This window comes from Carassius gibelio, chromosome B22 (assembly GCF_023724105.1).
Source record: "Carassius gibelio isolate Cgi1373 ecotype wild population from Czech Republic chromosome B22, carGib1.2-hapl.c, whole genome shotgun sequence".
Lineage (NCBI taxonomy): Eukaryota > Metazoa > Chordata > Actinopteri > Cypriniformes > Cyprinidae > Carassius > Carassius gibelio.
Window position 1 is genome coordinate 16,329,420 of NC_068417.1, and position 72,089 is coordinate 16,401,508.

General features: G+C 36.9%; 1 protein-coding gene and 1 long non-coding RNA gene across 3 annotated transcripts; one reads left to right on the plus strand and one right to left on the minus strand.

The window, feature by feature from the left end:
• Positions 1-12,523: 12,523 nt before the first annotated feature.
• Positions 12,524-53,881, minus strand: LOC127988465 (uncharacterized). Of its 2 annotated transcripts, XM_052591224.1 has the most exons (11): positions 53,545-53,881; positions 30,431-30,742; positions 28,778-29,113; positions 28,315-28,458; positions 26,639-26,938; positions 25,743-26,060; positions 24,967-25,272; positions 23,520-23,831; positions 14,036-14,341; positions 13,627-13,683; positions 12,524-13,239 (listed from the first exon to the last, which is right to left on the minus strand). In XM_052591224.1, exons 1-11 carry the CDS (start codon positions 53,588-53,590, stop codon positions 13,133-13,135), a joined length of 2,544 nt encoding a protein of 847 aa, XP_052447184.1. In that variant the 5' UTR covers positions 53,591-53,881; the 3' UTR covers positions 12,524-13,132. The 2 variants fall into 2 exon arrangements, with proteins under 2 accessions (XP_052447184.1, XP_052447185.1); XM_052591225.1 differs by lacking the exon at positions 23,520-23,831 and having other exon boundaries at positions 53,545-53,880.
• Positions 41,739-45,455, plus strand: LOC127988545 (uncharacterized). Its single transcript, XR_008161738.1, has 3 exons — positions 41,739-43,234; positions 43,334-43,434; positions 45,208-45,455. It is a non-coding gene; the product is annotated as an uncharacterized LOC127988545 (long non-coding RNA).
• Positions 53,882-72,089: the final 18,208 nt, after the last annotated feature.

Sequence of the window (72,089 nt, forward strand, 5' to 3'; positions counted from 1 at the left end):
GTTGCCAGTCCCTCGCAGTGGTCAAGATTCCTGCAGATGTTTTTTTGGCAGCTCTCCAGCTCTGACAAAGGCGATGGCAACACCCTGTTGCCTCATTCCTACAGTTTCTCTCTTCCTCATCCATTGCTCTCACCTCCTCCTGGACTAGGCAGCGCATATCCTTCTCTTTGATGGTGTCAATGTGGGGAGTTGAAAAGGAACCCAGCCCAGCCCTGCCTCTTGTTACCACCTCCACCAGCCTCTTATGGTGTAATCTTGCCTTTACTTGTCGAACAGCCTCCTCAGCCTTCCACTTCTGACCAGTCCTCACTTCAATCACAGCCGTTGCCACCTTTGGGTCACTTGAGGTCACTTTATAAGCAGTTTTTTTTAAAGTCACCAGTGTATGTTAAGTGTATGCTATTGTGTGAATTGATCGAAATTAAATTTATATCTTAATTTCAGGCCATGTCTCACTTTTACACAGCTGCTTTGAAATGTGAAAACAAAAGTACTACCAAAAGAAGGCAGAAATTAACTAAAAAAACAAACAACAACAATAACAACAACAAAAAAACAGTAGACATTTTAATAGTACACATATAGACCAGTGACCCCCAAACCCCAAAACCAGTTTAGGCTCTTTGCCCTTTGGAACCTTTTGTTTGCACTGATTTCCAAAGAGTTATTCGAGCATTATTCTGATTATAGCATAGTTTTACATGTAGGGGAAATGAAAGACAAATGACTAATTATACCATATGATTCTATTAATTATATGCATAACTTTATGTCATCATAGCAATAAACTATGAATATGAATGGGATGATTAACTTATTTGACCTACAGTTTATGATGAAATAGAGAGTCCTCTGCATACTTATGCAATTACCATATAACTTAAATTAATTTGAATAATTATTTAAAAATAGATTAACAATCCTGGTTGAAGTCTGTTGTGACAGATGTGAAGGGGGAATGAATTTAATATATAGCACCAGGTGTTTCGATTCCGAATTGTCTTTAAAAATCTACAGACCCCTAAGAAAAGCTGCATTAGCATTAAATCCTGTTAATTTATTAAGTATTAAAATGGTCCCTTTCCACATTGCCGCCACCACAAGTTTTCTCAGTCCTCCTGAAGTGTTCATGTCTGTGGGAAAAAAAGGCACAGCAGACACAAAACCTGGATATACCTTCACTTTTATATAGGATAAAATAAGGGTGGTACCTTATTTTTAACCAATAGGATATAGATTACATACTATGTGTTGAGTATAAGCCAAAACAACGCTTTAGCTGAGGTAAGCATATATTCAACGCTGGTCATTTAAGGAATAATATTGGCACTGAGCATTTCAACAATCTGTGGAGGACAAACTGAACTCAACAACCTGGGCCCAAAAGGATCCTCCACCAATCTTCACCTCTAGGTATCATTTGTGAATGCGGGTATACATTTAGTTAAAGAGACATAAGACTAAAGAATAGAGAGAGAAAGCACAGAGAAAAACAAGGAAAAAGGAAAGGGAGGGCAGGAGTGAGAGAGAAGACTCCCACCCAACAATAACAGGAAACATCTGGAGCGAGTAAGAAGGGAGGAGGACTGCAAAGAGGCAAACTCACAGTTATATCTGACAGAGATCATGATATAATGTAACAGATCCTCATTTCAAGATCCTCCCTTTCTCATCTGTGGATGACCAGATGTGAAGACGTACTCTTGAGACTGCTAGGAACTATTTTTTTTTTTGGGGGGGGGGTTATTTCACCTATATTCACACGTGTGGTGTTGTGAGAGGGAGAGAGAGAGAGCGTTATCATAAAAACATATTGCTTGCAGTTCAGGGTAGGATGAAATAAGTGTAATACTCACAATAGTTTGTGTGCATGTGTGTGTTTGTGTGTGTGTGTGTGATAGCTTGAGTATACGTGTCATGATTCTGCCCTCGTGTCCTTGATTTTTCCTAGTCTTGAGGCAGGATCATGACAGACCCGTGTTTTGTGTACAAGCACATGGCCTTGCCTTTGGGCCATGTGCTTGTGTTGTCTCGTTCCCTTGCCCCGCCCCCCCCTGTTAACCTAGTCGTGTCTTGATTGTCCCATCTGTGCCACCTGTCGTGTCTTGATTGTTCCCCCTATTTAGATCTCCTAGTGTGCTCTGTCTTGCGTCGGTTCATTGAGATTTGTTCCCTAAGGATTGTGATTCGTGATAATACCCTGGTAACCCCTTTAAGATACTGTGTCCTGTATACCATGAGTGTTTATTTGTAGTCAGTGTTCTCTAGTTTTGAGTCTTTGTTTATCTTGCCTTATCAGTCCTGTTTAGTTATTTTTGTATCTGCCCTAGTCCTTGTTTTCCCCCTCGTGGGTTTTTATTTTCCCCTTTTTGTGAATAAACCTGTTTGTGTTGTAAATCCTGTCCGCACCTGAGTTCCTCCTTGCCAAGATCCCTGCCAAGATCCTGACAGAATGAACCGACCACGAAGGAACTCAGCAGACAGGAGGCAATGCTGGATGGCATCAGCCAGCCAGCGAGATTGTTTTGAGGGCTCTCGCCTTGTGGTGTTCCGGGGGACCAGGGGAGGTCGTTCCGGAGCGAGCGGGCGAGAGGAGGAGCCCCAGAGGTCCCCTCCACCTACCCAGCTGCCAACGATCCCTGAGGGTCGTGTCCTGGCCGTGGCAACCCTGGGGGATCAGGCAAGCCCCTCCCAGAGTCCTGTGGTGCCCTCCACAGCCAGCAGTCTCCCCATGAAACGAGGGAGACGGTTTTCATGGGAGTCAACTTCTGAGTCTTCGGCGTCCGAGACTGCCCTGCCCGAGACCAAACTCCCCCAACCCGCCTCTGACCCAGCTGTGGCCTCTGCACCGCGCCCAAGGAGGAAGAGGAGGAAGAGGGGGCCTGCCGGTCCTGTGACCCTGTCTCCTCCCGTGCCAGCAGCGGAGAGCGCTGGCGTGCCCGTGCCAGCAGCGGAGAGCGCTGGCATGCCCGTGCCAGCAGCGGTGGGCGTGCCCGTGCCAGCAGCGGAGAGCGCTGGCATGCCCGTGCCAGCAGCGGTGGGCGTGCCCGTGCCAGCAGCGGAGAGCGCTGGCATGCCCGTGCCAGCAGCGGTGGGCGTGCCCGTGCCAGCAGCGGAGAGCGCTGGCGTGCCCGACCCAGCAGCGGTGAGCGTGCCCGAGCCAGCAGCGGAGAGAGCTGGCGTGCCCGTGCCAGCAGCGGAGAGCGCTGGCGTGCCCGTGCCAGCAGCGGTGAGCGCTGGCGTGCCCGTGCCAGCAGCGGTGAGCGCTGGCGTGCCCGAGCCAGCAGCGGTGAGCGTGTCCGAGCCAGCAGCGGTGAGCGCTGGCGTGCCCGAGCCGGCAAAGAAGAGGGCAGTATGCAAGTCGGCAGTTGTGAGAGCGCAGGAGAGTGCCGCGGCCGACTCTGCAGCAAAGACTTTAGTTCAGTGTGTCTCATCTCGTAAGGAGATGCCAATTGTCTTAGCGGCTAAAGCCTTTTCAGATTATTTGTCTAGTCTTGTCCGTATCCTAGAAGTCCCCGTCAGTCCTGTCTTGTCCTCAGACCCTGTCCCCAGAAATCCCGAGTGTCCTGATGTCGTCTCCCCGTGTCCCGTAGATGTCGTCTCCCCGTGTCCCGTGAGTGTTGCCCCGTGTCCTGCTGATGTAGTCATGTATCCTGTTGATGTGGCCCCGTGTCCCGTAGATGTCCCGTGTCCTGTTGTCGCCCCGTGTCCAGTAGATGTTGCCCCGTGTCCAGTAGATGTTGCCCCGTGTCCAGTAGATGTTGCCCCGTGTCCAGTAGATGTTGCCCCGTGTCCAGTAGATGTTGCCCCGTGTCCAGTAGATGTTGCCCCGTGTCCAGTAGATGTTGCCCCGTGTCCCGTAGATGTCCCGTGTCCAGTAGATGTTGTCCTCCCGTGTCCAGTAGATGTCGTCTCCCCGCGTCCCGTAAGTCTTGCCCCGCGTCCCGTAAGTGTTGCCCCGCGTCCCTTGTCTGCTCCTGTCATGTCCCCTGTCAGTTGTCCCGAGACCCCTCCCCGCCCCTCACCACCCAGACCTGCCCGTACCCCCCGTCGTCAGCCTTCGTCCTGTCCTCCTAAGACTCCTGCCCCACCCACTCACCCTGGTCTGTCCCCCATGAACTTTGTGGTCCCGCCTCCTCCCCTTCCCTGTTTGTTTTTTTTGATTTGTCACCCTAACCCTGCCGTCGTGTATTCATGTCTGCCTTTGTTATTATTTGTCATGTCTTGTTGGTTTGTGTCGGTGTCCCAGTCCGTCATGTCAGTCATGTCTCGTGTTTGATGTTCCCTTGAGGAGCGTCTGGAAGCCGCTCCTTAAGGGAGGGGTTCTGTCATGATTCTGCCCTCGTGTCCTTGATTTTTCCTAGTCTTGAGGCAGGATCATGACAGACCCGTGTTTTGTGTACAAGCACATGGCCTTGCCTTTGGGCCATGTGCTTGTGTTGTCTCGTTCCCTTGCCCCGCCCCCCCCCCTGTTAACCTAGTCGTGTCTTGATTGTCCCATCTGTGCCACCTGTCGTGTCTTGATTGTTCCCCCTATTTAGATCTCCTAGTGTGCTCTGTCTTGCGTCGGTTCATTGAGATTTGTTCCCTAAGGATTGTGATTCGTGATAATACCCTGGTAACCCCTTTAAGATACTGTGTCCTGTATACCATGAGTGTTTATTTGTAGTCAGTGTTCTCTAGTTTTGAGTCTTTGTTTATCTTGCCTTATCAGTCCTGTTTAGTTATTTTTGTATCTGCCCTAGTCCTTGTTTTCCCCCTCGTGGGTTTTTATTTTCCCCTTTTTGTGAATAAACCTGTTTGTGTTGTAAATCCTGTCCGCACCTGAGTTCCTCCTTGCCAAGATCCCTGCCAAGATCCTGACAATACGTGCATCCACACACACACATGTCTGAGGCCTTTATGTTTGCAAGCACAACATGCTCCTGAACACGTTGTTTCACTTTTATTCTTCCCCATTCACTTTCAATGGCCGACCATTTATACAAAATAAAAGCATTTAAAAGCAAACTTCCTGATTAAAACATTACGCACAAAATTTGTATAATATTTTGTTTAATATTGGGAAAATGTCTCTTTTTTTTCACTCAATAAATGAGATACCTACCCTCAGATAAATGAGGCCTATGATTAATCAGCTGCAAATATAAACACTGGGGAAACCACAAGTGTGACCAGGAATCTGAACACAACTGTTAAATTACAAAATCTGGAAACCAATATTTTAGGGGTATTGTCCCTTAATTCAAATGTTTATTTATTTTTATTTTTTTTGTCACCGGTTTAGGATTATTTTTCAGTATTGTCCTGACTGCACAAATTGGTGTTTGAGAAATAGCGACCCTACCGCATCTAGTGACCTGTGAAACTGGGACTTAGTACTTGCTTAAAACATGCTACCTCAGATCATGTGAGAATCAACAATTCATTTAAATTTACTTGCTAATATTTTCCAGCTCCTCTGTCTCCTCCGGTCGTCACCAGTTACTGTCCTTCATCATCATCATCATCAGTGTATGATTGTGTACTGGTGTGTTCAGTGGTGAATGTGGGTCATGTGACTCTCTCCTGGTACAAAGGAAACAGTTTATTGTCCAGCATCAGTGTGTCTGATCTCAGCATCAGTCTCTCTCTACCTCTGGAGGTGAAACATCAGGATAAAAACACCTACAGCTGTGTGATCAACAATCCCATCAGAAACCAGACCACACATCTGGACATCAGCAAACTCTGTCACACATGTGAAGGTAAAGTAGTGCTGATTTAGTGATTATTCATTCAACTATCCCTGAGGTTTTCTCCCTCCTTAATGGTCTCAGTAACCAAATATATACAGAGGGTGGATACTGGGTACCAGTACCACCGACCCACAGAGCAACTGGTGTTTAGTTCTCTGTTTGACGTGTGTTATTTGAGCAGCAGTTGCATCGTTCTTATTGAGATTGTGCTGAAAATCAAAACAATTTAACATCTGTTCTTCATTAACAAAGAAAGGTCATGTTCACACAGATGATGGTTGTCAGTCCTGGAGAGCAAAAATATAGTTTGCTAAAAACAACAACAAAAACCATTGCTGTTAATTCACTCAACCTCAGGCCATCCAAGATGTAGGTGATTTTTTTCTTCAGAACAGTCAAGAAGATTTTCAGCTGAAAATGCTGCTTCGTGATTTATAAAAATGCAAGTCCACGATTAATCATATTCAGGCAACATGAAATGTATACCTGTGGCTCCTGACAATATATTGATGTCTTATGAAGTGATTCGATCAGTCTGTGCAAGAAGCTGAACATTGTTTACAACATTATTACCTGTAATACCGAACCTCATGCAAACTGATTGATGTCAAGTTCACAAATTAACCATTTTATTGAATCTGTTCATTTTAGTGAACTTGAACAACCAAATCTGACTTTAACGTCTCAAACTGTTTTCAGATCTATGCCATTAAAGTTACTCAATCAAGACACTCTGAATTGAAAAGAACCAACACACCGGCATTTGATCCTATGAGACTGGTTTAGCTGATTCATTCAGCACAAGATGTTCAGACTCGGACTGAAGACCAATGCTTGTATAAAGTCTCATGTCTCACTGACAACTTACATGAAGTGACATTTGGCAACCAGTTCACATTTTATGAATATAGTACTAAATTATATAAAAAATAAATCACTTAAAATTTCCACCTGTTGCAAATTATCCCATTGGGCTCCTTTACAATGATATAATTTTTATTTCATTATTTCAGGAAAAACTTTAGGAAAAAAAAATATGATATAAAAAAATGTCTGTATAATGGGAAGTACTGGCCAATTCTCACATGCAACTTAAGAATAAAAAAAAAATGATTGAATAAAAATATTTGCATATAGTAGTTCAAAGTGAATGATTGTGTGACTGTAGCTGTAAAATGTATTGATAACTGTCTATCTATACACCAAACACCCGCTATTTAAACTGTTTAAACAAATGTGTATCTGCATGCACCATATCTGCTGCTTCATGCTGATATTTGTTATAGATCAGACTAAAACATTATTTTACATTAATATCTGTCTTTCTTTATCATTTCAGCACCGAGCCCTGGAGCTGGGTCTTGCCCACAATGTCAGACTGATGGACGGCTGATCATTTCTGGTGCTACTGTAATCTTCCTGATCCTGGCTGCTAATGTGATCTTCTGTATTTACAGGAAACATGAAAAAAGAAGGACAACAAGGCAAGTTCTAGACAAGTGTTACTTTTTTGACAATTTGTTGGTTTGTTAAAAATTGCTGTTCCCTCTCGAAAGTCCGTGTGACTCAGATGTTTGGCAAAGACCAATCACAATGCAGTATGCAAATATATGACATCATTGCTATTTTAGATGTAGGAAATTTTTAAACTCTTAAATATAGAGAATTTTTGTAACAATATTAAAGATTAAGTTTTGCAATCTAATGTGATTATTTTTAAAACAGTTCAGATCCGTGAAGAAGAGATAACTTATGCTGATCCAACATTCATCAAACAAAAAGTCTGCAAAGCGGTAAAGTCATTGTGTGTCCTTTCAGCTAAATCCACAATATTAATTACACTAATACAACTCTGCAAATAAATTGTTTATTTCTAAGAAGAATAAGCTGTGCGAAGAAAGATGAGTGACGTGACATACAGCCAAGTATCGTGCTCTGCTTGTAACCCATACTGCTATAAACATGGACTCTTCTCTAATTATTTCATAGAAAACCCTTTCTTTGAATGAACACATATACTTAAGGTCATTGTGTATGTTATTAATGTTCTTGTGTCCTGTTTTAACAGCTTTGGAGAATTTGATGATTGCCCATTCACAGAGAAAGGATCTGCACTTGCAGGCCCGAAACAAGCTTCAGATGACTGCTGAGTGAAATGACTTGCCTTAAAAGAACTTTGATTCAGATCAGTCCCCAAAAACAAGCTAATGGTCGTTCTTTTACACGACAACAGCATTTTGAGGACCTGAACACATCGGGTGTTGAAAACTGCTTTCATATCACAAGTGTTTGAAAATGATAATGTTGTCGTCTCTGAGTAAACTACAAAAACTTGTTTAAATGGTGACATCATGCACATGCGTATTACGTGTTCAGTTTATAAGTGACATCATCAACTGCTGGTCTGGCATGCATACAGCATTTTACAGCAAAACAACCAAAGTTGAGTTCAAAACATTAATCTGAAGGGTTTTCTGATGATTTTAATTTTTATATAAACAAAACATCTATTTTAGTGCAAACAGAAACAAGCGATCTATTGAGACCAGATGAGAAAAGACACTTTAGACACTGTGGAGACACTTACTTTAACCATAAATGGCTGTGGTTTCATGTGCTTCTGCTAAATAAATGCTGATAAGAGTCCAAAGTGTTAAAAAAGCTGCAGTTACTTCGGTTTTATTTTATTTTTTTTGAATGCAAATGAGTGTGAGGAAGATAAAGTGTAAAAAAACAGCGCAGAAACTGACCAGTGCATCGGAAAGTTTGCTTTTAATACTGAACAATGATATTCAATTTGGAGATTATAAAACAGATAGATTTAGTTTCTACTTTGTTAATCTTCAGATTCAGTCATTTTAACTCAGTGGTTCTTATCCTGGTCCTGGGACCCCTGCTCTGTCTCCATTATTTGATACACCTGAGTCAGATCATCAGCTCATCAGGAGAGAGATCTATGAACTGAACTGATTGTGTCAGATAAGAGAGACGTAGGAAATGTGCAAAACAGTGGGATTAATGTTTAATAACCACTGTTTTAACTTCATGATGTACAGAGAACACGTGTCTCCTAAAGACCCTGCTGGAGCGCCAACTAGTGACTGAACATGAAAAAACAAGGCCTTAAGACTTAACTTTGTAAATAATGGCATCATTTTTGTGAACTGTATATTAACTTTTTTTCTAAATTACATATAAACCACAGTTTGATCCTTTTTTTTATTTTTTTTAACTCAGAGTTGATCTGATCATCATCACTAGAAGGTCCTGTGAAAAAACATTTAATATATTGTTCATTGATTTGTGTGTTATTGATTTGTGTGTTTCATCACCAAACTATGATTAAATGTCTTTGTCGCCTTTCATAGTGAAGGGGATTGAATCATAAAGTTTTCTAAACAAATGTAAAATATAGTCTCTTGCTGCTCTCTCGTCTTCTCGTGCTGGCTGCATTCACTGCAGTCGGACATTGGAGATTCGCGCTCGTAAATTTTCAAATTGGCCATAACTTTTAATTCGTTGCTGCCAACTGGGGCGATCCGCCCCTGCTTGCAAAAATAAACCATGGTTTTATCATAGTAAAACTGCTTAATTTCCTTTTGCATGATTTCTGAATGCTCAAGACTATAAAATAAATTAGAGTTATAATAAAGTTATAACCATATAAATGTCAAGAGCTACAATTGTAATTTGTAAATAATACAATTTTTTTGTTAATTTATTTACATTTTTATTTTATTAAAGTTCTGTTTTCACTCCATTGAAGGGTTTTTTTATGCTTGCTAGTTTGTTTGTTAGGTTTTTTTTTTTTTGTTTGTTTGTTTTTCAACATATTTAAGGAAGGGGGTACAACAATACAGTCCTGCACAGGGCACCCATTTGACCAGCAGTGGCCCTCTACAGAATACATTTTTCAATCATGATTCAAATGCTGGAATTTTCTCCCCTCTGCAAAAAAGAAAAAAGAAAAAAAAAAAAAGCTTTGTAGATGCACCTCAACTTTTCGACTACACAATGGCAGCAGTGGACTAAGTTAAAATTTTATGAATTATTGTGAATTTGCACAATGCTTAAAGACAATTGACCAGTAAGGCATCTAAATGTGAACTTTTGGCCCCACACAAAGAAAACTAATGTAAAAAGCTGAATGTTTTTCAGTGTTTCATGTTCAAAAACTGGCCTTACTGCACCTTTAGGCAGAAAAAGAGGTTTATACACTTTAAGGTTTACAAGTTTCATATGAGCAGTGAATGGAAAGGAAGTTTCTCTTCTACAGCTATAACAGCTGTAAAGTTCACATTTTCAGTAACAATGAGAACATCTCTGTTCCTGCTGTGAATGGTGACAGGTCATTATGTGAGTTTTTGAAAAAGAAATTCAGTCATGTTTGTTACCATAATTGTCAAAAAAATAACTCTTTATGCTGTGATTGTCTGTTGAATAACTTGTTAAAGCTTTCTAACATCAAATTATTCTGACAGTGTTTCGCTCTGAGAGTTATTGCAGAAATGTTTACTGCCTGTCAGATTTATTCTGGTAAAACTGTTCTAAAACTTTCAGATATATCCTTTTCAGCTAAGCACAAACTCACTTTTCTTATTGTTTGAATAACATTCCTGTCCAAAAACATAGTCCTGATCCTATTCCTAAACCTAACCCTATCCATAAGTGATCCTTTAATCAGAGGTAAATAAGAAGTGAATAAGAATGGTATAGAAGCCCTAACCCTCTGATGATGTTTGCTAGATATAAAGCTACATTATTTTTATAAAAATATAGTGTGAGCGAACTCTGTCAAGTTGTGCTATCAGAGATCAGTATTATCAGCATTATCATTTTAGCATGATCTTAGCATGATATTTTAGTATGATCATTAATAAATGTGAATTGTTATCTATTAAAGACTGTGACTTACAACAAATTGCTAATATTTCAGTGAAGGATTCTGTAACATACTTGGGGATTGTTATCACGAAAGTGAAATGTAAGATTAATTTTGAATCTATTCTTCAGAGGACTAAGGCAAAACTGAATCATTGGCTTTTGAGGGATTTGTCCCTAAAAGGTAGAGTTTTGTTGTGTAAAGCAGAGGGACTGTCAAGATTAGTTTATGCAGCCACTTCACTTAGTGTCTCTAAGGAAATGTGTAAAGATGTTGATACTGCTTTGTTTAATTTTCTGTGGAGAAATAAAATGCATTACATTAGAAAATCTACAATAATGAATACATATGAATCAGGAGGATTGAACTTTCTTGATGTCTGCACTCTAAATAATACCTTTAAAATTAACTGGATCAGACATTTCACTCTAAATCCAAATTCTCTGTGGAATTTTATACCCAATTTTGTTTTTTCCAAACTAGGTGCTTAGATTTCTCTTGATTTGCAGTTACAAAATTGATCAAAAATTCCTTTAAGCTTATCCTGCTTTCATAAACAAATGTTGCTGGCTTGGTCTCTATTATATAAGCATAACTTTTCTCCCCATAGGTACCTGATTTGGAACAATTACAATATATTATATAAAAATAAATCTTTATTTTTTGAAAATTGGTTTTCTGCAGGCATAATACGAGTCAGTCAATTATTAAATGAAGAAGGCATGTTACTCACTTATTCTGAGTTTTTAGCTGTCCATGGAATTCCAGTAACACCAAAGGAGTTTTCTATTGTCGTGGATGCAATTCCGACAGGAGTTTTGGCTTTATTCAGAGCTAATACCCAGAACAGTATTACACCCCCCTCTACCTTTGATTTATTTGATACTCATATTGGAAAACTCTGTTTTGGCCCTAAAAATATTAATGTTAACAAAACTGTTCGTTCCTTACTTCAAAAAGATATTGTTTCTTCTCCTAACTGTATATTTTATTGGAACAGATTAGTTAAAGGTTTAATATGGAAAGACATTTGGACCTTGCCAAACAAATACATATTGGTAAATAAAGTCAAGGAAGTATCTTTTAAAATTTTTACATAGATATTACCCAGTAAATAATTTTCTTGTTAAATTTAAAAATGACATTGATTCTTTTTGTAATATGAGTACTGAAACTTTGTTTCATTTATTTTGGCATTGCCATTGTTAAAATACTTTGGAAAGATTTAACTAGATTTAAAATTGATAACAATGACCCCACTTTTCTTTTGTGCTTAGAAAACGTTTTATTTGGTTTTACTAATATCCCTTCAAAATAAAACCAAAGAGTTTCCATTTGTAAATCCTTTATTTATGTAATGTTTAGCCCATCCCCATGGCTATATGTGTATTTTGAATGCATATTCTTTCTTTATATTCTGTATGTGTTTTATGTTTTCATGTGTATTATTGTTGCTGTAACTGTACTTTGACTGTGTTTTTTGAAGTTTAATATAAAAATAAATAAATAAAAAAAACGTTAACTTCCTGTCTGTGTTGTCTGGCTGCGGTGCCTTCTACAAACGCAGTTAAAGTCAAGATGATGAGTAAACTTAAATTGGGCTCAGGTGGTTGAGCTGTGGGATGTGTTTCCCATACATTTATTTATTTTTGGAGACTCGCCATGATTTTAAAACATACAGTATGATGAAACACACATTTCTCAAATTTTGCCTTTTTATTACGTATTAATATTGTAACACTCACATTCAAAAGTATATATAAGTACATTGTTTATACGTTGCATGTTAAAACAGTTGTTAGGAAGCAAAAGCAGTATCAGTGTTTGTCCACTAAAGGACAGAAAAGATTGGGTATATGATCAGTGGCATAATATCTTACATGAATATTATTCATCAAGCAGCTGCTGTTGTCAAATTTATTAAAACAACACAAAGCATAACGCATGTATTATTACATCACTGCTAGAACTGAACAAAAGGGTCTTTTCTTTTTCATATTATTTGCTACAACTACAATAAGGCTCATTTCAAATGCTTCAGCATGAATACAAAGGCACTATGAACATGAAGAAAATGAAGATTTTGTGATCTCAGCTTGGAAACAGACTGTAATCAACGCTGAACATGAATATAAATCCGGTACTGTGTTTATCATATAAAAACAGAGAATAAAATTGTGTGGTAAAACATCTTATTAAAAGCATATATGACACTTTCTGACACTCACTGTCCACAATCACATGAAATCAAAGCTGTGAGTCAAACTAGTATCAGGCTAAATAAAGTAAAATAATGAAGTGTAAATCATTAAAATGACAAACACGTGTCTTGGTTCATTTAAAACTAAATACTTTTTTTACATGCAAGTTTAACAGCTCAACACACAGATTTATATCTGACTTTCACTGGACAGATTCTGGAGGATCATAAAAACAGAAACATGTTTGTGTTGAAGCTGGACCTGAATGATGATGTCAGAGTGATTGACACTGGTGGGCGGGTCTTATGTTCTTAAAGGGAACTTGTCCCCTCCTCTTCATTCACTACATCCAGATCATCTCCATTCAACAGAGGGTTCACTACAGTCACTGATTCATTCACTCGGTTTCTTCTGGAATCTGAAAGAAAATACAGAACATTATGAATTAAAAAAAAAAAAACTAATGTCAAGCATTAACAATGTACAAAATCATTAAACAGACTGTCAGAAGGACATTTGGTTCATTTTATAGGTTCGATCTAATTTTAAAATGAAAATGACTTATATTTGTGAACTTTTGTCATGCTTCTACAAAAAAAAAAAAAAAAGCACACTGAAATAAGTTTACTTGGAATCATTTAGACTTATACATTTTGAATGTAGCATTAAAAGATTCGGCAATAATTCACTTACAGTAATTTGTTTAAAACAAGAATGAATAAAATGCATGAAGCCAAATCACAGACATCAGATCATGATAGTGTTGTGAAGTTAAAGATATTCAGAGCAAACATCAGAATCTCACCAATCTTTGCCTTCATCAATGATTTCTCCCTCTTTTTTTCAATTAAAATTTTAGATCCTAAAAGCAGAGAAATACAAAGACATCCATTAGCTAAAGTGTTACTACATAAACATCGCTCTGATGCTGTCTATCAATTTGAAATTAAGAGTTTGCTGTGGCAAAGAATATAATATAAATATACAATTTTGATGTATGTACAGAGTGCTGATACAAATAAAACCTGGATGAAATACTCATTGAGGTGGTGCAGCAATTTAAATCATTCTGAAACTTTAATAAATAGAATTTGAAGAATTAAATTATCTACAGCGCAAACTCTGAATGGAGTCTGACATTAAACAGTTTGATCTGAATTACCTGCAGAAACATTAGAACTGAGAACTTTATTAAATTGACTGGAGAGACTCACCTCTGACAGTAAAAACGTGTGTCCTGTTTCTAACCCCTTTACTGCTGCTTATCGTCACTTTATACTCTCCAGTATGTTCATATGTAGAGTCATTGATGGTCAGACCTCCAGTCTTCTTGTTCAGCTCCAGTCTGCCTCTGAATATCTCATCAGGACCGTCATATGTCTTTCCAGTCCCTTCTTTGATTTCAGCGATGAGAGACATTTCATCTCCAAACCTCCACTTTACCTCCTCATCTGTCTGTATTTCATTAGTTCCGGAATCAAAATAGACAGTTTCTCCCTTACCCTCTAAAACATAGCTTACTTCATGTCACAGCAGCACATGGAAGAAAGAAATTAGATTAAAAGTCAGTAAAGTTTCATTCAGGATGTGTGTGTGTTTGTATATTACACAGCAGTGTCTCTGGCTTATTTGGTGCTCTAGGGAAAAAAGAGACACATGGCCCCCAAAAGATAAGTTAAATTAGCACTTACCTTAAATAACTATTAAATAATAATACCTAGAAAATAGGCTGACTAAATTCGAAGTTGCTATATCATAACATTTGTACACTGGACATACAACAATGGATCCTTCATTTCTTTACAATTTAAAGGTACACTATGTTATTTCATTGATCAGTGGTGGAAGTCTGTTGGTTGATAGCCTCCAGCAACAATAAAACCATGAAAGAGGAGAATTCTAGAGCTAGAGCATGTATGAGTGTGAATATATCAATATAGCAATATCTAAGGAACAGCTGTGCCAATTAATAAATATAAACACACTGTATATTTGAGTGAACTGCACTTAAGCATTACCTGAATGTACTCTCAACATATAGTGTTCCTGTAGCTCAAGTGGTAGAGCATTGCTTTAACGAGCCCAAGGTTGGGGGTTTGATTCACCAGGAACACATGATAGGTGAAAATTGTTAGCCTGAATGCACTGTAAGACGCTGTGACGAAAACGAACTACAAAGCCCAAAATGCAATGCACCAAGTGGGAGGAGTCAGTCAGCTGGAGGAAATTGAGTGATCAAATCAATTTAAAACAGGTGATCGTGAGTGTTGAGTGTGTGTCCGCTGAGTCTTTGTCTGCTGAATCGATGGTCAGAATTTTGAACTGCCTGGTAATAGATGTTTAAAATGTGCAAAATGGGAAGAAACAAAATAGGAGATGACTGTCTTAAGTAAGCTTCATTTGTTGCGCTGCGGAGGAGTGCCTGGGTTCTACAATTCCTGCAAACTGCTCCTTTCCTCGTGGTGTCTGGGCCATATGAAAGCTGAATTAGCAGACAGTAGATGCTGTGAAGTAAAGCCGCTGACAATGAAACTACAAGCTTGAAGTGTACGGTGTTACAGAAGTCCCTCTGGCTGCACAGTGGACGAGTGTTCAGATGTATCCCATTAGTTTATGAGCTGTGTTTGAACTACGTGGGGTTGGAACGCTGTAACTTTGAGTGCGTTTGTGGTGTTTTGGCTGGACTGCAAATCCCCTGATTGTGCACTGGACTCCAGGTAGGCCTTGAAAAGTTCATTATCTCCACTAAGCTAATTAATCATCAATGACTCTCGAAAAAATGGGTCTACTGGACATCTAACTCACACACACACACACACACACACACACACACACACACACACAAACATCAATCATTTCCACTTTAAACCCTTCATTTAAGAACACAAGCAGTCAAGAACACAAGCATTCAGAAGGGTCATCAGAACTGTTGAACGAACCTTATGTATATGAATGAATGTGATATGAGTTAATGGGTTATGTTTGGTTCACTTATGGACTTGATACACCGAAGTGTTATGTGTAATGTTATTGTTTGAATATTTATTGATGTTGACTTGAGTCATTGACCAGGGTATTATTGTATTATTCTCACTCAGTTGAAAGACAAACGGTCCCTTGATGCTGTCCTATATGGTGTATTGATTCATGAGATGGTTTATTTTTGGTTGTTTATTGGTTGTTTACTTTAACATGCTTTGAAGCAAGAGATATTGAAAAAGAAATAAGACCATTTTGAGTTGCATTAAAAAGAATAAGAGAAACTGTTTTTTGCAATTTTTCTAAATGTGTGGGTAATTTACTGTTCTGTGAAGTGTGATTTGAGTTATCTGCCTTAGCCAGAACCACTACGTCACAGAAAATGGCGCCCGAACAGGGACGTGAATTTAAAAATTGAACTTGTAAAATTAATCTTGAAGCATCTTCTGTGATGATTCTCATTGTAATTTCAATATTTTTTTTGTGGTTACTTTAGAAACTGTATTGAACTAAAAGTGTAAGGCCATAGGGTAAAGAATTGTTCTGAACTTTGTGACTTTGTGCTGGAAACCTTAATTTATTAATTGTACACTGTTTTATTTTCATTTAATTGTGAAGTATAAAGCTAATTAACTAAAGTGATGTGAACTTAACTTGAGCCCATATAATGAAGGGTGTGAATAATGTGAATTGTTGTAGAAACCCATTCTAATTTTGAACCTGTGGTGTTAAGTTTGTAATCCGTGACCAAAGAGAAGTAATCTCAGTTGCGAATTATAAGAATAATTGTTTTGCACTTCATCTACTGACAACACATAGCCTACAAGTACCCTATCCTTCACACTGTATAGAATGGCTGATGCCTTGCACCCATCGTCGTCAACCCTGGTTGACATTGATATTCCTGATGTTCCAGATGTTGCCACTCCAGTCTGGGCACCTGCCCTGCAAACTCGGGAGTCTAATTATCCTTACACTCCCAGTCAATCGACCGCATTACAATCAAGAACCCATGTGCAGTTTGCTCCTTCAAACCTTCCCCCTGGTACACCTGTGCAACCTCTTGTATGGAATGGGAGCAATGGAAACCAGAACCAGATCCAACTGTGTACTCCTTCTCCCACAGGGAATGGTTCTCAAGTGTCTTCAGGGACTCAGTATGATTTACCCAGAGCGTTTCCTACACCTGCAAGGGAGATCGGACATCTTACTTCCCAGGTCCAGGGTAACTGGGACAAATTGCTTGACCTCATGGAGAAGCAAGAGAAAGCTGTAAGTGCACTTACTAGTGAACAGAAGCAGAGTTCTTTGCAACTTAAAAGCCAATTGGAAAGTCTTGCTGATAAAGTGGACAACCACACTCAACAAATTTCAAAGATTTTGTCAAAAGATAAACAACAGACTGAAACTGAGACCGATCAAATTGTAAAAACAATGAAGTTGTTAATTAAAGATGAAATCCACAAAGTTGAGAAATCATTAGTATCCAATATTCGTTTTATGGTAGAGCAACTTCAACAAGAGGTTCAAGAAGACATCAGAGCTGTCCAGAAAAACTTCCAAAAAAGCCACAGTGAACTTGTTAAAGATTTCTCAGACATTAAAGCTGTCCAACAAAACTGTCAAAAAAGTAACAATGAATTTGTAAAAGATTTCTCACATTGGACCTTCCAACTTGACCGCCTCAGTGATAAAATGAGTGAGCTAACAATGAGTACCGAACACAAAACACCTCTGAACCCACAGAAGGAAACTGAAACCGAATCACCTCCCCCTTCCATTGGTGTATCACCTCCCGTGAATGCTGTCAAGAGTGACCATCTCAAGTTAACCTTTCCTACTTTCGGAAGACCATCAGATGACTCTGATCCTCTGTTGTATTTAACTAAATGTAAGGATTTTCTTGCATTACATCCTTTATCTGATCCTGAAATTCTAGCTACCTTTAGAACAGTCCTACATGGAACTGCCCGGGATTGGTGGGAAGTTGCCAGAACTGCGATAACTACCTGGTGCGAGTTTGAGTCTTCATTCCTTACTGCTTTTCTCTCTGAAGACTATGAGGATGAACTTGCTGAACGTGTCAGAATCAGAACCCAAGGTGAGAGAGAATCTGTAAGAGACTTTGCCTTTACATATAGAGCACTTTGCAAAAGGTGGAAGCCTAACTTCAGCGAGTCGGACTTGGTCAAGATGATTCTGAAAAACATAAAACCTTACCTGGCCAGCCAGTTGCGTGGTCGTGTGTCCACTGTGGAAGAATTGGTACGACTTGGACAACAACTTGAGAAGGATCATCTTCAACAGTTGCAGTATGACTACCGGTTGAGCTCAAAGCACAGTCAAACTGGGTTTAAAGGTCCCAACATTAACAGACTTCCAGAGAAGCCACAAGTTCAATGCTGGAGGTGTAAAGGCCATCATTCTCCTGGTAACTGTCCACAGTTTACTTTATCCTCACAGCCTTTTCAACCATCAGCCCAACATGCTGTTAACATGCAACCAACCTTTCCTTCGAAATCCAGAGGTAAACCCACTAACAATTCAGTGACTACTGCAAATGCTTTACAGGAGAAGGTAATTTTCAGACATGAACCAAAATTTGCTGTTGTACCCCAACAATTAATCGTGCCAGTCAGTATTGATACCTGGACCGGTAAAGCCATTGTTGACACTGGGGCAAGTTATACCCTAATTCATGAAAGCTTAGGTAAAGAACTAGATCCCTCAGAACAAAGCCTTAGTCCTTGGACTCTTGGACCATTATATTTGGCCAATGGGAAGACTGAAGTGCCTCTGGGATGGTTGAATGTTTCTCTTAAATTGCATGACCAAATTTTCCCCTTACCTGTTGCTGTGCTGACAACCCAAGCTCTTGCTTATTCTATTGTTTTGGGTCTAGACTTCATCTTCTTTAGTGGAATGCAGATAAATGTGTCGCAGGGGAAGTATTCCTTTAACTCCAAACCAGAAGTGGACTACTACTTCCAGCCTGGTCATGCCAGCGTGCCACCGCCGATGAGATTCCAATGTATGCAAGATGGAACCATCGCTCACCGTTCTCCTCCAAGTATGGCCCTCTTAAGTTCTGTTCCACCCTTAATGTTGCCCTTTGCCTTGAAAGATGGTGACCGTGAAGATGATGCAACACTCATCTACCAAGCAGTGGATGCAGCTCACTTACCACCTGATCAAAAGCAACAGTTAAATCACCTTCTACAAACAAATCCTCAAGTGTGCACTCTTCGGTTGGGACGGACTAATGTACTTCAACATAAAATCTACACGCATCATCAAATACCCATAAAACAAAGGCCTTATCGAATGTCACCTTTCAAGCAAGCCATAGTGAATCAGCAGCTCCAGGAAATGCTGGAGACCGGCATTGTGGAACCTTCACAATCAGGTTGGTCTTCTCCGGTGGTCCTAGTGCCGAAAAAAAATGGACAACTTCGGTTCTGCGTTGACTATCGCAAGTTAAATGCTATAACTGACAGCGACGCATACCCAATGCCAAACCTCACTGAAATTTTGGAGTCACTTTCAGGATCTGCTATCTTTTCCACACTAGACCTTAACAGTGGGTACTGGCAAGTTACTATGGATGCTTCCAGTAAAGCAAAGACTGCCTTTACAACCCCTGCGGGGCTATTTCACTTCAATGTAATGCCCTTTGGACTTAAAAATGCTCCAGCAACTTTTCAACGTCTTATGGAGACTGTCTTGGGAGACCTACGTGGAAGTATTTGCTTTGTATATATCGATGATATTATTGTCTATTCCCCATCTGTTGCTAAGCATTTCTTTGACCTCCAAGCTGTTTTCCAGAAATTACAAGAAGCTGGCTTAACCATCAATCTTCATAAAGGTAAGTTCTGCTTGCCTGAAGTTACATTCCTAGGTCATGTAATAAATAACAAAGGCATTACAGCTGACCCAAGTAAAGTGGAAGCTATTCAAAACTATCCTGTTCCAAGAAATCTGAAGGAAGTCCAGCGGTTTCTTGGACTAGCTGGGTGGTACCACCGGTTTGTTGCAAATTTTTCCAGAATTGCTGAACCACTTAATTCCTTAAAGAAAAAGGGCCGAGTTTTTCAATGGACACCACAATGCCAACAGGCCTTTGAAGAATTGAAAACATGCCTAACGACTCCACCAATCCTCGGACATCCCAATTTCGAGCATCCCTTCATTGTATATACAGACGCCAGTGAGACAGGACTGGGTGCAGTGCTGACCCAAAAGAGAGGACAAGGTATAGAAGAGGTAATTGCTTATGCCAGTCGAGCTCTTAATCCCGCGGAGTCAAATTATTCTGCAACAGAAAAAGAATGCTTAGCTGTAATATGGGCATTAGAGAAATGGCAGCACTATCTTGAACACAGAATGTTCACTGTCGTGACGGATCACTCTGCTTTGCAGTGGGTGATGAGTTCACCTAAAACTACCAGCCGTCTCATTCGATGGGCACTGCAATTGCAAAAGTATGATTTTATTGTTGAATATCGAAAAGGGAAACTGAATGCTGCTCCTGATGCACTTTCACGGCTCGCCCCCCATGCAAACTTTAATTTGTATTCAAATCAGAAAGATGTAAATACCCTTCCAATTACAGATGAACTAATTTGGGAGAAACAACACAGTGACCCAGCGATTGTGCAGATATTTCAAACTCTGGCTGAGGACAAGGGAGGGCAGCAGGAAAAATATGAGGTAATTGAAGATAAGCTTTATCTAAAAACGGTGTCCGAAAATCAATCACACTATCGTATCTTCCTCCCCAAAGATCTTGTGCCAGCTATACTGGAACACTATCACTGTGACCCCACGAGTGGACATGCAGGAATCTTTAAAACTTACAAGAGAATTCAAGAAGTTGCTTTCTGGCCTGGGATGTGGTCCGATATAAAACAGTTTGTCAAAAGATGTGTTAAATGCCAGACCCTAAAATCCGAACAACGGAAACCTGCTGGTAAAATGCAGAAGATTAATAGCACACGACCAAATCAGATCATGGGTGTAGACATCATGGGACCATTGCCCCGTAGCACTAACCAAAATGAATACCTTTTAGTCTTTGTTGATTACTTCACTCGTTGGGTAGAACTGTTCCCCATTCGTACTGCTACTGCCAAAACTGTTGCCACTGTATTCCGAAAAGAGGTACTAACCAGATGGGGAGTTCCAGACTTTCTTGTATCTGACAGAGGTACACAGTTTGTGTCTGCAATATTTAAAGAAGTGTGTGAGAGTTGGAATGTAACACCAAAATTAACTACAGCATACCACCCGCAGACAAACATGACCGAAAGAGTCAATCGAACTCTTAAAAGTATGATTGCGGCATTTGTAGAAGATAATCATAAACGATGGGACCAATACCTACCAGAAATCAGATTTGCAATTAACTCTGCAGTGCAAGAAACCACTGGAATGTCTCCTGCAGAACTTCACTTGGGAAGGAAACTACAGGGGCCCATGGACAAGCTTCTGAAAGGTGAAAGCTGTGATCTGTCACCCGATGCACCCCATTATGACACTGTGTATCACTTAAAACAATTGCAAGCTAGAGCAATAGAGAATAGTAAGAAAGCACATCAAAGACAGCTTCGAAATTACAATAAGAATCGACGGGACCTGTTATTCAAAGAAAGGGATCGAGTATGGATGAGACACTTTTCACAGTCCAGTGCAAAGCACAATTTCACTGCTAAACTTGCACCAAAATGGAAAGGACCATACCGGGTAATCCAACAAATGGGACCAGTGAATTACCAAATAGCACTGGAATCTACAGGTGAAGATGTTCGTGTTGTCCATGTTTGCAATTTAAAGCCCTGTTTTCCAACTGCCTCTGAAGTAGGAGCACAAGACAGACAAAACCTTATTGATCTCTTTCAGGAATCCTCAACTGATGAAGAGTTCTTCGGATTTTAATGTTTCAACATCTCATAAGGAACTATGAGATGCCTTGTCCAACGGAGGGGGAGTGTGACGAAAACGAACTACAAAGCCCAAAATGCAATGCACCAAGTGGGAGGAGTCAGTCAGCTGGAGGAAATTGAGTGATCAAATCAATTTAAAACAGGTGATCGTGAGTGTTGAGTGTGTGTCCGCTGAGTCTTTGTCTGCTGAATCGATGGTCAGAATTTTGAACTGCCTGGTAATAGATGTTTAAAATGTGCAAAATGGGAAGAAACAAAATAGGAGATGACTGTCTTAAGTAAGCTTCATTTGTTGCGCTGCGGAGGAGTGCCTGGGTTCTACAATTCCTGCAAACTGCTCCTTTCCTCGTGGTGTCTGGGCCATATGAAAGCTGAATTAGCAGACAGTAGATGCTGTGAAGTAAAGCCGCTGACAATGAAACTACAAGCTTGAAGTGTACGGTGTTACAGAAGTCCCTCTGGCTGCACAGTGGACGAGTGTTCAGATGTATCCCATTAGTTTATGAGCTGTGTTTGAACTACGTGGGGTTGGAACGCTGTAACTTTGAGTGCGTTTGTGGTGTTTTGGCTGGACTGCAAATCCCCTGATTGTGCACTGGACTCCAGGTAGGCCTTGAAAAGTTCATTATCTCCACTAAGCTAATTAATCATCAATGACTCTCGAAAAAATGGGTCTACTGGACATCTAACTCACACACACACACACACACACACACACACACACACACACACACACACACACACACACACACAAACATCAATCATTTCCACTTTAAACCCTTCATTTAAGAACACAAGCAGTCAAGAACACAAGCATTCAGAAGGGTCATCAGAACTGTTGAACGAACCTTATGTATATGAATGAATGTGATATGAGTTAATGGGTTATGTTTGGTTCACTTATGGACTTGATACACCGAAGTGTTATGTGTAATGTTATTGTTTGAATATTTATTGATGTTGACTTGAGTCATTGACCAGGGTATTATTGTATTATTCTCACTCAGTTGAAAGACAAACGGTCCCTTGATGCTGTCCTATATGGTGTATTGATTCATGAGATGGTTTATTTTTGGTTGTTTATTGGTTGTTTACTTTAACATGCTTTGAAGCAAGAGATATTGAAAAAGAAATAAGACCATTTTGAGTTGCATTAAAAAGAATAAGAGAAACTGTTTTTTGCAATTTTTCTAAATGTGTGGGTAATTTACTGTTCTGTGAAGTGTGATTTGAGTTATCTGCCTTAGCCAGAACCACTACGTCACAACGCTTTGAATAAAAGTGTCTGCTAAATGCATTAAAATTTTAATTCAATTTTAATTTAACATTAAAATAATGCCATGAATGAACTATAAAGAAGAGAAGAAATCACAGCCTTTGTCTCATGCCGCCCCTCAGCCATTGTGAGCCCTGGGCAGATGTCTATATTAACTATGTCAGGATCCACCACTGTACTAATTATGTGACATTAATAACTAGAATACTTTAGAACAAAAATGCTACATTTGAATACACATTCAATATTTATGAATGCAGGTACATTATTGATACTTAATTGGTATATTAACTTCCTGCTCTGCATTATCATTTTGAACAAATCGGATAAATTGAGGAAAATACTAAATTAATATTTACAGTCAAACACTGTGCACCTTTGCATATTCAAATTCAGTTTAGTGTAAAACTGTTAATTCAGTGCATCACCACTCTTACACTCATTTAACATAAAAAAAAATAAATAAATAATAATAATTACCAAAAAACTATTACTTACAATCTAATAAAACCTTGAATTTCTTGACAAAGGTTCCTCTGCTGCTGCTGATGATCTGTAGTTTATAGAGTCCAGTGTGTTCAGCTTCAATCTCTGTGATGGTCAGTGATCCAGTCTTCTCGTCCAGCTTCAGTTTGTCTCTGAATCTCTCGTTAACATCATCATACGTCTCTACTGTCCCTCCTTTGATCTGAGCGATGAGCTTGTCTAGATCTCCAAACATCCACAGGATCTGATCATCTGTCTGTATTTCAGTATCAGGTTTCAGAGTGACAGAATCTCCCTCGTCCACAAATTTCTTCTTCGATTCATCTGTCACAGTAGCACATGGAAGAAAGAAATTAGATTAAAAGTCAGTAAAGTTTCATTCAGGATGTGTGTGTGTTTGTATATTACACAGCAGTGTCTCTGGCTTATTTGGTGCTCTAGGGAAAAAAGAGACACATGGCCCCCAAAAGATAAGTTAAATTAGCACTTACCTTAAATAACTATTAAATAATAATACCTAGAAAATAGGCTGACTAAATTCGAAGTTGCTATATCATAACATTTGTACACTGGACATACAACAATGGATCCTTCATTTCTTTACAATTTAAAGGTACACTATGTTATTTCATTGATCAGTGGTGGAAGTCTGTTGGTTGATAGCCTCCAGCAACAATAAAACCATGAAAGAGGAGAATTCTAGAGCTAGAGCATGTATGAGTGTGAATATATCAATATAGCAATATCTAAGGAACAGCTGTGCCAATTAATAAATATAAACACACTGTATATTTGAGTGAACTGCACTTAAGCATTACCTGAATGTACTCTCAACATATAGTGTTCCTGTAGCTCAAGTGGTAGAGCATTGCTTTAACGAGCCCAAGGTTGGGGGTTTGATTCACCAGGAACACATGATAGGTGAAAATTGTTAGCCTGAATGCACTGTAAGACGCTTTGAATAAAAGTGTCTGCTAAATGCATTAAAATTTTAATTCAATTTTAATTTAACATTAAAATAATGCCATGAATGAACTATAAAGAAGAGAAGAAATCACAGCCTTTGTCTCATGCCGCCCCTCAGCCATTGTGAGCCCTGGGCAGATGTCTATATTAACTATGTCAGGATCCACCACTGTACTAATTATGTGACATTAATAACTAGAATACTTTAGAACAAAAATGCTACATTTGAATACACATTCAATATTTATGAATGCAGGTACATTATTGATACTTAATTTGTATATTAACTTCCTGCTCTGCATTATCATTTTGAACAAATCGGATAAATTGAGGAAAATACTAAATTAATATTTACAGTCAAACACTGTGCACCTTTGCATATTCAAATTCAGTTTAGTGTAAAACTGTTAATTCAGTGCATCACCACTCTTACACTCATTTAACATAAAAAAAATAAATAAATAATAATAATTACCAAAAAACTATTACTTACAATCTAATAAAACCTTGAATTTCTTGACAAAGGTTCCTCTGCTGCTGCTGATCAGTAGTTTATAGAGTCCAGTGTGTTCAGCTTCAATCTCTGTGATGGTCAGTGATCCAGTCTTGTCCAGCTTCAGTCTGTCTCTGAATATCTTATTAACATCATCATACGTCTCTACTGTTCCTCCTCTGATCTGAGCGATGAGCTTGTCTTGATCTCCAAACATCCACAGGATCTGATCAACGCTCTGTATTTCAGTATCAGGTTTCAGAGTGACAGAATCTCCCTCGTCCACAAATTTCTTCTCCGATTCATCTGTCACAGTAGCACAAAGAAACAGAGAAAAACTAAGACAAATTTGTCTTTAGATCAAGTGTGCTCATTTGACACTTGAGAGTTTAAAAGTTTGACTACATAAAGATCATTCAGATGCCGTATTTTCAGTTTAAAAAATGAAGACCGTTTACTGTTTTCGATATTACTGTTTCAGCTTCAGATTTGATAACTAAAAGACAAACCTAGAATTCCAAGTGAACTTTATACAGAGTACTGATATAAATAAAAGCTTAAGGGGCAGAAACAGAATGTTGTTTATTTCACAGTGAAGTTCAATGGGATATTTTAATATTGCAACATACATCTACACATCAAATCAACACAACAACATCTGAATGGGGTTTGAACATGAGCTGAATTATCTGCAAAAAAACATGATTATGGAGAAAACCTGCCAATGAAGATCTGTGATCATTATTATTATTCTTATTATTACTTGAGCTACTCACCATCGACAGTGACAGTAAATGTCTGTTGAGAAAACTCAGTGTTGGAGAACACCTGTAGCATATAGTGTCCAGCGTCTGTGGTTCTGGTGTTCTTGATGGTCAGAGATCCAGTCGTCTTGTTCAGCTCCAGTCTGTCTCTGAATCTTCTACCAGGAGTATAATCTCTTGGTAAGAACTTATCGATCTCTCCAATAAATTCAGCTATGCTGTACAACTCCTTCTCATCTTCAAACATCCAAAGTATCGTTTCATCTTTGTTTATTTCAATATCAGGTTTTAGAGTGACAGGTTCTCCCTCCGTCACGGTCATCTTCCTCTCTTCATGTGTGAGAACAGTTCATAGAAGGACAGAAACACACAGATGTTATTAGATCAAGTGTGTGTGCATGTGAACATCAGAGCTTGAAATTCATACACACAGATCATGCAGACGCTGTTTTATCAGTTATGCTCTTTATGCTGCTGTGTAAAAAGTTTATGCTGAAAATGTAATTCTGTATAAAACGATTAAATACAGCACTAAGTGGCATAACCCTCTAGTGTTACAAATGATAATTCTACGCACATGAAATGCATCAGAAATCTAGCACAGGTCTTGTGTTCTGTCTCTTCAAAAAAAAAAAACAAAAAAAAAAAAACATTGTAGAAACTATTATGCTGTAATTTTATTTTGGGGGGCTTTTGTCACTTTATCAAAAAATGTGGTTATGTAACACTACAGACCAATGGAGCCAAAGTTTATAATAACCAAAGACAGAAAAAACTGAATATTGAAATGATCTGATGAAATTCTGAAGGAAAGATAAACATTAAGCAGTTTGAGATTAATTTACTTCAGAAAAACTGAATGAATGAGGAAGAATGAGATCATTATTAAACTGACTGGAGTGACTCACCTCCGACAGAAACAATGAATCTTTTGTAGAAGGTTTCTCTTCCTCTTCTGATCTTCAGAGTGTAGAGTCCAGAGTGTTCAGTTCTGGTGTTTGTGATGGTCAATGATCCAGTCGTCTCGCCCTGCTTCAGTCTGTTCTTGAATATCCCATCAGAACAGTCATATGTCTTCATCTCTCTGTTCTCTCCTTTGATTTCAGCAATGAGAATCTCTTCAGCTCCAAACAGCCACTGTATCTCATCTCCTCTCTGTATTTCAGGTTCAGGGTTTAGAGTGATATTATCGAACGGCGGCACTAACCCTGACAGCAGCACACAGAGACACAGACAAGAGCAGATTATTATTGAGTTTGCAGATGAACATGTCAGTATCATTTAAGGACTGAGAGGAAACTTTGTGATACTTCATGTGTGTTTCTAATAATAACTTAAATTTTCCTAATGATCTGTTAACATTTTGAATAATGTTGCATGTGTTAACATGAATTAACTGGTTAATAAAATATTTTCCACAAAAAAATTAGGTTTTAGTCAAAGGAACAAACTTGTTTTAAAACTGTTCTTTCAGGTAAATACTAATATACATATTTTTAATTATCATATAACTAAATATAACATGTTCGTCCAAATTAATGACTAGATTTTGAAGAATCTTCTCGTAGCTCCTTTCCATTTAATGACAGTTTATAATTGGCTTCTTATAATGGCACAAAGTTGCCTCCACAAATGACATTTAAAACACCAGAAATGAGTTAATGTGTTCATGTTCATCTTCTAAACTCATACAACAGCTTTATGTGCAGTGTAAGTGTTTGTCTGTTGAAACTCTTTAATGTGATTGTATTTTAGAGCTTCAGTGAGAGCTCAATATGATCAGTGAATAATTTCTCATATTTCTGTCTGTTCACACACAAACATCACAAGACCTGAGAAGACTCTGAATATAGGAAACAAGTCACATGACACTTTTATGAAAGATGACACTTAATAGTTAAAATAGTTTGACAGACATTATCTACTTTTGAACAGAAAAGAGCTCCATGTTTATCAAAATATCTTAATTGATATTTTAAAGAAGAAATAAAGTCATACGCATTTGCAATGACATAAAGGTGGGTAGATGATGAATTTATATATTTTAGAAAAAACTATTCCTTTATAGGAATAAACAACACTAACTGACCAGACATATATAAACATGACATTTACAGTAGACGTAAAAACACTCTCCCCATATAATTTTCTTGGTTTTGTTTATCGTTTCTGTATTAATAGTCTGTGATGTTTAAATTAACAAAGTGAATGAAGCCACACACAATGATACAAACACAAACATGTCCGAGGTGCTATGAAAGACTCAACAAAAGGACAGCAGGACTATGATTTTAGCTCAGTTTCTGCTAAACTTCAATAGAATAAAACTACATAAACACAAACATCATCAAAAACATCTTAAATTCAGCGTTTTAAACAAACTCGGTTTCAGTAATAAGTATATTAATGTAATTCAGCTCAATACTAGACAATCACACACTTCATTTATTACTGAATCAATTACAAGCAGAACTTGTGGCTAAAGTAGAAATATTGACTGAAAAATCATACTATATATTTAAACTCTACTGAACCACAATAAAGCTCAACGTTTTTCTCTTGCTGTATCAACTGTAATACTTACATGTTTGGTTTGGTAGATTAGTGGTAATGGGGCGACGGTAGAAGTACATCACACCAGCTACAGCTGCAGTCAGCAGCAGAAGAACACCAATAACAATCCCTGCTACAGCACCTCCAGAGAAACCTGGATCTGGAACTGGAACAGCTGAAGAGAGGCAGACATTAGTGTGAATGTGTGTCTGATCTATAACTAACACTACAAACATCAGCACTATATAACCAGAGTGTAAATTTGGTTAGCAGATCTTAATGTTACTGATTGTGATAATTACATATAAACATTTAAACAATGATGAAGATTCAACTAATTAAATGTTAACAATGTCATTATAAGCCCAACAATAATCAGTATTTATTACAGATATATTCAGGTGTCAGTAATGTAAGACAGAGACAGTTTAACCAATAAAATTATTCACAGACATCTGATAAATAATCATTACAATCATTCTTGAGTTACTCACTGACAGTAACAGTGAATCTCTTGTATAAAGTCTGTTTGTTGCTGCTGATCTTCACTTTATATTCTCCAGAGTCTGTGGTTCTGGTGTTTGTGATGATCAGAGATCCAGTCTGATCCAGCTTCAGTCTGTCTCTGAATCTCTCATCAGTTTCATAATATAATGGTGAGCTCTTGGTCTCTATATCAGCTTTAGCTATGAGTTTTCCTTCATCTCCAAACCTCCACACTATCAGCTCATCTCCTTGTATTTGAGGAACATGAAGAGTGACAGGATCTCCTGCTGTCACTGACACACTCTTCAATTCAGCTTCAGTCCCAGCAATAACAGATGGAGACTCTACAAGAAACAGATTCACAGACGGAGACTACATTTGTTAAACATTTTAACTGGAACTAGAATATCAAGTTTTACAGTCAGTTCGTTTATCTTATGGGTACTACATTGGGCATACAGGAGCTATACATTTATTTGTTATGGTATTTAATTTAACTTAAGAATTTTCTATAAATTAATTTATTTTAATGTATATTCTTTATTAAAAATTTATAATTGTGTTGATTGAGTCGGCTCCCTCTATAGGTAAAAGGGGCGCAAATAATCCACAGGAACATAATAAAGCTAATGAAGGAGCACAGACCAGTGAGATTGAAAGCAGCAAGTGGAAACACTCATTGACCTGCTCATACACTTAACAATGCAAACAAACTAATATACTGACTTTATTTTCACACCTTATTTTGCCACATTTGCACGTTTTTTTGTTGCAAGTAAACTTAAGAGGACCATTAACATTCAGTGACTGCATGTGTTGACTGAACATGAGTTAAACAAAGCTCCTTTCTTTCTTCACTGTGGACAAAGGTTTGCCAAAACAAGGCCTATTAATAAAAGTATTTAGTTTGAGATATACAACAGTTATTCACTGACTAATACGATGAGTCATCTTATTTCATGAAACAGCACAGGAACATTTCACTTTTTGAATCAATGCACTTTTCAGTGTTCAACAGTTAGAATAACTATTCCTAATTTTATGCAATAATTGATGCTGCTTTGAATTTTCAATACTACTGATATCTGGCCTCATTTTTCATAGTAATGGGTATTCTGTGTTTGCTTTTCAATTGGTTTTCACTTTTTCTAGATTTTCTTTGTGTTCATCGGCTCCTATGGTTTTGCATCAATTATTTGAGTTGAGTGACCGGTCTCTCATTTCAATTATTGGTTTAGTTGTGGATTTAAGCTCTGTGTTTCTTTCAGTTCTTGGTCAGTTCTCATCATTTTATACCCGTTTGTTCTATGGGCTCTGTGTTTTATAAAAACTTTATACTGCTGCGTTTATAACCTTTACCTCATCCCTGCTTCAACCAGTATGTGAGATTTATGTGTAAAATATAAGTCACTCAATATGAATTTATTTATAAAACTCTAGTATATAAGCAATATCACACTCCACATAATGCATTTGTTCTGAATATCAGTCATGTGATCACATGAGGCCCAATCATAGCTGTGATGATATTCTGTAAGACTGCTGAAAGCTTTCAAAATACATTTGCTGGCTGCACTTAAAATCTCAGTTTAATTCAATTTAATTCATAAAACAAGAAAATACATCAAAATGTCCAATTATTCAAATATGTGTATCCTCACCATAGACAGTAACACTGAACCTCTGATCTGAGGTCCCAGTGTCGTGGTCGACCTGTACCTTATAAAGTCCAGAGTGATTGGTTCTCATGTTTCTGATGGTCAGAAATCCAGTCGTTTTATTCAGCTGCAGTCTGTCTTTGAATTTCTCATCATACGAGATCCCATTTTTAAATCGGGCAATGGTCAAACCTGGCTCTCCAAACCTCCACAGTATCTGAATAATTCCCTGTATTTGAGTGAGATCAGGGTTCAGAGTGACAGAATCTCCCTCCATCACTGACTTCACTTCCTCTGTTTCAGCATAAAACACTCCTGCAGAACAAACAGAAACACTTTCTCAGAGATTGAACTCATCCAACCCTGCTCCTAACCTAAATGAACAGAATTATAGTAGAGAGCTGTCGTATAGTAGAATCTTTCATATCACCTCACACGTGTTTGTGTTTTTATCATTATGTGTGGCTTCATTCACCTTGTTTATTTAAACATCATATGTTATTAATACAGAATGAGATCAGTCTTGTCTTATAAACACAATTAGACTTATTTCAAGGCCCCTATTATGCTCATTTACAGGTTCATACTTTTGTTTATTGGGTCCACAAGAATAGGTTTACATGATATATGTAAAAAAAAACTGTTTGCTGTTTGCATGCACAAACATCTATATTTCACACTGAAGGAAAGGAAAGTTAAAATAAAAAAGTCAACTTGATGGCCTTTAAGGTTTAAATAAAGGAAGTAAAGAAACAACATTCTCTGTTAATGGTTCTAGAATCTAAGAATGTGTTACTTTTTCATTCATTAATTTAGCAGATGTTTTTATACAGAAAAGTGAGAAATACAACAAACTTCTTAAGAGGCAGTGACACGAGACAAATCTTAAGTGTACTGACTGGACATTCATTTTTGACATGTTCTTGCATGCTGCATTAACTTCTACAATGAAACTAATGCATTTTATTAAAGGATTAGTTCACGTTCAGAATAAAAATGTCCTGATAATTTACTCTTAATTATCTTGTGATTTACTTATGTCCTTATTTAAGATGTTCATGTCAAAGAAATTTAGCTTTTTGAAGAAAAAATTAAGGGCTCTACATGATCCCAGCTGAGGAATAAGGGTGATGATTGGTTCTTTTCTAAAAAAATAAAATAAAAAAAAATAAAAAATAATAAAAAAGAAAGACTTTTTACCCACAAATGTTGGTCTTACACTAGCTCTGTGATGCATATGCGCGACTTAAGGTTAGCTCTTTGTCTGTGTTCAAAAAGTTAGTGTAGGCCTAATGCAAAAATCTCATTTTCCACTTCAACCTCTAAATCGTCTGACATTGTTGTTTCAATTTTTTTTGTAAAGGGTGTAAGACTTTCTTTGCGTGTTTGCTTTGTAAACACTGGGTCATTACTTCTGCCTATATCACACATGCGTGATTCCATAATGCATGAGGTCGAGCAAGTGCAAGATGGGTGATATTTTATTATTATTTTTTTTAGAAAATGACTGATCATTTTGCTAGATAAGTCTCCCTTATTCCTCGACTGGGATCATGTAGAGCCCCACTGAAGCTGCACTGAAACTGCAACTTGGACCTTCAGCCCGTTGGACACCACTGAAGTCTAATATAAGGAGAAAAGCCCTGGAATGTTTTCCTCAACAAAAAAAAATTAATTTCTTTTTAACTGAAGACAGACAGACATAAACATCTTGGTTGACATGGGGGTGAGTATAATATCAGGAAATCTTTATCCTGGAAGTGAAATAATCCTTAAACTAATCGTAATCCCTGTATCGGTATAGGAATTGCCTCATAGTGTGTTTTTATTTTATTTTTATATTACACGTGTTGGAGCACAAATATAGACATACATAGTGTCTTTTGAAAGCTTATAATCTAAACTTTCTGACTACATGCATACATTTTGCATTTATGTTATAAAGATAATAAGGTCTGAATTCGACCCCTTCCCACAAACCAGCCACCCCTGTGAAGATCAACGTAATATTCAAAATGCTCAGACACACATAGATGAGTCAAATATCACACGAAAAATCGTACTAAAAAAAAAAAATTAGTTAATTTCTTTGAACTAACACATTATAGAGAATTATGATCAAAGCATCCGATAATGGAAATTACTTCTGTAAACACACATCTACATCACATTCCTGCTCTAAAGGTGGCCACAAACACAAACTAGGGAAGTCGTGGCCTAATGGTTAGAGTTTTTTGGACCAAAATGTATTTTCTATGCTTCAAAAATTCTAACTGACCCTCTGATGTCACATGGACTACTTTGATGATGTTTTATTACCTTTCTGTACATGGACAGTAGACCGTACACACAGCTTCAATGGAGGGACTGAGAGCTCTCGGACTAAATCTAAAATATCTTAAACTGACCTCCATGAAGTTGGCACCCCATAAAAAGAAATAATCTCCAAAACGAAATAGTGATGTCACACGGTCAAAAAAATAATGTTTAATATCTCAAAACACCAAACCAGCACAAACGTTCGTTTCTGTGGCACAAATCAGCACAAATGTAGCACAAACGAATGGCATAGTTTTGGTGATTATTTCTTTTCATGGGGTGCCAACTTCACGGAGGTCTTAAACTGTGTTCCGAAGATGAACAGAGGTCTTACGGGTTTGGAACGACATGAGGGTGAATCATTAAAGACATAATTTAAATATTTGGATGAACTAACCCTTTAAATCTACATCAGTTACGAAAGCTTCCAGATAAGTGGATTCTCTGCAGCTATCTCACCTCCACTCTGTTGCTATGACTCCATGGTTTGCAGGGATGCAGCTGATTTCATGCACAAGGTAAGCGGTCCATGAAGTGCTCGCCCACTCTGAAAAATGTGCTGTTGCTGCCAGGGGCCACATGTATAAAGCCACTCAGAGTACAATTTTAAGTGTCTTAAGTGTGTCAAAATTCTAAGAATTACATAATTTTACTCTTATTCCTAGACTTAGACAAGATTAAGAGTGATTCATATAGGCTCCTAAGTGTTATTTTGAATGTTCGCTGGTTCCCGCCTCCTTCTTCCTGCCTTTTTCCTGAGTTTTTGAGAGTGCCTGAACTCTGGCTAGACTGAATGAAAATGTTCTTTGATAATCTTTACTCTCTGTAAAATGAAAGTGTTAAAATAAGTAACTTACATATTGTTATTAAAATTTACATTAAATGCAAAATCAGTTGTATTAAAAATATTTTAAGGCATTACACCCATATATGGCACTTAAGTAAAAAGTCAGGTTTTTATGTGTAGTTAATAGATTACACTACTTTGCCCATCACCATTTATTGATGAAATAACCGATAAAGGTGCAAAACGCGTTTACTTACACATATTTGAGAATCAAGATATTTTCTGATATATTAAGCATGTTTGGAATTGTTGTGAATAAAAATGAAAAATGAACAAAACAAAAGCCTATAACAGTTATACTTTGCTATCATAGCTGCTTTGTCACATGACAACCCCCCCCCCCCGTGCTCCTTTAAAAATCATGAATGCATGACACCCCTGCATCAGAGGGATTGTCAGGCACGTTTCAAAACTGAATAACTTAAGGATTAGTTGTTGGAGCCATCGATGAAACTCAGTTTCACATCATTGCTACGAGGACACATACCAATAGAAAAGGATTTATAAAGTATCAATTATCATTTGTATCATTGTATCAAAAATTATCATTTTTTTTTTAAAAATTAACTGAAATATTAAAGTGTCTTAAATGATTTTATTATAGTTACAGCAAATGATTAGTGTTGTGCTTCAGTGACCTTACATGAGCAGGCTCACTATTGGCTGTTTCAGAGGTCAAGGGTGGCCATTGTAGTCCTTAGTTCACAATAGGGCTGTACGATTTGGGGAAAATATCTAAGTGTGTGGTTTTTTTTTTTTTTGGACAGATATTGCGATTTTCAGCAGGGAATATTATAATGGTATTACTATTATTAAAGGAATTTACTTAATTACTGAATATCGAAGGAAAGATCAGTTTATTTTGCGTTAATGAACTGTATTATTTGAGTCAATTTAAAGTGTTAGATAGGATGATTTATTATTGGAATCCTTTAGGATTTTTTGACAATTATTACTATACTATAAATGTTAACTGAGCCAGTGCATTTGACACGTATGTTTGGGTCCGGTGAATGAAAATTGAACTCATGGTGTGTACACACAGCTACATAATGTCTTTTTCCCTTACCAATTATTTAAATGTACAAATTACTTATGTCTCGAAAATGTTTGTTTGTATTACATTGATTTTTTTTTTTTTAATTAAATATTTACCTTGTGAGACATGGGCTGCGATTTATTTAAATATCCATTGTCAAAAAATCCTAAAGGATTCCAATAAGAAAACTGTACAGGATTCTAATTGGAATCATTTCTATCATATTTTGGAACCGTTTCTATAGGATTCTGATAGGAATAGTCTTACAGGATAAGACATAAATATCCTGTAGGATCATTCCTATAGGATTTTAATGGGATCCAGTTGGGTGACTGGGATTTAAAAAAATGTATATATTCTAAAAGGTACACTTTTCCATTGTATTTGTTTTATGAACAAATAGTACTTGCAGTTTGCTTAAAGGGTAACTAAACCCCTGGTCAGAGCCTGACTCCACCCACTGGCAATATTTGAAAAATGCTGAAAAGTGGGCAGAGCACAAAGGAGATAGAGGGGACGAACCGAAGGCGGGGCTAAACGGGTGGGGCGTCAACCTGAGACCTGCAGTGACGGATTGTTTTACAGCTGCTATTAGAGTAGCTAAAATGGAGAGTGACTGTAGTGACACAAGTAGCTTTGCAACAGAGCGTTCATTTGAAGTAGAGGAATTGTCGAGGTGTCTGTGGACACAGGGCCAGGGCCTGAGCCACTTTGGCTCAAACTGTGGTCTTAACTCCCGCATCATGAACGGCACTGCGTCGCTTTTCAGTGCAAGCTGTGTGGAGAAGCCCATTTCCACCTCCATTGCATTGGAGAAGCAATCCCGCGTAAAGTGCAGTTTGCACACTCCAGCTCTAGACGGGATGTGTATGCAGCCACTGGCGCCTAATTTTCAAGTCTGCTGGAAAATTATGCAGTCCAGCAGTGCTGTTGCAACCAGCAACACTACACCTACGTGCCATCCTGACCACTGTACTAAATACAGATTAATGCTAACTTGAAGCTATCCTAATTGGTGCAATACTATGCTACTAATTAACTATGCTTCTAAAAATACTAACTACACTAACAACTATGCTAATTAACTAAATAGGCTACACGAAATAATCTAAATAACTATATAAATGCTATGCTAAATAGATGCTATAATACTCTATCCTAGTCGTTTTCAATACTCGCAATTCCAACTCCTGACTCACTACAGTGATTTTGACGGAACAAGATGGTTTTATACTGCCAAGGGCGTGGTAGCTCGTACCAAGGGGCGTGGTGAGCTGGAAACTCCTTACGTCACTTGCCACCCAAACATCCAATAAGAAAAATCAACTGCAGTAGCCACCGTTCAACCTGAAGAGGGCAGCACTCAGATGTTTTTACACCATATACTGTAGAATTAAAACACTTTATACTCAAATGTCAAAAAAGTTACTTGAATCAATGAACAGCACTAATAAAGCCCCATTTTTACAGATCATTAACTAAAAAAAGTTGGTTTAGGGTTTAGTTACTCTTTAAGCTCACCCTGATGTAGACATTGTTCATTGTATGTTGCACAACCTTCAGTAACATTGTAAAAAACATGAGAGGTGATTTGTGCAGCACACAGCATTAGGGCAAAAATTTCTAAGGCACTGATAATGGATTGATCAAACACACACACACACACACACAGTATGTAGCACTTGTGTCCTCCAATGTAAATATCAACTGGACCAGCTCGTGACTCGAAAGGAGTGAGGAGGAACATATAAAGCGTATGTAGGAGAGCAGAAGTTGAATATAAACATAACACTTTACTAACAATAATAATAAAACCAAATACAATCACATCACAGAACAATAAAACATCAAACAATATGTAGAATTTGATATTGTAACTCAGTTTAAATTCCCTTTGAGGTGTATAATACTGTTCATAAATGTAATAAAGTTCAGTTTGTGTGTAATGTAATATATATATATATATATATATATATATATATATATATATATATATTATCAAATATATTCCAAAGCAATCACTAATGCTCTATCAATTCAACAAATGCACGATTACTTCCTGGTTTTAGATAAGCCAGCTCTGTCATTTCCAGTCAATTGTACTGTGCTTTAAGGGGAGAGCCCTTTGCTCAGTTTCTCTTCAAAATCCATTCACAATTTGAAGAAAATGTTGAATGAATGACAAACTAAATATTAAAACTAAATGTTAAATATTACGCAGGTAAATCTGCTAAATTGTCTTGCTACGATTGACAGTAATAACGTAAGACAAACAAATGTCAAAATAGAGCGGTCCATTAAAGCCCCTTTCACACTGCACATCGGACCCGGCAAATTGCCGGAACATTGCCGGGTCGCCTTCAAAAGTTGCCCGATCTTCTCTTATAACTTGTGACAAGCATTCCGCACATGCAGCTGACATATACATAGTTATATAACTTTTAAATAAACAAACAAACAAAAAAACTATTCAGTTATGAAGTGTTTTGTGTGTGTGTTGACAAATCTTTTGTGATGTCCTTACAACCAGGATTCCCACACAACATGTCCACTAAAATCCGATTCATGACCTAATGACTCCTTTGAGCCGATTCATTATAATTAATGGTTAAAGGGGTCATATGCCCTAATGCTACATGCACTCTTACAAGTTGTTTGAACTGAAATGTGTGTTGGCAGTGTGTGTACACAACCACCCTAAAATGATAAAAATCCACCAAGTTTTTTTGGCATCTCGTTTAATGTTTTCCCCTTTCTCAAATCGAGCCGTCTGACCTTGTGACGTCACACGGTCGGAGGCCCCTCCCATGATTGTTTGATTGACAGCAGCGCTTCAGCACAGACTGGACTTGTGTCTTACCTCAGACCCGTCCTGAGTGAGCCATCGTCAGTCAGAGATGCAGACAAGCATGACTCCTAAGCAGTGTTGGGTAAGTTACCCAAAAAAAGTAATCCACTACAAATTACTAATTACTGCTCTAAAATTGTAATTTGATTAAATTACTGATTACTGCATGTAAAAAGTAATCAGATTACTAATTACTTTACTTTCAAGTTACTTTGAAAACCTATTAAACCTACAAGGAAAAAAACTACAAACAAAGTGAAACTCAGTTCTTTCCATAATTTAATATTGACTGAAAAATATTACAGAAATATGAAAACAGCAACTTGAATTAAATATCCAATGCATTTCTATAACTTAACATTCTTAACATAAACTTGCCTAACAATGGAAACTGTAGTCTTTTTAAATGTATATACATAGACCTATGTCTTAACTACATGGGCTGTCATTCCAAGGAAGCTTCTATTATTACAAGTCCAGATGTCTGCGGTTGTGGAGACATATATTCCAAACGCTCGAATGTTTTTTTTAAGTTCATACTCCATAGGGCTGTCACTTTTCGTTCGAAAATCGATTGCACAATCGATCGGACCAACCAAAAAAAGTTTCCAAAATGAAAATAGGGAATCGATTTTGACCAAACTATTAATTTTAAAATAATTAAACAATTAAAAAAATATAGATGTAAAAAAAAACTTGTGTTGGGGCTTACTTTATATCATCTAAACGCGGGCTCAGGCTTGTGCTCCGGTTTGTGAGGTAGGCTAAATGAGTCATGTGATGTGTTTCGAGTAGCGCGAGAAACACGGTGAAATGGATGCTGAGTAGGTTCAACGGAGGCTTGCCTCCGGCGAAAATACGTTTTGGTTGCACCAGCAGCTAAAGCAAAGTTCTGAGGTGTGGAAAAGTTTTGACCGTGTTTATAATAAGAATAATGAGTGAATAATCACCATCAGTGAGCGCAGGAACACATTGAAGACATCTATAGTGGATTCATTCATTTTCCTCCACATAAACATGTAGACCTAGCCTAATCTCTGTGAGTAAAGGTTTTTCAAATGATAACTATATATTCATTAAGGCTTAAATGCATAATGTGGACAGAGTATTTACGCTAATGTTGGCATTATTCTTTCATTAAATGTCATCTGATATGTGGAGTAGCAAATCCGGCGGAGCCTTTATCTCAATTTCGTTATTGCCAAATACCATATCTTAATTTAATCTGCTAAAAAAGATCGTTTTTATTGGTGCGTTGGTTTATTTATAGGCTAAATGAGTCTATGTCTATTTAGAGTGCCGAGATACGATGTTACAGAGGACTTATTTTATTTCTTTATTCCAACTTCCAAGTGGCCTAGTCTACGTTAGCTATGAATAAATTATGTTAAAACATTTATAAATGACTCATTGTTGACAAAAGGCAAAAGAGCTGTGCGTGTATGCGCACATCTGAATGTCGGGCTGCGCTGCACACGGGTTCGGGCTTTAAAAGGCTGTCAATCAAAATGTATTCTCGTAACAGCTCTCTATCCGCATAGCATTTATCTAGATACCTTGCAAATTTCTTTCGGTCCTGCAAGGGTACAGAGCTGTCCGTCACGGGTATCATCGTAAGCAAGTCTCTAAATGACTGCGATTCCACAGTCGACAAGGGCAGCATTTCCTCCACCACACACGCTGCTACAGCTCTTCACCTGTCCAGAAGTTACCTTCCCTCCCGATCTTAAACAAAAATCTCCGTCCATTTTAACAGCACGAGTTCTCCAGTAGGAATTCATTAAAGCGAATGCTCAATAAGCCGCCCCAAAACGTGATTCGAAATGCATTTTTATTTATTTACTTTAATATTTTTTTCTTACTAATAGCTACATTTGTAACGCAAGTAACTTAATTTTATCGACATCAGTAACTGTAATCAAATTACATTTATTTTAAATGTAATGAGTTACATTACTGCGTTATCACGAAAAGTAATTAGAATACAGTAACGCGTTACTTTGTAACGCGTTATACCCAACTCTGCTCCTAAGTGATTGAGGTGTTTTGTTGTTGGATGTAATAATGAACATAGTAGTAGTTATTTACTCCAGAAATTTGAGCGACTGAAATCGCAGAGGATTAACTTACGTTTGAAGAAATAAAAGAAATGCGCCCTTGATCTACTGAAATGAGTTTATGTTCGCGCGAATCATTCATGATCCAGCCTCACCTACAGAAACGGGGAGTATATGTATTTTAATGAATCATTGCAAATCGCCTTTCCTAATAATGTGCTAATAGGGCTTGGGCGCTGCTTTGCATTCTGCATTCTGGGGCGTGGCGGCCATGTTGATGGCTTCGCGAATGTAAACATACATCAAGTCGAACGAGAAGAAGCAGAGTTGGGAGAAAGAAAAAAGATGTTAAAATCACGAAAAGGTTGTGGGATTTACAGGGATACGCTAAATAGGGATGCCAGTGACCGGTATGTGCACAAAATCTGCACTATTAATGGTTTGGATCCATATGAAATACCCAACAAAGAGTGGAGCACCGATGGCGACCTGCTGCCGCACTTTTGCATTACAGATATCTTCGGCTACCTTGTTTGTTTTGTGAGCGCCTACACTTCAGAATAGTTCCGAAGCTACAAGTCAAGTCATGTACAGTTCACAAATGGATGGGTTCAGGATCTGCAGATCATAAAGCCGACAAACAGTGGGAATAAAGTAATCTGGACAAAGGTAAACTGCGCTCCACCTAGCTGCTAGTTTAGTAATCGTTAGTGCTAACAACCATTCACACATGTACTTTTAACTGTTTCAAATCTGTAGTTAGTAGCTGTCAACCCACCCGTTTTTTCCAGGGTTCTCGCGTATTTGAGCTCTTTTCCCGCTGTCTTCCCGTTTTAGTATTTTCCTGTAAAATATCCCGTTAGCCCTTCCATCGGACCTGTCAGTCTCTGTACTGTTGTCCTGTTGCTACCCCTTGCCCTTCCAGCGAAAACAGATGTTTTCAAAGCATCGTTTTGCTTACTTGAAAACAACCTTAGCGTGATGTTGTGTTTTTTAAGATAGCGTGGTTGTTGTGAGAGCACGATTTCACGCCAATTTGTAAGCAAAGTCAAGTTAGACTTAGCTTCAGCTACTTGCTTAGTTAATGCAGCAGTTTTGTATGAATTTTTGCTGTCAGCAGAGAGATAGCAACAGAAAGTTTCCCTTATTTTCAATGTTCAATGTTGACTTAAGCTATATAAATTAATATTCAGATTTTATACTTTACTTGGTCTCCATGGTCGCGCCTCTAAGCAGGAAAGCGGTGGAAAGTTAATCCATTGGGAAAAAAAATCCCCATGGCGATTATGTGTTGCGCTATTACACCCCACAATACAGCAACCATTTACCATGGTTGAAATAGATTTTTAAGTAATCAAATTAACACGGCTGAGAGGGTGTATGTCTACACTGCGCAGTAGTCCAAGTAGCAGTAAAGGAGGTCATCAACATGGCGGCCACGCCAGGTAATGAAGTCATGACACTCAAGCCCTATTAGCAAGTTTCACTATGAATGTGGCTAAAGTAAACAGTCTCTCAGAGAGGAGATGGAAGAGAGGGGCAGAGTCAGCAGGGTTCATTAGCATTAAAGGAGAAACAAACCAGCATGTTTTGAAAAGAGCTGTTTTTGACAGGGTAAAACGTGTTTTTTACACTAACATTGAGAAATTTTAAACAAACTATGTTACAGACTTTTCATTAAGACCCTAAAGAATCGTATCAACTTGTGGAAAATGGGCATTATCTGACCCATTTAAAGCAAGTGGTCTGCCTGTCAGTCGGTGTATAGCAAATCATTACTTCTTAGAAGAACATACACATCTGAAATGAGAAAGTAAGTGTGCTTACCCCATTAGCAATATTGTTTAGTAAAATTTAGCCTTAATAATCCACATGTATAGGCCTATGACAATGTGTAGTAAATTACCTATAAAATCATTTAATTTAAAGTTAGACTGGAGTGAGATTAAACTAGATCCAAGCACAAAGAAAGCTGTTGCTAGCTAGCTGCTAATTTTATATGGTAAAAAATTACACTATTACACCTTTTAATGTTTAACATTTTTAATTGATATGATTATACTAAAATAATTATCAGGTCTATCAAAAAAGGATTTTCTAATCTATGAAAGCCAGTCACGGAAAAATCACAGCTTTTTTTTTTTTTTTTTTTGCAAAGAGGGCAAGAAAGGATGACAGTGATCGTTTTTTCATGAATAAATACACTGTAAAAAATTATTTAGCAGTTTAGTTGTTTCAATGAATTTTTTTATGTTGACACAACTTGCAGTTACTGAATTTGTTCATTCAACTAAAAATTTTAAGTTTTCAGTGTCTCAACTAGTTTGAAAGTTGACTGAACTAGGTTATTTGTCCTCATAACTAAAAAAAATTTGTTGACTCAATTCAATAGCAATATCACGTTCACAACATCACTTATCGCGAGATCTCGTCATTCTCGTGAAGGCTGTTGAAGAGAGAAGAAGGCCGTCAGACATTCTAGTCAGTTTCTCCTCAAAGTTTGGACTTTTTACTAGAATACAACTTTGGTAAGTAAAATATTCGTATTCATTGGCTTAATGTGTAAAATTACATTTGTTGTCTCAGAAGAGTAAGTATGGTTTAAAGAGTCTTACATTCTGTATATAAGTTACTGTATGTAAATGTTCGTTTCGCGGCACCCTGAAGCCTCAAAATACAGGCGGTTCCACAGTATTTTCCTTATAAATATTAAAACAGATATTCCCCCATGCGGGACAGCGGAGCTGAACTTATGTGGAGAACAATAAAAATACAGTCTGTATGTATTATTTGAGCCCAGAGCTGCGTTAGAGACCGTTCAAAAAGAGCGCGAGAGCTCATCGGATCACTGTATGGATTAAGAACGGCGGGAATAAAAAAAAAGGAACTGCTCTTAACCTGACAGCGTAAGACATCCGTCAGAATATTCAACGATGAAAAATTAGGAGATAAAAAGAAGATTACTACTCGAACTGTGTCTTTTCTGTATGTTATAAGGGCAACGAATGAGCAGCACAGATGAGCACCTCCCTCAGAGTTCTTCCGGAGCGCGTAACTTAACGTTACATTTGATATCGCTGACATAAGCCTAGTTCTGATGATTTTTTTACAGTCTACAGTTCAGATGAAGTTCTGAAGGTAGCGTTACAAACTCTTCTTTCAGTTTTCTGAAGTAACGTTAGTCATTCAAGTGCCTCACTAGAACCTAGTGTAATGCTGCGTGAATATCTGTTTTTATATAGTCTATGGTGAATATACGGTCATAAGTAAATTGCATGCGTTCAAATCTATATATTTTAGAATAAAAGTAATAATAGCATATATCTTGTATAAATAGAGATACAATAACGATCGACACAAATGTGTTAAATGTCCTTTTATTGTGTTATAATTATGTGTTGTGTCATTTAAAAGCATCGTCTGGATGGTAAAGTTTGTCTTTGGCATTTAATACAAACTTGTCAATGCATTTGACTTTCTCTGTAAAGATTTATTTATATGTATGTTTATTATTTTACAGTGTTTTAACATGTTTTTGTATTTTTCATGTTTATGATATTTTGGGATGACTGAAGATTCAGAGCAGAATTCAATAATCCTGTGAATGGACCACAGCGAGTCCTTTTGTAGTTATCCATCAAAATGATAAGCAGACATAATGGAAATGACATTTACATTGTAGAGCTTGGACAAAGTTGTAAGTAAATTTATTTATTTATAAATGCACATCTATTGGAGTCTATATGCTTTACGATTGTAAGGCCCTGTTTAATGCATCCCTTTGTTTTTATTAAAGCACACAGGCTCTGCGCAGGAATTCATCAAGGACATGACTGCTGGGATCACACTTGTGGATGACCAAACTGAGCACCATCAGTCTGCAGTGATGTGATCCAGGTAAAAGAAGAAGAAGAAATCTGGGTGATCTGGGGTTGTAACACGTTGTGGGGTTGTGAACTGTGTTAGACGGTCTGGGACTGGGACTAACCGAAATAAATTAATTCAGGTTTAAAATAACTTGAGGTTTAGTAAATGACAATTTTCTTTCTTTTTCTTTTTTGAGTGAACCCTTTACGAAAATGTAGATATTTGCATTGGAAAACAGCTTCAAATTTTAGAGAACATAATTTGACATTATTTTCCCTTCAGTTTTATTCCGTGAATTTTCTATAATTGGTATTTAAAATGTCTTTATAAAGTGTTGAATTTATTTTCATAAAACCACCAGAAACCCTGTTTTTGGACATAGCCATTCTTTATTATTTTGCTGAATACTGTTTTGAATCCTGAAACATGTTCAGTGCTAGCATATTGGCCATTAGCAACTTTGCTTAAAGGGTTAGTTCACCAAAAAATTTAAATTAGGCCATGTTTTACTCATTCTCAAGGCACCCTATGTGTATATGATTTTCTTCTTTCAGACGTATGTTGAATTAAAAATTGTCCTGGCTCTTCCAGGTTATTTAATGGCAGTAGACAGGTGTGTTTTTTTCTCAGCAGTCTAAAAAATAGTCAAATAAAATGCACCCATCCATCAATAAAACGTGTCTCACATGGCTCTGGGGATGAATAAAGGCTTCCTGTAGCAAATCGATGCGCTTTTTGTAAGAAAAATATCCATATTTAAAAAGTTGTAAACACTTTTTTTTCTCTTCCACTGACTATCATACGTGCAAGCCTAATTTTGTGATTTTACTTCGTGATTGGCATATTGTTGTCTCTCCTCCACTCTTCCGTGTTCGTCACTTATCATCGGTGCATGCATGACCCATATGTCCTATTTTCATCCACCCGGAATGGCTCTCACGAAAGTGAGAGAAAAGGGTTTAAATATGCTTTGAATATCATTTTAAATATGTATTTTTTTTTTACAAAAACACATGGATTCGCTACAGGAGGCCCTTATTCACCTCTCAGAGCCATGTGAGGTACTTTTTATTATGAATTGATGCACATTATTTGACTACTTTTGGACTGTTGAGAAAAACACCCACCAATTGCTAAAAAATATATTTTTTTATATAATCCGACTTGATTTGTCTGAAAGAAGAAAGTCATACACACTTACGATGCTATGAGGGTGAGTAAAACATAGATGGGTTAACCAACCCTTTAAGGGTCATGCTTTACTCTGAACATGCAGTCCAACAGACTATTATTTAAAAGGAATACTATATTTTCTGATCATTGTATAAATGGTGTGACAGATTAGACACTTAGAATTGGATTAAGAAAAAAAAACCTGAATGTTGTACTGGTTTGTCACATTTTATGTCATTCAGAAATCATGTAGAATACCAGTGAAGAAAATAATTTCCCCCCATTTTTAGCATAGTTGGTTCTGGGGGTGTATTTTACACTTATCTTCCCATGGGATTTTAAACTCTTTGTGTTCAGCAGAACAAAGAAATTTGTACAGGCTTTTAACAGTTTAATACAGGAAGTTATTTTGAATGTTTCTAAACGAAACCGTTGAGGAGCACCATTTACTTTTGACTTTCATTTTTGGTTAAATTTTTCAAAATATCTTCCACTTGAAGGTGAATTACAATTTGCATTTATTGGTAGCTGTGCTTTTAATAAAACACACAACTTTAATAGTGTATGTACATATGTGTGTTCATTTGTTATAAATGTATTAAGTAATGTAATATTTTTTTCTTATCCCAGCCATCCAGTGACATTAAGGATGTTGAGAAAGAAATTGAAGAGGGAATTCTGATTGTAACTGAGGAGCAGCAATGTGATGTGCTTCCCAAGGAATAACCAACTTTGGTCTCATTTGGACATCCTGTCATCACTGACATCTCCCATGTCCCCAAGGCATTTGGACTCCTAATGGGTCTGTATGCAGTGAACATCCACTACCTCCAGCACATTAAATACACCATTCAGGCTCTGCAAAAACTTGTGAAGACCAGCTGCTCTCTCCACCCTCAACACCACAAATAAGGTGTCCTTGAGCAAGGCACAACTTCTCCCCGGGTGCTGCAGCATAAATGGATGCCCACTGCTCTGGGTGTGTGTTCACGGTGTGTGTTCACTGCTGTGTGTGTGCACTTTGGGTTAAATGAAGAGCACAAATGTATGTCATGTCACTTTCACTTTTCAGTGTTCATGATGTGTCCATCGGCTCCACAGCACTCTTTTTAGAATGTACATTAAAGTTTATCATGTCATGACTTGGAATATGCATGTTCTCATGTAAACAAATGTTGTTTCACCTCTCATTTTCTTAAACAGTATGTACACATTTTCAGTATGTAGCATTATGATGGGGGACGAGTTTGGAAATTTTCAAGATCCTTCTGATGTTAACACTTCTGTCTGGTCATGTGCTATGAAATTTAGAATCTGACTGTTTAGATCTTTGTGCTTCCATGTGCATTCATTCCATTTATATCTTATTATACAGAAGTACAGTACACTATTTTTTTTTTAACTAAATGTGATATTATATTACATATATCTTGGTTTCTCATTTTGACCATGACTTGCATTATGGTGGGGGGAGTGCATGTGAACTTGTGCAGGGTTAATATGCAGAGTTCAACCTTCTGATTTTCATATTGAGTTATGAAATTAAAAACAATCCCTGTGATTTTGATCTGATGAATTGAATTGCAACTATTTGTTTCTCAATCCCATGCCAATGTTATTTATTATACATCACACTTTCAAGTGTCGGTTCAGATCTTTAGACGTGTGTTTGTATTTTGCATTTTTTGTTTTGTTTATCAATTATCAGTTGATGTGTTGACAGCAAATTGCTTGTTCAATTTAAATGTGAATGAAAGTGTTGTCTCTATCATTAAATAAATTACATAAAAAAAGTGTTTTGTCATCTTTATTTAAACATTTAAGGCAGTGGGCTAAAATTTGTTTATGATTATTGATAGAAGTAAAAAAAAAAATCCCTGTTGACACAACATGATTTAGTTGACTGGACTAGAAAATAATAGTCAAGTCAACTTAAAGAAATTTGTTACCTGGACTAACTCCACTCTAATTTGAAGTTGTTTCAACAAGATTTTTTTTGTCAAGATAACAAAAAATTTTTAGGCAGCGGGGTAACAAAATATTTTTAGTTGACTCAACAAATTCTTTTTTACAGTGTAGCAGAGTATGTGAGTGGAGTGGAGTGGCAACAATTTCCCCTCCGCGCTCAGAGCATTTAATAATCACTCCGCTCCAGCTCCGCTCCAGGTTCACAATTTCCCACTCCCGCTCCACTCCACGCTCTGTGATACCAGAAACACCACTCCGCCTTCGCTCCGTGGCTAAAGTATTTCAGTATGTTTGAAATGTTATGTTCATAACGTAGCCTATATAAATAAAAAATAACAGGAGAGTTTCAAAATGGCTTAGGCTATAGTGTGCCTAAGCAGTAGTATACTTTTTTTTCCTACCGCATGCCAAACTAATAACATGGATGTCAGCATTAATGTAATTACTGTATTCTGCTGTGCAAATTTTGTTTGTGATGAAAATAACAGTAAATTTTTATTTTATCTACAGATCAATGCATTTCTTACAGATTTATGCTCATTCAAAATCAGATACAGATGAAGTGGCACTGTAAGATTACATTTCTTTGAATGCATTTCTGCGAAAGCGATTGCGTGTGAATGTGCTGTAACTGTTTAAATCATGCTTCGACCCGAAAATATTCAGTAAAAGGAAAAGACAAACTCCTTAACTTCCCGCTCGGCTATTGTCGTCATTGTAACCTTCTGATTTGAGAGAACCATCTGTATCAAGCTATAGTTAAATATGTTTAACATGAATACTTGCTAAATATGCAGTTATATTACGGGCCATTGGCATGAATTGTACTCGTGATGGAGCGGTGGTGGAGCGCTCTTGGAGCGAGTGAAAACCACAACGCTCCGACTTTTATAAAATCCGCTCCTCGCTCCTGTCAAAATCACACCCCTCCACTCCACGCTCCGCTCCCACTCCGCTCCGCTCACATACTCTGCAGTGTAGGATTAAAAAAAAACTGTTTCTTTGTATTTATTTTAAATGTAACATTTTATTGTCAATATTGGGCTTGCGGATCATGTGGGTATAGGGTACTCTTTGCTGTGTGTGGATGAGCACGTCGGTCAGCCACCACCGAAGACCCAGGAAAAACCCTGTATTGGTATAATAATTTGAGAGTCACTGGCCTATAAACAGTTACTATTGTGTTTAGTTGTCAGCATTTTAATGTAGTTAAGTGTCTAATCACAGGGATTACCAGGCTTGGCATAAAAAATTATTCGTTGTTAAATAACATAAAACTGTATGTTTCCATCATCTATCATTATTGTTATGCTGTTATTATTTATCATGTTGCATTTTTTTTTCAATTTCTGACAAGAACTAGGCAGGAGCACTGATCTATATATATAACTGGATCGCTCATCGCGTTCTAAACTGCCAACAGGCAGTGAAGCCACCGGAAGTGTTCGATCCGCCATTTTACTAATCCCTACCAGCAGAGAGCACCATTGAGTTACATTCAAACTGCTGTCCTAAAATAACTCTATTAGAAGCTGATCAGTCAAACGGGACTTATTAAACGAACGTATTAGTATCAGAAATGGATTTTAATATATTACAATGAATTATACAATTATGTTGTTAATATTTCTCTATAATGAAAAAAAAATTACTATCTGGGAAATAAAGCTTTGTATTTATTTCTTAAATCCGTTCGGTATATAGTCAGTTATTTCTCTGAATAAATTCAGATTTCAGAACGAACACTTTGTAGTTTGTTATATATGTTGAGGTCGTGTCCGTCTGATGTTTATCATGTTCATGATGCTCACTACTGTAATGAACGTAGCTTTTTAATAAGTAGGGGAAATTCCCGACATTTAAAAAATAACCGTTTACATGCCTAGGGTGTTAGCATTGTAATAATGTACAGTGATACTTCATATTTATAAACACTGACTTGTTAGGTGATGTTTTCTCATTAAAATCATACAAATTCCTATTAATTCAATGGAACTTTTTCGCACACTAGGGATTACCAATATGGCAGCGTGGCGGCTTCACTTTAATGACGTCATGAGCAATCCAGTTCTATATTATAGATCAGTGGGCAGGAGATGTTTCTGTACCTATATAAAGCACAACATTAAATCAGTTTTACCAGAAGTTTACGAGCTGGCTTATCTTTATGCTGACGTTAAAAAGAGCGCTCCGTGCATATGGTCAATGGGTTACCAGGCAACGTAACAGGTCCTCTCGCTGATAAAAACTCGTCATCTTATTATCTCGTCACGCGCGTCTTCTCCATCTGCACGCGCGCGCGCTCACACACACACACGCCACGGGAGAACTATTGTCCCATGTCAAACTTTTTAACTGGAACATAAGACCTGACCTGGACAACAGAACATATTACTCCAATACAAATAATTAAAGTAACTTATAGCGCTACACAAAACCGTAAAGCACAATTCAAAACAGCTCAAAGTGGCAGAACAGGCATTTTGTACTCACTGCTCCAGTGTCTTATACAATTTAATGTTATTATAAACAGCATACATTAATATTTCATTAATATCAGTTGTTAAACAATTTAGCTTTTGCTATGTAATGGCAGACTCCAGTACTAATCAGAAGATGAGATCAACAACTCACCAACATATAAAGTTAATTAACTCAAAATTGTTTATGATGCAGCTTTTTCACCTTGCGCCGATAGTTTTGGTTTAGAATACATCACATCCGGTCGGGCGGTCGCATATGGTCTGGCCGCAGAAGTTCAAATATGTGATCGCATCCGAAGCTCAAATTAGATCCGAAATTTCCGCATACGCATATGATCGAAACTCCACGCAGCTCCCGCACTACTTTCCATTGGAAATGAATGACTCCCGGTGTAGTTTGTCTGAGACAGTAGAAAGGCGGCTTTACTGTTCAAAATATGCGTGCAAAAGTTGCATGCCCACTAAATTCGGATTTCTTAAAGGGGAAGCGTCAGGACAATAGAGATCGCAAATGTGTCGTCATCATGACGTATCCCAGTGGTGAACGCAAAGCATTTTGGGAATCCACGGCACAAACATTAGGTGCCAGACTTCTTTGCATGGAGGGAAGAACGCAGTGTTCAATATGCAGTCTACCTGCTATGTTATAAACTGCAAGTCGTTCTCACGATAGAAGTGGCATAAACATTTAACATTTAACATCCTTTTATCATTTTCCAGCGTGGAAAAATAATAGTACAAGCCATGTTTCAGAGGTGACGAATGACATGGATAGCAGCGGTAAGGAGGCCAAGATTACCTTTGATAAAACTCCACCACACATGATGGTGTTCAAAGCATTTTCACAAAGGTAAGTTACAATTATTCTCTGTAAATGTAAACTGTTAACTAGCATGAAATGGCTAGAAAATGAGCTTAAGTTACCAATGTACTAAAGGGTAACGTTAATCAGTTTTGAATGTTGTACATCTAGGCTACATCGCAATTTATTTGGTGACTGTGTTTGCAGGCAAACCTGCCTAAATGTTGGAGTGTGATCCTGCTTTAATTACAGGAATAAATTAGTTTAAAATATGTTAAAATAGAAAAAGTCATTTTAAATTGTCGTAATATTTCACAATATTACTGTTTTTATTATAATTTTTTTATCAAATAAATGCAGCCTTGGTGAGCAGAAGATGCTTCTTTTAAAAACATTTAAAAATCTTACTGACCCCAAACCTTTGAACACAGTTGTATGTTGCCCCCTGTGTATAGCTAATCTGGATTCCTTAGGAATAGAGGTTGTGATATGACACAATGTCTTTATATTGTTACTGTCAGAGACTACACCTGCACCTGAGATGGAAGGTCCTGTGAATCCTCCTCCATCACCGGACAGGGTCCGCACAGCTCATGAGACTGAGCTGAAGACTTGTGCTTGTGGTTGTGTGCTGTGCTTTGACCAATATGTGTCCAAGTATTGTTGTGAAGGTGTCATGTTAGAATTATACACCTTGCTCACATCTAATATGTAAATGTTTTTTGTTTTCCAAAAGATTTTGTAATGTCTCTTCTCACATGTAATGTTTTTTTAGCCATGTCTGTAAATAAAATACACAAAGATTGAATGAAATTCTGCCTCCTTTATCTGTATTAAGGAAGAATTGATAACAAACAAAATATGTTTGCTGCGTGGATCAGGCGGACTTAATGAAAATGCAAATTCATCCTTTGCCAGCAGGAGATGTTTTAAAGCATTGACATAAAGCGCGAGAAATAGAGGTTTCCCCAGTAACAGCTGTAAACAAAGCAGAGCTACGCTCACACGCTGCTTTATCAGGCATACAACATGCAAGTCCTCCTTCAGAAATACAGCGATATAAAAACACATGTGCCTCGTTTTGATATTTAAACATAAATGTAAGGAATTATTATTATTAAACGTGCAGTACATTACGTAACGTTACTCATGTTTATTTAACGAAGCCTTTTTGAAAATAGATCAGTTTTAAAATTGTGGCGAGTCTCCAAAAATAAATGTATGGGAAACACATCCCACGTCACAACCACCTGAGCCCAAATTCAGTCTACTCATCACCTTGACTTTAACTGTGTTTGTAGAAGGCACTGCAGCCAGACCGATATACACAACACAGACCGGAAGTTAACTTAGGTCCAGGCGCATGCGCCAGATGAAACCGTCTATACCATTATAGATGTCTGCATTTCTATTAATTTTTAGTCACATGTAATACATTTTAACTTATTTGGACATTATGAAATATCATATTTTTTATATTTTCCTTACTGTATTATGAATTTCAGTTCACACACACACACACACACACACACACACACACACACACAGTGTTACTCTAAAAATGTAAAGTTACTCTTAAAAAGTAATTAACAGAATCAAATAAGATCCTAAAGGACAAAGTACATTTCCATTTAAAAATCACAATGTTAAATATGATACAAATCAAAAAAACTTTAATCCAATTAAATTAAACACAATGGGTCTCATTCATGAAACATTCGTAAACATACGAGTAAATATCTGAGTGATTTGCGCGTAAAGAGAACTTACCGAAAACTCTTCTCCTGATTCACAAAAACTTCGTAAACGTCAGATGTGATAGTGAAATGTGTGTGTGTGTTAATGAATTCCAATCAGTCGTAAATGGGACGCGCGTGCACGCTCACTCTCAATTACCATAAATCCCGCCCATTAAATCCGACTGACAACTATATATGAGCATCATATTATGACACTAAACGAAGGATTTCAACATGTCTTCTCAAAAGCGACTGAAAAAGAAACATTTCTCAGCTGCAGAAATTGAAGTTTTATTATCAGAAGTTCATTCAAAACGCCACATTTTATTTTCAAGCGTACTAGTGGCGTATCAGGTCCTAAAAAAGGAAGTTTGGCAGCATATTACAGACCCTCCCTTACGAAAAATTACCATGGTTTTATTATAGTAAAACTGTAGTAACCCATGGTTTTTTGGCGTATTGACTCCCATTTGTCTAACCACAGATTTACTAAATATACCGTGGTTAAACTATGGTTAATATAGCAAAACCATGGTTAATTTGTGGTTACCATGGTTTAACTATAGTAACCATGGTCTTTTGGTTTCATTTGTAGTAAAACCATGGTTAATTTCCGTAAGGGCTATTACTGGCTCTCATAATAAAAGTTAAAAGAAAAACCGTATGTAATTAATATATATAATATTTTTTTCAAAATGCTGTGTAAATATGTACCCGATTATGAATTAAAATGCAGCCGTATTAATGAGCAAAACGTTCAGACGTTAAACGCACTATTTACGCGTGGCTGGGAGCAGGTGTAGATTTCTTTCGTACCAACTAACATTTGGAAAATACGAACGTTTTAATGAATCCGAAAATTTACGCCAAAACCACTTTACACGCGATTTACACAAAAATTCGTTCTGCTCGTGTTTCATGAATGAGACCCAATGTCCAATAAGATTCTAACCATTTTAACCAAATTAAATCCTACAGGACACCGTTAAATCCCATTAAAATCAATCAGAATGTCCAATAGGATTCTAAGAATCCAGTAAGATCCAAAAAGATATACTGAAATTCCAATAGGATTTTTATGACATTGTGCACATAGTTTGTTCCATCATTTTCACCAAATTTTATTATTTTACAGTTAACTTTGCATCAAACATTTTTAAATGAATAAAACGGGCAGTAAAATGATACAACTAATACATGAATAATTTTAATATTTGTTTTATCTGATCATTAATGCAAAATAATTCGTAACAATATGCATGAACTGTTTAGACAGATGATTTATGCTGCAGATTTTTCACAAAACGTTGATAAACACCACAAATGAACGCAAACACCGATATTTTAATTAATGCGAACCTTACCAAAATTACATAACGTTAAATTGTACAGTTACAGTTTACAAGTATGTTATCAAATGAAGTTAATAAAACATACATGCATTATCAGAAATCTCATAGCGTCTCGTTTAACAGACAGAAACCTTATAATCTTATAGATAACAATCAGAACAAAATCAGCTCTCTGAAAATGTAAATCACATTTGAGTGGTTTGTTTCTGAATGAAAAGAGCCCTGTTGACTGATAAACCGCTAACGCTGATCCGCATAATCAACATTAAAATTCAGCAATCTCTGCGCTGTATCTTGGTGTTGTATCATTTCCACCCAGAGGTACGCAAAAATGTAGGGAGGATGTTTCCTCGTGTCTTTGATGTACAACTACCCGTTGTTAAATTTGAAAAACATTACTTGTATACATCTAGCCAATGTTCGTGTGTAAATTTCCCTTACAGTAAATGCAAGCGCAAGACCGGAAGTAAGTAGCAACACCCGCGTCGCCCAAGCTGACCGGCGCCATCTTGTGCCCATTGAGTAAAGAGATGATAAAACATCTGTCACTGAACACCGCTGTTTCCAGCGTCGACAAAGTGAAACAGAAAGCATTTACAAATACACAAAAATCGCACACTTACCGCACATCAGTAGTAAGATCTCAAAGAATGTAAACGTTTTCTTCATATTGTTTAAGATTCTCGTGGAGTCAGATTCCAATGATAATAGGAAACTCGTTGTTTGTTTCTGAACCGCACCCACCCCAACGGTCAAGCACGATATTGTTAACAAAACCCACGAAATGCCAAAAAAACGATTTTATACCGACGGTGACTGGTTCATTAACATGACGTTTTATGCTGTACTAAAGAATAATTATGTTTACGTTTTAAAATCTGAAATACTGTAACAAAGCGCATAAGACACTAATGGCGGTGACTCCTCCTCATCGTCGTCTTTTTCTTCTTGTGTTTAATGGCGGATGACATTCAATTTTTCGATGCATTACCGCCATCTACCGATTAGGAGTGTGAATAAGCATAGACATATATAGGTAGACGTATGGAGTGAGTTTTGGTTCTTTATTACATGCAAGAAAATAAAAGATCTGAGAGAAAAAAAAAAGTTTGAGAGAAAAAGTTATCACACTGATAGCAAAAAAACATTTCATGAGAGAGAAAAGAATATTTGAGAGAAAAAGTTTTCATGCCAATAGCAAAAAATAATTATATTTGAGACTAAAAAAAGTTTTGAGAGAAAGTATTTTCTCATAGAACATAAAAAATATACATTTGAAATTTTTTAAATTATTTCTGAGAAAAAATATCTCTCTCAAAATACTTTGAAAAAAACTCTCAAATATATATTTTTTGCTATCTGTGTGAAAATATTTTCTCTAAAAAAAAAAAGTGTTTCTCTCGAAACGCTTTTCTTTGCTCTTGATGCAATTTCTTGCTCTCATGTCAGGATTTTGCTTTCACTGTGAGAATAGTGTCATGGGCGGGGCCACGTTCCTATTGGCCAGTCGGGTGAGCACCGTCTTGTCTTGGGAGTCGAACTGAATCATTACACCATTGTTCGGTTCACCTGCATAGATGCCGTCTCTGCCTTATGGCTAGTTAAGTTGAGCACGGACATATGACACTCCAATGTTTGGGTAAGATGATGACACACAGCTGGCTGAGCAAGTTCAGTATCACTGAAGATTAAACATAAAAAAATAGCACTCATATTCATGAATGAATGTGTATTATATTATTTGCTTGCTAATCGCTAGTAAAGCTAACCAGCCATCATGCTAGGCAAACATGCAAACTCACCTGGTTTATACTGTTTAAATCAAATGCCAAATTAATGTTTTGATTTAGATAGTTTCACGCCTTATTTAGTGAGTAGTGAGCAGTGATTGATATACCGTTTGAAAGTGTCCCACCTAGTTTTGTTTAAAATAGTCTTTGTATGGTTGTTGCACTACATGTTTAGCTACACTGCATGTATAGCTCACAAACTCAGCTACACGGGCTTATTCTAAATATTTTTTACCATCTAGCCGAGGTCTAGAGCTGACAAGGTAAATTGCAGGTCTAGGACTAACTCTTACATTAGCAACCCACAAATATGTTTGTGCCTGTACTGTCATGGTAATTATTTTTTCTTTTAAATCTTTCAAACGGTATGTCAATCATTGTCTAACGTTAGCTAGTTGTAGGGTTGCCACCACTATATATATATAGATCAGTGGTTGCCACCTTCCATGCATACTAACGTTAGTTGAAAGTTGTACGGGAGGTTGTATGAACAAGCAGTTACTCTTCAGGTGCTTTGAGGCTAGCAAGTGCAAAGGTAGAAACTAGCTCACTACTCACTAAATAAGGCGTGAAATCTAAATCAAAACATTAATTTGGCATTTGATTTAAACATAGTAGAAACCAGGTGAGTTTGCAAGTTTACCTAGCATGATGGCTGGTTAGCTTTACTAGCGATTAGCAAGCAAATAATATAATACACATTCATTCATGAATATGAGTGCTATTTTTTATGTTTAATCTTCAGTGATACTGAACTTGCTCAGCCAGCTGTGTGTCATCATCTTACCCAAACATTGGAGTGTCCGTGCTCACTGCTCAACTTAACTAGCCATAAGGCAGAGACGGCATCTATGCAGGTGAACCGAACAATGGTGTAATGATTCAGTTCGACTCCCAAGACAAGACGATGCTCACCCGACTGGCCAATAGGAACGTGGCCCCGCCCATGACACAATTCTCACAGTGAAAGCAAAATCCTGACACGAGAGCAAGAAATTGCATCAAGAGCAAAAAAAGCGTTTCGAGAGAAACACTTTTTTTTTAGAGAAAATATTTTCACACAGATAGCAAAAAATATATATTTGAGAGTTTTTTTCAAAGTATTTTGAGAGAGATTTTTTTTCTCAGAAATAATTAAAAAAAATTTCAAATGTATATTTTTTTATGTTCTATGAGAAAATACTATCTCTCAAAACTTTTTTTTAGTCTCAAATATAATTATTTTTTGCTATTGGCATGAAAACTTTTTCTCTCAAATATTCTTTTCTCTCTCATGAAATGTTTTTTTGCTATCAGTGTGATAACTTTTTCTCTCAAACTTTTTTTTTTTCTCTCAGATCTTTTATTTTCTTGCATGTAATAAAGAACCAAAACTCACTCCATATAGACGCCCCATCGAACGCTACTGCCTATTGGCACGAACGAGCCGTGGAGCCGCCATCTTGGACCGGTCGCCAGCTCCACTCAGTGTAACTTCTTTGCCAGGTGCAATGAGCTGTTAGCGCAATAAATTAATCATATCTCACTGAATACCTAACTGATTTTGACGCGGGTTTTTTTGCTGCAAAGGTCATTCATGCAGCTATGATACAGGACACACGATTCAGCGTATTTTAATATTCATAATAGGCATACAGTGACATGTTATATTCTGATATAATATATGTGACCAGACGCCCAAAATCTAAATATGTGAGGTAGGATATTTACAAATCACACACTATAAATATGATAAAGAAGCAGAAACAGATAGTTGCAGTAAAATAAGATATTTTAATAAGTTGAAGAAACAATATTATAATTTGTGACATATACACTCTCTCTCTCTCTCTCTCTCTCACACACACTCTTCTCCCTCCCTCTCTCACACACACACACACACACACACTCTTTTCTCTCTCTCTCATACTCTCATACACACACTAAAACCCCTGAAAGAGGACTGTTTTGCAGAGATTCTTTCTCTTGCTCCCTTTCTGTAGTTCAAGAGAGTTGAGTTTGTCAACATGGTGGAGCCTAATCTTTAGAAACACAGACACAACCAATGACAACATATCAGACTGATGCTTGTCAATGCCAGACTGCACTGATAAAAACAACTTGTAGGATTTACTTGATAAAATCATTGTAACAATTTGCACTCAATTTTTCTTAGTAAATTTTACTGCTGTAATATCAAGTACAACTTACTTGCCAGTATCAAGTGAAATTTACTTAACTCTAAATGTAACATTTGTGAAGACATTAAGTAAATGTTACTTAATTATATTTAACTTAGCAGGTTCTATTTATTAAAAGTAATTAAGTAAATTTAATTTTAAAATGTGAAAATATCAAGTAAATTTTATAAATCCGTTATATTTACTGTTATGAATTAATTTAGTAGATTTTAGACTGTCGATTTAACATTTTGAATTACTTAGTTTAATGAATTTTTATTACTCACTATTATTACGTAACTGTTACATAATTTGTTTCAGTGTTACCAAATAAATGTAGTTATTTTCTCTGCATCAAATACTTTTCTCACAAATCACAAATAAGTTCAATAAAGTTTAACAGTTTATTATGTCAACAGTCACATATTCACATAAACTGATAAGTAGTTAAGGTACATTCAGTAACCTCTCGGATCATTTACAATAAGAATTAACCAACAATTTCCCCTAAATAAAAGGAAAATCCATTTTACTCCATCCAACATATATCAGGGATTACATTTTCTCAAATAGGTGAATTAATAACTCACCCTCATGTCGTTCCAAACAAGTCCAAACCGTTTATCTTGGGAACACAGTTTAAGATATTTTAGATTTAGTCTGAGAGCTCTCAGTCCCCCCATTGAAGCGGTGTACAGTATACTGTCCATGTCCAGAAAGGTAAGAAAAACATCATCAAAGTAGTCCATGTGACATCAGAGGGTCCGTTAGAATATTTTGAAGCATCGAAAATAGATTTTGGTCCAAAAATAGCAAAGACTACAACTTTATTCAGCATGGTCTTCTCTTCCGTGTCTGTGGTGAGAGAGAGAGTTCAAAACAAAGCAGTTTGTTATATCCGGTTCGTGAACGAATCATTCGATGTAAATGGATCTTTTTGAACCAGTTCACCAAATCGAACTGAATCATTTTAAACGGTTTGCGTCTCCAAAATGCATTAATCCACAAATGACTTAAGCGGTTCACTTTTTTAATGTGGCTGACACTCCCTCTGAGTTCAAACAAACCAATATCCCGGAGTAATTCATTTACTCAAACAGTACACTGACTGAACTGCTGTGAAGAGAGAACTGAAGATGAACACCGAGCCGAGCCAGATAACAAACAGAAGACTGACTCATCAGTTAACAGCTTAAGTCATTTGATTTAATTTGGATTAATGTGTATTGGAGATGCGAACCATTTCAAACGATTCAGTTCGATTTGGTGAACTGGTTAAAAAAGATCCAGTTACATCGAATTGATTCGTTCGCGAACGGGTTATCACAAACTGCTTTGTTTTGAACTCTCTCACAACAGACACGGAAGAGAAGACAATGCTGAATAAAGTCGTAGTCTGAGAGCGGACTAAATCTAAAATATCTTAAACTGTGTTCTGAAGATAAATGGAGCTCTTACAGGTTTGGAACAACATGAGGGTAAGTTATTAATGACCTAATTAGATTTTTGGGTGAACTAACCCTTTAATGCAATAACAACATTCAAACCGACACTAAGTGCTCTTTATGCTCTTAAAGCCTTAACACATTAAAACATTTCAAGAAGTAAAAATTAGTCAAGATTTTGTAAAAAATATTTGAGCTGGAGATGTAACTTGGAGTCTACCAACAGCTTCGATTGTACAGCATGTACCATGTTGATAGCATTTAAGAGAGCAACTTCAACTATAAAGATTGCACTTTTGGGCACATCTTAACACCATCCAGGTCCAGGAAATGTTTCTGGAACACCTCAAAGGTGTAGCAGTGTTGGGGTGTATGCCAGGTTGAGGGCATAAATAAGCCCCATCAGTAGTGTGCAAGCTTTAGCAGTAATGCCGCATGATGGACACATCGACTGGATCCTCTTGATCAGCACCATGGATGACCAGTATCTTAAGGATATGTTCAGCGGCATCACTACAAGTGTCCTCCTGCATACAGTTTATAAAAAAGAAAGAACACAATTCTATTGAGACACAAATACAAAAGAGATTCATTATCAATGCAGAACGAACATGCTCGCTAAAAATTACTTAACATAACTCACATTGTTAAATTCAGTATAATGTGTTTTACCTTGAGTCAACATAAGTAAAAAAGTTAGTAGAACATTGCGCAAGACAGATGCAATTCACAGATTGTACCCATAAAATGAATGTTGTGCGAAACCATACATTGTGTGGCTCTGCACCTTTACAGTGCCAGGAAACCCTTTTTAATATCCAGACTACGTTTAAGTTGTGACTGCACATAATTTGGACCATTGCTGAGTGGAAAATCATGTTTGTGTCTTACTTTTTCACTTGCGCTTAAAAATGATTTTTATGACAAAAAAAAAAAATCATGCTTTACCAGGCAATCTTCAAAAAGCTCTTCTTTCTCACTGAGGTACAGGATAAGGCTGCGGATGACAGTTTCACGTCTGCTTTGGTACTGTGAACAGATTGATGTGTCAATACTGTGTGAATTACAAGCAGGAGGAGCTGTTCTGCATATATACCTGCATGCAGTTTGTCTTGTGTGCAGTATTCTGCAGATTTTAACAAGTTAAATTTAAGTTTTAAAAAATAAAAAATATATATATATATATATATATATATTCAAATCCATTACAGTTTTATGACCTGTCAAAAACATGCATTTACTTATCTATTTGTCACATTTTTATATATTTGTTAGACATTTTTTTGAAAAGATTCCCTGGTGTCTAATTTTGAGAAATAAGAGCAGCAATATTATAGTATTATTACAAATATTTCTACTTGCCTGTATGCGAATGTTGCCGTGTCAGACCAGACAGACAATCGCAACGCACTCCTGTACTGTTCTTTTACCTGTTGAGAGAAACTAACTGTGTCATTGAGATCTCATTTACATTTTGTTTTAATTCCTTTTAATACAGCAATGAACTTGTTACGAGTTTGTGCCTGAAAATGAATTGGCATGGCAACGAGGCGGAGACGCTTGCCGCCCATTGCGTTCAAAGATAACGGTTCTCTTGCTTCATCTCCTAGACTGAAATTCACATGGATGAAGCTACTGATGCTAACCTCCCTCACTTAAGCCGTGAAAGGCTGTGGTCTAACGTTAGGATTTGATGACCGTACCTTTATACCGCTAGCTTATTAAAATAAAATGACTGAATTAGGGCTGCAACTAACGATTATTTTGATAATCGATTATTCTGTCGATTATTTTTACGATTAATCGATTAATCGGTTTATGTACTTATATTTTAGTTTCTTCCATTTTTTCCCCAAGTAAATTATTAATAAAGGGTCTTTATCATTCAGCATAGATTTTTAAGAGATTTTAACCATTTTGCATTGTCATATCCTCATCAAAAATATACCTGGAGTTGTTTTATTATGTTAGTAATCCTTTGTCGAACTCTTCTGCAATCAAAACACTGACCCATACTCTAGCAAAATTCACAAGGAGATTTCAAATATTGTTTTCACCATGGCAGTCCTTAGAGCTCCTAAAGTAGTTTAACATCCCAAACAAAGCTTAAGGAATCTTTGAGAACATATTTTCATATTTTAACATATTTTTTATTATCAAGTATAAGGATAAAACAGAATAAAATTGCAGTGCATTGTATTTTATTATTTACTGGGAAAAAGCTTCATAGCTTATGCTGTGAAATTGTAAACAATCCTTCGAAAAAAAGTGCCAATGGCATGAAACCTGAATGGAACTCACAATTCAAAGTAAAATCCATCAGAAGGTTGTCCAGAAAAAAAAATTGGGACACACACAAAAAACCTTCTGTGTGAAAAAGAGCAGTGAATACTTAGAAAAGAAGTGCATTTTAAATATACTCAAACATTTACCTCTCTCATTCAGTCATAATTAGGCTGCAAGTCTGAATTATGAACTGGTAAACGACAAACTGATCACATAACATGTTTGTAAAGCTTTAAATGTTAACTGTTAAAAAGCAATGTTATCAGCTTTTACGACTAAACATTTGCAAACAACCTTGTACTGGAGAATCTGCACAAATAAAATTCTTAGGGGCCGTTCACATATCGCACCTAAAAACGCGTGGAAAACGCTAGTCGCGCCGCTTTCTCCTTCTTTCCAAAGCGCTCGGGCAGAAGCGCCCGAGACGTCTGCCTTTGCTAAGCAACCATGACGTGCTCTCTCCATGACGTGCCCTCTCCATGAAGACCCGGAAATTTCAGCAAAGGATAAATGGATGCGGTGTGGACAAAACGGGCGCATCGCACCGCGTGCGTGTCACCACCGCGTCGCTTCCATTATGAGAGTGCATACTGCGCGCCTACATAGGAAATAACGAACTTGAGCACGCAAAAGACACGATATGTGAACGGCCCCTTAAACAGTTCAGTAGTGCAGAGTTTACAGGTTACTCTTCATTTTGAAGGCTCAAAGTAAAGTACTCCCACTTCCCGCTGAATGCTGCAGAGACGCTGTTCGGGAAGCACGTGACATAAAACGAGGCCAGCTATTGGCTATTCGCTACTTCACCTGCTGTACTGGCTGAGTAAAACCTCCGGTGGCTCATTACTGCCACACTTTGGTCACCGCAGATTTGAAATATGCACGAAATGAGCCGCTTATGGCAAATAAAATTTATTTAGCGACGAATCGATTACTAAATTAGTTGACAACTATTTTAATAGTCGATTTTAATCGATTAAATCGATTCGTTGTTTCAGCTCTAGACTGAATTCATACAAGCACTTGCTGCTACACATCAATGTTTAACGTAATTAGTAGCCAAGTTCACCTGCCATCTGGTAACGTTACTGAATTTTTCCAAACGTTCCTTCTTTGATGCAGACTTTGATAAGCTACTTGCTGCGAAATTTTCAGTGGATTTAAAACGACTAACGTTAACGTTAGACACTTTTAAATAAGGCTAACATTAGATAGGACACACACAGGCAGTCAGCACGTTAATGTTACGTTACATCGATTTCCTTACATAAAGCATGACGTTTGAATTTAATCACGGCCAGCTAACATTAAATTAAACTCTGAAGTTAACCAGACTTGGTGACTTTTTCTACAAGAACGCGGCTAACTAACGTTACATTTAGTTTTGACTAACCATCAGTCTCGACTTTATAGAAGTGGATAATGGCGGCGCTTAGCTAACGTTAACCTTATTGTGATTAAAACTTACGTTCAGATAATTTTGAACCGTAACGTCTATGCAATAATCAAACCATGAAAATGAACACAGTTGTTATCACAAATCTAAAATAGAAAAGTCAAAACTTACCGAAGATAAGTATGCCAAAAGTGACCGCCCAAACCAAACCGACCGTCTCTGCCACTGCCAGAAGGATCTTGTTTTAAAAAAAAAAAAAAAAAAAGCGCGCGGATTCAAACGCACTTAGCTTTTCAGATTAACATTTACTTAGTATTTTTAGGTATATGTGCTGTGACCATAAAACATTAAATAGTACTTGTAAATATATAATACAATTTACTCTTTCTCAGTTATGTTATTACATGAATAAATAGTGTAATTTTTACTTAAGATATTATAGTTCCAACTTAATCTTGATTTTACAATGTATTAATTACATTAATTAATGTAATAGATTTTACCACACCACAAAGTCATTATTTTCAGTGTGGGTCTCCTCAATGTGCTCCCCAGGAAGGAACACATCCTCTGTCCCAATCTCTTCCCGCACTGTTGACACCTGAGGAGCTTGTATTGCTGAAGCTTGGCGGATCACCCTCTGCAGCTCTCAGCACCTTATAATAATAATAAAAATAATACATATTTATATAGCGCTTTAAACAGTACTCAAATATACTTTACAGAACAGAGAAAATATGAACAAAGCAACCTTAATATACATTACTTCCTGAAATCACGTGCGCAAACACAAATAACAATAGTAGTAATAATAGTAATGTTAAATCTTACTTGTGAAAAGTAATCCCGAGCAGTACTTGCGATGGTCCGCCGATTAGAACAGGAAATTGCTGCACAGTGCTGGTATCTTAACCGCTGCTACGCAACGAAACTAGGAGTACGACCGGTTCAAGATGGCGGCCGCAAATCTCGTCGCCCAGCGGCCAATAGGGCGTCTACTTATATTATGTCTATGTGAATAAGGACCATATTCTTCTTCTGGTGTTTAATGGCGGATGGCAAACCATTTAACGGTGCATTGCCGTTGAAAAACAGAGTTGCGACACTCCCATATGGAAGGCCAAAAGGGTCAAATTCACGTGAATTTTAACGCGTCAACAACACGTTAAATACGTGTATTTCACGCGTAAACAACACGTATTTAACGCGTTGGAATGCGGAAGTAAAGCGTGTCGTGGAGCAGCCAATAGTTCCAAACACTGATAGTTCCAGCGCTGAACTCCACACATTTCAATGTTTCTGAAGTACGCTCGCTGGTAAATTGATGAAATTACTGTATTTTCGACATTTGAACGCATTAGCCGACCTCTCATTAATTTATATAATAGTTGTATTTTATGTAGCCAGCTTTATTAATGTTTATTGGAGCCTGAGGAAGGTAAATTCTTAATCGCTGCTTAAGTAACAAACACCTAACTAATATTAGCTACCATAATCTGATGATGGGCTACATTTACCTCAAATTTTCTTCAAGTTCGTTGGCATACAACGTTTATAGTCGTTATTAGATTTGTTGTTAAAGTGATTAACACTTGCTTGCGACCGTATTAGTACACAATTAACTTTAGCTAGTTTAACTATAATTTTTGTTTTTTATTTATTTTTACTAGCTCAACTAGATAACATAGCTAACTTATCTTGCAAGGTTGTTCTTTGGTTAATTTAGTCATTAAAGTTAAACAGACCGTTTGTTGGACAGTGCATTGTGATGATAGGATGTGTAGCATAAATGTGGATGATCCCAGCAAATAAAAAGTATAATTGCAAAAAGAAAGATTATTAATCTATTTTTAAATTGAAGAGGCTGACATGTGAAACAATTTGAGACTGACTTTTGACCAAAAAACTGAAGTCATGATTTTAATAGTTGTTATTTAGAATACAGTGAAGAATTTCACCTGCATAACTCATGTTCATGGCTCTTAAAAGTTTTTGATGAAAGAAGCACATGTACACTGTTGCTCTGGAAAAAATATTAAGGAAAATATATCTACCCTCTCACAGCATGTAATGTTTAATTAAATGTTTTGTTTAATGCAATTGGTTGCCTTGTATATTTTTCACTGTTGACATTTTTTCTTGACTTAAACTGAGCAGCTTCTGGCATTCATTGATATTCACTTGTTGTGCATGTGTATATATTTATGTGAATCTGTCTTAACATAACTTTAGGATGTTAGTAATTATGACCATGGAAGCACAAGAAAAATATATACAGCACATACTGTAAATTGTTATACTTTATCGGAGCAGCCCCTTTACCCTCCAAAATTAAACGCACACAAAAATTAATTCAATTAAGTGTTTTTATTGGCATAAACGTTATAAGAACATTTCCAAAGCATCAAAATAAAATTTGGGTGAGGAACAGCCAAACTCAGCTTAAAAAAAACATATACGCAGCAACAAGACACAAGACGGATGCGCTGCTTCAGATGTGCTGCCCAAGCTCTGTTGAAGAAGCACAAAGAAACTGAAGACTGGTCAGCAATGTCACCCAAATAAACTTACTGCAGCAGATGAAAGGCACATCATGCCCTGCAATTAGAAGATGTCCAGCAGTACCATCAGCTCCGAGCTGCAGAAAACTGGGACCCTAGTACATCCATCTATCGTCTGGTCCGAAGTGGCAGGCCAATTCCTAAGAAGCAGGTTTTAAGACAACTTTGATTCACTTTTTTGATCCATTTCTAGTTTTGCATTATTATTATCATTGTATATAATTTTGTATATCATTTCCATTCTCTATATTATATATACATTTATTTAATTTTATATATATATATATAATGTATGTGGGTGTGTATAATAAACACATTACATATAGTGTTTATCTGTGTACGTTTATGTGTGTGTGTGTATATATATGTCTATGCACAAACTCACTATATGTAAAGTATGTGTGTTTATGGTCCGTGTACGTTTTGATAGTTTGTTTTCCAATTTGAAATGAAATAAGCAGAAACGAGAAAACGGCCCCTTTATTCGTTTTTCGTTTTTTTGATTTTTCGTTTTATAGTTCAGAGGCATAAAACCATAGACAGTAAAAGAAATGGACACAGCGACCCCATTGGAACTCAATTGAGACAAATGAAGCCCAGTTTTAGCATTTTTTAGCACTTCCGTTTCTGACGCGCAGACTCAAACGAAGCTTGACGACGTCAGCAACCTGTCTGCCAGATGTAAATCTTCTAGCAGATGTGCATGAAAACTGCCATCGTTAATCTTGCAGAGACGGCGAGCTTGAGCGGGGAGTTCTTTGTCGTGAGTGAGCAGGAGTAAGTATTCTGATTAATTATTTTGTATAGTATTTTAAAATGTAACGCCAGTACGCCATATTAAGTTAATTGCCTGCGAGATTCTCCACCTGTCTGTACGGTAATGCGACAGAGAGACGAGTGTTTATGACGCAATCGTTAGCCTATTTTTAACAAAAACTGTTTATACGGGGCCATAATGTAACATAGAAGGTAATGGAGCCCTTTATACATTGTCGTGTATCTTTAGAAATAAATAATGGACAAACAGAGTCTTTAAACGCCTCAGATGTAAAGTTATTCGCTGTCAAAGTGACGCCAAAATGAATGGGAGTCAATGGGAATGCTAACACAAGTGAAGTTCTGCTAAAAGATGGCAGCCCCCACCCGACTTCAACTTCCGGTCGAGTTCCTTGCCCCTTGCATAAAACGAAAAAATGACTTCAAAATTCATTTTCCACATGTGGGCGGTCCTTCCGCCGATTGGTCAAGCAAATCTGAGCATGTGACGTCATCAGTTGTCGCTCAGGTCTGTTCAACAAAATAATAGTCCTCTAACGTTACTATGGCTACCGATTCTTAAACTGTGCAGGGCAGGTCCTGTTGGGCTTTCTTCTGTGCAACTTTACGCGTTTCACAGAAATCTTTACATCAGAAATATTAAATATTAGTGTGCCACCAGCCCGTTTTAATTAGCGGTGCGGAGTTAAATCTGTGTGGTGAAGCTGCACTAGACAGCGCCGAGCGGGAGAGGATCAATGACCAGTGTTCGGTCAGCAGTCAGAACTTGGGTACCGATGATGGGGAAATACATTTTTACTGAAAATGACCCGCGAGTATGATTGACAGGACGATAGCGGAGACAATTAAAAGCGCAATATAACGTCTGTTAAAAAATAATAATAATAATAATAATAAAAAAAATATATATATATATAAAAATATATATAAAACATATATATATGTTTTTAATAAAATAATTGTGAACCACAAACCGAGCCTTCGTTTTGAAGGGCGATTTCCAAATATATTTTATTTATTTGTTATAATATGGGTATTTTATGTCACCCGTGTTATTAGTTTGATTATAGTAGGCTATACGCGATTTATTTTATTTTTTATTATTGTACTATTTTACTGTTGTTTTTTAATTAACAATATATCATAACAACTTAAAAAGATCAAAATCTACAGAAGAGATGAACAAATAACATTGGTGTTGTTATAAGTTAACTAATCAATGGGAAAATTTCCTCACTGGCACAACCCTATTCTTAATGTTGGCTACATGTTACAGATTTAATGTTGAGCACATAATGTTAAAGGCTTCTTAAATACCATCACATTCAGTTGAAGAGTCAAGAAGGATGTGTTAATTTATTCAATCTTTCATTAGTTGGTGACCCGGTGTAATTATAATAGCATAAATAAAAAAACACGTAATAGGCTGTGTATGCCAATAGACAAAACACATCTGCTTTTCCTCTAGATCACTTTACAGTGTGATGGAAATAATCTTTTCTTAAAGCGTGTTGTATATCACCACAGCTTTATTGGCACCCTTCTATATGTGTTGTATACTGTAATAGACAATTGTCCTGCAAAATGATGAGGTTTGGTAAAAAAAAAAAAAAAAAAAAAATCATTGCGAGCATGTCGAATTGTGTTTTGAAATTTAAATCAACAACATAAGAGGCTTCAGGCTGTCTGATGAACTCTGTATGAACAAACACCCAGCTTTGCAGTATAGGTGGCACAGAAACAGCATCTGACCTGGCATTTAGATGTACTTTACACACTATCTATTGCAGCTCAAAGGAGGCACTGTGAATTTACATTGCAATTTCATTCTAAGAGGCTATTAAATGTGAAGTGACAACATGAAACACTACTTTTAAGTGTGTGAATGTGTGTGTGTGTGTGTAAAAGCAAGAAGTCCAGTCCTGGCTGTATAATCAAACAATAAAACGAGAAACAATGCATGCCATCAAGAACATTTTTTATTCCACAGGAACTTGATCCAGTTCACTTGTTAAAGGATACTCCACTTTAAAATAAATTCTATCATCATATACTCACTCTCATGTTTTTTTCAATCCTTTATGAATTTCTTTCTTAAGCATGAATTCGAACAAGATCAATTAGTATTTTCAAAGCATTTTGGAACTCTTCTTGTTGGAAATTGACAACACATTCATTTACATTTACATTTATTCATTTAGCTGACGTTTTTATTCAAAGCAACTTACAATTGCTATATATGTCAGAGGTCGCACGCCTCTGGAGCAACTAGGCGTTAAGTGTCTTGCTCAGGGACACATTGGTGTCTCACAGTGGATTCAAACCCGGCCCGGGTCTCTCACACCCAAGGCATGTGTCTTATCCACTGCGCCAACACCACCCCCTCATCGTTCAAAAAGAGATGCAATGTCAGGACACTGCATAGAGAACTGCCTCTCCACAGCAACCTGGTCCTCTGTTGACTGAAATGGATACTGCCCAAAAGTTGAAACTGGTGTCAATGAAGATCTTGCTTCACGGTCATACCAGCCTGCAGCCTCCACTGCATTTGGCAAAAGATCCACAGACACTCTCTTTTGGCATCCTCCATGAGCCAAAACATTAGGAACCCCCCTTTCTAATAATAATAATAATAATAATAATTAGACAAAAGAATATGTATCTTATCAACATAATTTCAGTAATTTGATAAGGAAAGGGACTTTTAACAGATGATAGAAGGTAATTTACAAAATCGGAGGCATTCTTGACTCTGACACAGTCACGGCCTGTGGCATTTACTTTATTTATTGGCAGTCGATTGATTCAATTGCATATGCCTGTACTCTGTAAGATTTACTGCAATAATTAACAGGGCCTATCATTAAATAATATTTGCCAAAAGTGTTAGATTTTCCTGAATGCGCTGTAGAATAATTTACATCCAAAGATTTTCAACTTTACAATTTTTAGAGGAAACGTTCTTGAACTAAGAACTAAGTAAACTAAGTAACTAAGTAAATAACAGAGTGAATTATCCAGTGAAAGGGGCACTGATGCAATTAGTGAACCAGGAGGAACTGGACATGGAAGATGACCTGACACGTTATTGTGCGTCTGCACTATCTTGTCAGGTTACTACAGTTGGTCTTGACCGTGTGGTGCAGTCCTGGTATGCTCACCGGATTCCAGGTAAAACAAAGTTTTAGTGTGAATTATGTAATAGGCATGTGCAAGTATCAACATTTCATATCACAGTAATTACTTAAGGTTCAAGTTTTTTAATAGTATTGCAATAAAGAACAGGTTTTAAAAAAAATTTGCTTTGTTAATGACAAGTTTCAATTTTTGTGATGTATATTAAAATATCGTGCAATATGGCAAAAAAAAAAGTATAAGTTTCAGATTTAAGAAACAAAATTAACCTAAATAAGCTAAATACTAATTTAAATAACCCTAATGCAAACATTAAATGAAAACAACACTTTGTAAAAAAGATAAAATGGTGGTTGCTTGCCCATTTATGATCAATCAGATCAGCCACAAGCTAATAAATTTCAGCAAAGAATTTATTATCAAAGCAAGGGAATATTCTAAAATGCTTACAGTTTTTTTTTTCAACTGCTTACACACAAAATTATTACTTGTCACACAATTTCTAAAACCAATTTCTAAAGACACTCAGACACCAGAACCACACACTGAATCTGCAAAACCATACACTAATGTTTGGCCTTTTACTCAGTTTTCAATTTCGTTAAACACTTTTTGCAAAACACAACACACAATTTTCTATGCAACACACAAAAATCTGACAGGAAGTTTCTTGATTTCCTTTTATAAACACAACCAATCAAAATGCCACACTAATTCATCAATGCCTCACACTAACTCCTCACATGTGCAGACACTTGTTGCTTTACTTAACAACAACCAATCATAACTTTAGTAATGGGCATTAAAAGGCCAAAGGTCAAGTAATAGGTTTTGGACAATGGATGCAAACAATGCAGACAGAGTAAGAGGAGTTGGAGGGAGAGCCAGAGGACGAGTTCGACTAAGAGGTGTTGGAAGGTGAGCAAGGGGAGGAAGAGGACAAGTCAGAAATGGAGGAGGACAAGGAACAAGAAGAGTGGTCTCGAATGAGATTAGGGCTACAGTAGTCATTCATGTGATAAAACCATGGTTTAACAATGAGAGAGGCTGGACTGAGAGTAGAAAGAAATTCATAAAGGACTGAAAAAAACATAAGAGCAAGTATATGATGACAGAATTTATTTTAAAGTGGAGTATCCTTTAACAAGTGAACTGGATCAAGTTCCTGTGGAATAAAAAATGTTCTTGATGGCATGCATTGTTTCTCGTTTTATTGTTTGATTATACAGCCAGGACTGGACTTCTTGCTTTTACACACACACACACACATTCACACACTTAAAAGTAGTGTTTCATGTTGTCACTTCACATTTAATAGCCTCTTAGAATGAAATTGCAATGTAAATTCACAGTGACTCCTTTGAGCTGCAATAGACAGTGTGTAAAGTACATCTAAATGCCAGGTCAGATGCTGTTTCTGTGCCACCTATACTGCAAAGCTGGGTGTTTGTTCATACAGAGTTCATCAGACAGCCTGAAGCCTCTTACGTTGTTTATTTAAATTTCAAAACACAATTCGACATGCTCGCAATGATGTTGTTTTTTACCAAACCTCATCATTTTGCAGGACAATTGTCTATTACAGTATACAACACATATAAAAAGGGTGCCAATAAAGCTGTGGTGATATACAACACGCTTTAAGAAAAGTTTATTTCCATCACACTGTAAAGTGATCTAGAGGAAAAGCAGATGTGTTTTGTCTATTTTGCCTTATGACAACACCAATGTTATTTGTTAATCTCTTCTGCAGATTTTGATCTTATTAAGTTGTTATGATATATTGTTAATTAAAAAACAACAGTAAAATAGTACAATAATAAAAAATAAAAAAAAATCGCGTATAGCCTATAATCAAAATAATAAGACGGGTGACATAAAATACCCATATTATAACAAATAAATAAAATATATTTAGAAATCGCCCTTTAAAACGAAGGCTCGGTTTGTGGTTCACAATTATTTGATTTAAAACAAAGACAAAGTCACTTATATATATATATATATATATATATATACACACATACATATATATATATATATATATACACACACACACACACACACACACACACACACACACACACACACACACACACACACACATATATATATATATATATATATATGTTTTTTTTTTTTTTTTACAGACGTTATATTGCGCTTTTAATTGTCTCCGCTATCGTCCTGTCAATCATACTCGCGGGTCATTTTCAGTAAAAATGTATTTCCCCATCATCGGTACCCAAGTTCTGACTGCTGACCGAACACTGGTCATTGATCCTCTCCCGCTCGGCGCTGTCTAGTGCAGCTTCACCACACAGATTTAACTCCGCACCGCTAATTAAAACGGGCTGGTGGCACACTAATATTTAATATTTCTGATGTAAAGATTTCTGTGAAACGCGTAAAGTTGCACAGAAGAAAGCCCAACAGGACCTGCCCTGCACAGTTTAAGAATCGGTAGCCATAGTAACGTTAGAGGACTATTATTTTTTTATTTTTTTTTTTTTCAAAATTTTATTATGAACAATGCACAGGACAATAGGTACAGAGAACACTACAAATACTGTGCAACCTGCACAACAAAAAAAGAAATGTACAGACCAGAGGATAATAACATTAATTTATAGAAGGGGAAAATTAAAATATATTCAGTTCCTTCAGGAGATGAAATGTTCTTGTAGCCTTCATATTTTGCATGTTTTCTATTGTTTTGTAATATGTTTTAAAGTCCAGATGAAATACATTAAAGCTAGGTTGTGAATTAGACCATTTACATTTGTGAATATGGTATTTTTCGAAGATAATAAACAGTTGAATAACAAAAATTAAATTTTTGGACAAACCACATAAATAAAAGTATAACATGACATCAAAAATATTGATTCTGATGTTTACATTCAATTTTGTGATTATAAATTCTTCCAAATCAGACCAAAATTTTTTTGTGTACATACAGTGATAAAATAAATGAAAAATAGTCTCCCTATTTGATTGGCAAAAGACACAAGACTCTTCTATGTTTATTTTAAATCTTCTTAGCGTATCTTTAACAGGATAAATTTGATGTAAAATTTTAAATGAAACTTCTTTTATTTTATTATTAATACAATATTTATAAATAATAGTATTTGCCTTTTCCCAATTTAAATCACCCATGGTTGAATACCAAAAAAACTTTGCAGCAGGTGGAACCGAGCATGAAATTTGATTTCTAATATACTTATTGGTGTATGCTTTCTTTGTAATGTCTGTATCTCCAATAAAAATTCTATTAACTTCAGCACTAACATCTGTAAATGATATGTGTTTTAGTATTTGAAGTGAACCTGTAGGGATTGCATCAAATACAACTGCGTATTCTTTTGGTGTCACTGGGAAGTTAAAGTTCTGAAGAAATTCTGAATATGACATGAGTAAACCATCTTTGTTCAATAACTGTCCTACCAACAGAATTCCTCTATCAAACCATGGCTGAAAAAACAGAGACTTCTTTTTATAAAGAATTTCTTTATTATTCCAAATAAAGTATCTATGTGGACTAAAGTTGTGTTTATATATCAATATCCAAGATAGAAGGGCTTGTTTGTGGAAGTCAGCTAATTTCAAGGGAATT

What these genes read in the sequence shown, in the direction of transcription:
- LOC127988465 (XM_052591224.1), bottom strand. Translation starts at nt 53,590, where the DNA reads ATGAAGAAAACGTTTACATTCTTTGAGATCTTACTACTGATGTGCG. An exon ending in ATTCATTGTTTCTGTCGGAG is followed by an intron (nt 26,061 to 26,638) that starts GTGAGTCACTCC and finishes TCACACATGAAG; the next exon opens with AGAGGAAGATGACCGTGACG. An exon ending in ATTCAAGGTTTTATTAGATT is followed by an intron (nt 23,832 to 24,966) that starts GTAAGTAATAGT and finishes CTACTGTGACAG; the next exon opens with ATGAATCGAAGAAGAAATTT.